Source organism: Glycine soja, chromosome 1 (genome assembly GCF_004193775.1).
Source record: "Glycine soja cultivar W05 chromosome 1, ASM419377v2, whole genome shotgun sequence".
Classification (NCBI taxonomy): Eukaryota; Viridiplantae; Streptophyta; class Magnoliopsida; order Fabales; family Fabaceae; genus Glycine; species Glycine soja.
This window is the reverse complement of record NC_041002.1, coordinates 3,587,573-3,658,903: the sequence shown is the minus strand read 5'-3', so window position 1 is coordinate 3,658,903 and position 71,331 is coordinate 3,587,573. Positions and strand designations below refer to the sequence as shown.

Sequence of the window (71,331 nt, the reverse complement as noted above, 5' to 3'; positions counted from 1 at the left end):
ATATTAGATCAGCAAAGGGAAACATCCCAAAATTGAAATTACTGTCAATAATGAAGTTTTTCTAATAACAGGGCATGAATGTCCAGAAAAAGCCATCAGCACATTGAAGACAAACACCAGCTACTACAAAAACACAAGAACACATAAGGAGTTGATATCATAGACATTTTTCAAATATGCCCTTTTGCAAATCAACTCTCTAATCATTCCTGGATATTCCTAAAAACGTATTCTTATTGTTTCTTTTGCTCGCCACTGTCTTCAACTCCTATGCTCTTCAATGCTTTCAACTTTCTGTAGCCTATATCAGTCCCAAATATCCTATTACGACAGCAAAAATGTCATCTACTATTGTCAGTATAATTAGTAAAATATCAATATTTCAAGGCATCAATGCATCACTATAAATGTCAGTTAAGCTATTTTAGATTCTATAATCATCATGAAAATTAACAATAATTCTTTAATCACTATGCGCTCAAATGCTTACCGGTCCATGTAAGTAAAAGTTGATGAATAGTTCCCAGACTTGGTGTACAATAAACGGTGATGATAGTCATGGAAATCAGCTCTGAAAGTGAGAATAGAAAGAGTTTAACAAGAGGCACAATAGTAGAATAAACCAAAATGGCTGGTGTCAAGTGAACGAGAAGTAAATTCACACTCACCCTCCATACAATGGAAGGAAGTTGGAAAGACTCCATGGGAAATGGTAACCACAATGAGCCTCAACTGTCTCTAGGACTCTCAGAACCATCCATAACCAGAGAGTTATCAAGTGGGGCCCAGTAATGGCAGGACCAAAAATGGTAGCAAACCCAAGGAAAAGTATCTCAGCAGGATGAGCATATTCAGAAGTCAATCCAAACGGTGTAGCATACCTTCACAATATTGCAAAACCCTATAGTAGTCTATAGATAATAAATATAATAAAAGCTAAAATCCCATTACACACAAATAAACTTACTCATGATGAACACTGTGCACATGCTTGTATAACCACTTTGTGTGCAGTATTCTATGTCCCCAGTAGAATATAAAGTCCTCCAAAATGAAGTAAAAGATTATTTGAATTAGAACTACTTTCCTGCAAGACCAAAATCCAATCTTGCTAAATAAGCTTAACAGAAGAAGCACATTCTAGACATATCTACTGTCAAAGCTCCTAACACGGGACTCCTATGTTTAGAATGATGACAGTGCTCAAAAGAACCTGAATGTACCAGGACGGTAGGGGAAGACTACTCCGCATGCCCATGTATGTGAAGACAGGATATGAAAAAATCATAACAGGTAGATTGACACCAAAATGGTAAAGCAACAGACGAACAATACATTTCTCCTGAGCTGCAGGGGTGTTATTTTTGGCCTGCAAGAAAGGAAGATTAGCAACAACAGTAAATCTTACACACTAATCAGACTAGGCTTAAGCTAAAGAAAAAAGGACCAAGAGAAAGACTGGTGAGTAGCACAGTAAAATCAACGAGAAAAATTGATTGCATATTTAGAGCAGACAAAATTTAGCTTCTGTTATTGTTCCTAATGTATGAAGCTACATATTTACAATTGAAAATGGAAAACAATTTATCATTCCTGCCATTATCAAAGGAGTTTGGTCAATACACCATTAAAATATAGTAATAGCATGAACAATTATCAAAAAATTATGTTATATACTTTTGCATGAAAATCTTTTGTTTGAATCAGCCAACCCAAAGGTTGAGAGTCAACACCAAAAGGCATTGTTAGAACAAAATATGTAAGAATACAAATAGAGAAAAAGAAATTGATAGTGTGTCTGGATTAGCTTCCTGGTGAGAAATAATCAATTACTTTTTCATGATGAAGGTAAAGCAACAAACAGTTTCTTTTACTTTTTCATGATATCACCTTGATTTTGTGGGATAGAATTGATTCTTTTGTATTATCCAAACACACTATGAAAAGGGAAATCTTCAGGAACTTCATCATTAGTTTTTTTTTTTTTTTGACGAACTCCATCACTTGTTCTTAGCACCAATGAAACAGGGTAAAGGGAATAAGCAAGGTGCATGTGAAGGAACAATAATTTCAAGTCAAAGCAAACAATGTTGGAGCAGTTTAGTCATGACAGATACTCATTCTGAATAGAAAAACAACAAAAGATAAAGCACTGAATTTCCATCTTGTAGAACAAAATGACGAATATCAACAAATTTGAACAAGGGCAGACCTGAATTTTGTACTTGCTCATCCACCCTGCCCTCTCAAGCCATATAAAGGGAAGTCCAGACAAGAAGAAAACGCCTTCATGTAGAAAGAAACTTCCCAAACACGCCAGTTGAAAGTCACTGAAATGTGTGATCAAGTACTGCACCACAAAGAAAAGCATGAGGGTAATAGAGAGAATTTCATTTCCACAAAAAGTTAAAAGGACCAAACATCAATTCCTACTTCTGGTAGATAGTACAAACATGTAATCATGCAATCTACAGGACCTGCAAGATTCTGAAGGCAAAAAGCCAAATATAAACAAGTGAAATTACGTCCGTGAACATGCTAAATTATATGTGCTCCAGCAAGGAAAGATTTGAATCTGCCTCTGTTCTCAACTACTTTTACCTTTATACACTACATATTGAATAATACATATTATATTTATTAATTTCTAATATATTATATGCACAGGAAGATTAATATGAGGATTAACAAACTCTTTCAATAATTAACACATACGCATCTCAAAAATCAGACACTACTGAATACTTCAACAGAGTTCACAAAACTAAGAATCTAAAGACTAGGCAACAAAAAATTGGGAGTGGAAAGTAAAAAAAGCCTAATTTCAAAATCATCAAGGACGGTGATCTATGAGAAGAGAACAATTAAAGTCCCAAACAGAGCAATGAGCAATCATTATGCATAGTGGAATATCAAAACGGCAATGACAATAGCCCCAATCAATAAAGCACAATTTCTCATTCCAAAACAAACCCAATAATGTGCACACTCTCGCCAACTACATCAATAAATCAACAAATACACAACAATCATTGCTAAAATCGCATGGCAAATCTGTCTGGAAAAGAAAAACGCCAAGAAAATTAAGAATAAAAAACTGGCGGTTGAAGCGGTGGGAAGCGGAAGAAATAAATGCAAAGAGTGAAGGGAGAACCTGCCAGCCAGATTCGATGAGGGACGCCATGGACAATGGAAAGAGGAAAGAGAGAGGCAATATGTGAGAGAGTGGGGAAGTGGATGCAGAGTTGAGTTGTGTTGTGTGTTGTGTGTTGTGTGATGTGTATATATGAGAATCAGAGGTAAAGCCAAAAGCAGTACCCAACAAGCCAAGACAGACTGTAATAATAACCAATAATCAAGCCACCTGTATATTAGTATTTCATTTTTATTAACACTCTCACCATTTTTCATTGCCAAAACCAGAGCCTGTTTCATTTTCTTGCATAACCCTATCTTATCATCCTTTAGATTTTCATTATGGTGTTTTAACTTTGGCTTTGCAAATAGATTAAATTAATTGGGTTTAATAATTAATTAATTAATCTAACAGACCAAGCTGGATTAGCATACGTGGTTTTGAGTTTTGAGTTTTGACCGGGTCCGTCTTTAGTTTTCATATTCTTTTAATTCTAATTCCTAACTTTTTGATTTATTTTATTTTATGATAAAATTCCTAAGAGGTGCAGACTGGTAAGAGTGCAGACTGGTGCAGTTCAAAAAACAACTCTAGCAGCACCCAAATAAATGTTTTGTTTGTACTTTGCCTAGGAAAAATTCAGAATATATTGGCGTTTTCTGTAATCATATTATTATTCTATTTTAAAATTTAGATAAAAATTAAGGGTTCATTTAATAGAATGGAGAAAAATACAACAGACAAAAATAAAATAGAAAAAAGGAAAGTCGAGATTAAATGTATTTAATTGAAGAAAAACATATAACAAATGAAAATAAAGATAGGGATCGAGAGATAAATGAAAAAAATATAAAAATAATACATTAATCTCACTTTGACATGACTTATTTTAATTTTCACCATTTAAAAATTCGTTTACACCTTTATCTCAATATGTTGTCAATTTTTTTTAATGAATTTTGTCAACTTAGAATAATTAGAAATGACATGACATTGATATAATGGTCTACCATTAACACCATACATGTATGATAATATCACAATTGACATGGTCTTTTGACACATATATTAACACTGACACTTACATACATGACATTAATATATTGACATGATATTTTAATACTTAGTTAAGGAGTAAGAAAATTATTTAGATCACTTGAAAGATTTATTATTTGATAATTATTATGTTTTTGATAGAATAAATGTTTTCATTTTTTATAAAAAAGACTTTCTCAATAATATCATTGATTTGCTTTCCTTGTTAAATAATATAAGTTATATTTGTATATTTGAATATTAATTTTACTTTTTTAGCCTTAAAGTATTATGATAATGTAATTTTAATTTCTTAATATTATATCAATATGTGTATCAACACTACAACAATGTGTTAGTGTCATATCAACACTTCCATAAATCATCATGTTAGTCACCATGTGAGCATGTTAATATTATATTTATTGTCAAATAAATAGGTTAGATGTCACTATCAAGTAATTCTAATTAATTGTGTTGTAAAATCTAAAAAGTTGACAACATATTAATAATATACTTGATTGTTATAATAAGAAAAAAACTTGTGATATAATTAAGAAAAAAAATTAAAACTAAACAATCATAATAAGAAATTCATCAAATGCATAAATTAACTGATACAAAGTTGTTTTATTTTTAATATTAATTTTCAGTTGAATCTTGAAAATAAGAGTTTGTAGAGGGTACTAATAATTCATAAAAATAAATAAATTATACTGTAGGAATGAAAAATGAAATCAAACTTTTTTGAAAAGTAATATTTTTTAAAAAGTAGATATATTATTTTTTAGATAAGCAAAACTATATATGCACCATATTTATCAAATACTAACTATTGTTAAGCTATTTTTATTTTTATTTTTTCATTTTTAAGGGTCTTGGGTTAGACACTTCCATCCTTTGATGCATGACATAGGCACACATATTGTCAAAGAAAAAGAATTTTTTTCAATTTCTGAAATTAAACCAAAATAAAAATAAGGTTAATGATATTTTTACACATAAAAATAATTTTTTACCAAAGACTTGGTTTACATGAGAGAATAAAAAACTGGCTGTTGAAGAGAAGTGGAAAAAATAAATGCAAAGAGTGAAGGGAGAACCTGCCAGCCAGATTGGATGAGGGAAGCCATGGACAATGGAAAGATAGAGAGAGCAATGTGTGAGAGAGTGTGGAAGTGAATGCAGAATTGAGTTGTGTTATGTGATGTGTATATATGAGAATCAGAGGTAAAGCCAAAGTGGAAGCCAGAGGCAGTACCCAACAAGCCAAGCCAGATTATAATAATAATTAACCAACAATCCTGCCACCTTTATATTAGTATTTCCTTTTTATTAATACTTTCCCTACCACGTGAGTATATATTTGTTTGCACTAGGGATATCTCCCAAGCGATAATCAAATACTAATTCTTCTTTGAGACTTAGTGATCATTAAATTGAATTTTGTCTTTTTTAATAAAATATTTTCTATTCATATGACTATAAATTAAACCCTCAACAATATGCTTAAAAAGCTCAATTATTGATCAATTATACTAAACCTTATTTGATTATTTCATATATTATTAATTATTAATCAGATCAAATTAGATTTTAAATAAATAATCTTATAAAAATTCAACAAAATATAAATATAAATAACTATTTTAGTGTGTAAGCTTTGTTTGAAAGAAAGGAAGTGTATTAATTTTGGTTAAATTATTTTGCATGTTCTTAAACTATTTGATAAAATTGGATTTAAGGATTAACTAGGTTTATTTGGTTAATTTTTTAATAACAATTAAATTCAAGAATCTAATTGAAATAAACAAATAACATTTAAGGATTTAATTGGAAAAAAAGAATAAAGATCCAATTAAAATTTTTCAAATAATTTAAGGACGCAATCCCCTGTATTTTTTCAGCTAGTTGAACTTTATATGCTAAGTAGCATGACTAGGTAATTTGGTTATTGTTACAGAAATTGACATTAAGATTTTGTGACGTGCACCTTGATATGAACATCATTTTGGATTAATCAAGTATATCATTGCTACTTATATAAATAAAAGTATAATAATTATATTTATATGTATATGATTATAAGGACTAAGAAAAATAAAGTGATTTTATAAAAAAAAATTGTATAAAGTGATTTGTCCTTTTTAAGTTAAAGAAAATTTGATAATATGAGTGTATAACTTATTTTCTTTTCCATAAAAAAACTTATTTCTTCTTTTATTTTTTTCTCTTTATTTATACTCAAATAAACAAAAGTATAAGAAAGAAAGAATGAACTAATATTTATAGTTGGCATTGCCAAAACTCTTTGAAAATTTGTGATACATATTAACTCAGTGTCTGTGCCAGTCACGGATGTGCAGAAAAATCTTCAAAATCTGAATAAGGAATCTTTTTAGCAAGCTAAAGGCTTTGATATCAATTAACATTGCCCATCATTTTTCACTGCTAAAACTGGAGGCTATTTCATTTTCTTTCATAAACCTATCTTGTCATCCTTTTGGTTTTGATTATGGTGTTTTAACTTTAGCTTAGCAAAGTGATTAAATTAATTGGGTTGAATAATTAATTAATTAACCTAACATATCAAGCTGAATTAGCATACGTGGTTTTGAGTTTTCAGGTTTGTCTTTAGTCTTCACATTCTTTTTATCCTAATTCCTAAATGATATTTTTTATTTATTTTATTTTATAATAAAATTTGTAAGAGGTGCAGACTCGTGCAAAACTGTGCAGTTCAAAAAACAACTCTTGCGGCACCCAAATAAACATTGTTTGTACTTTGCCTAGGAAAAATTCAGGCAGGGAATAGTTTGGCATTTTCTGTTCAAATCATTTTTTTAAATCATATTATTATTCTATTTTAAAATTTAGATAAAAATTAAGGGTGCATTTCTTAGAACGGAGAAAAATAGGATGGACAAAAATAAAAAAATAAAAAAAAATGCAAGAAAGAAAGTATAGAAATGTATTTAATCGAAGAAAAACAGAACAAATGAAAATAAAAATAGAGATAGAGAGATGAATAAAACTAAGTAAAAAATAATATAATAAGTCTTTGTCACATGACTTATTTTAATCTTGATTATTTAGAAATTCATTTACATATTACAAATATGTCTTTATGTAATATGTTGTCAATTTTTTTTAAAATAAATTTTGCAACTCTAATTAGAAATGACATAACATTGATATGTTGATTGAATAATTAACACAATACATACATGATGATGTTTCAATTAACATAGTCATTTGACATATATTTTAATATGACACTTACATAAATAATATTGAGATGTTGATATTATAATTTAACACTTAGTTAAGAGTATGAAAACTACTTTAGGTCATTTGAAAGATTTATTAGATAATTATTATGTTTTTTGATAGAACAAATGTTTTATTTTTTTATAATTTTTTCTCACTAATGTTTTTTATTAGCTTTGCTTGTTAAATAATATTAGTTAGATTTGCATGTTTGGATATTAATTTTACTTTTTCAGCCTTAAAGTATTATGATCATGTAATTTTGATTTCTTAACACTACATCAATGATTATCATGTCAACACCACAACAATGTTATAGTGTCATATCAACACTTCCATAAAACATGATGTCAGTCACCCTGTGAGCATGTTAATGTTCCGTTTGTGGCCAAATAAATCCATGAGTACATAAATCAACTAATATAAAGTGTTTCTATTTTCAATATTAATTTACAATTGAATTTTCAAAATAAGGGTTTGTGGAGGGTACCAATAATTTATAAAAATAAATAAACTATACTATGAATGAAAAATGAAATCATACTTTTTTGAAAAGTAATATTTTTTAAAAAGTAGATATATTATTTTTGAGATAAGCTAAACTATATATGCACCATATTTATCAAACACTAGACTTTTGTTAAGCTATTTTTTTTTTCATTTTTAAGGGTATTTGGTTTGACATTTCCATCCTTTGACGCATGGGTAGGCACACATACCGTTGGAGAAAAAGAATTTTTCCAATTTCTGAAATTGAACCAAAATAAAAATAAGATTGATGATATTTTTACATATAATTTTTTAAAATTTTATTTCACTTTCAACTTTTAAAACATCAATTTTAATTTTTATATATTTTAAAATATTCAAACTTTAGTCCATATGTATAAAAAAAGTTAACTTTATGGATTAAAATTTAGATATTCTCAAAAATATAAAAAAAAAACTATTATTTTTAAGAGCATATTTGATTTATCATCCAACTTATTTTACACGAATTCTAAGACAAAATCCAAAGATTTAATGGAAATTAAACACAAAAGGAAAAATAGTTACTTTAAAAAAAATTATTTTGTTACTAACATTCATTTTTAATGGTAAATCAAACCTATACTAAAAAGATAAAAAAAAAAAAAAACAACAACAACTTTGTGCAACTTATATCAAGTCAAAACAATAATCACATCATGTAAAAATGAGGATTCATTTTTTGTTCATTAGTATAGTTAAAATATATATTGTCACTAAAAAGTTACTTGAATTAACACCAATAATGGCACAAAAAGAAATAAAATGGTAATGTAATGATATGGAACTAACTATATTAGGCTATTAGCTTCGCAAGAAAGAAGCCGCCGGGAAAAAAAGATGTTCATGTTGCCGCTACATTGGTTATAGTTAAGAATGAAGAAATTGAAGATTTCTAAATTAGTTACAGATGACATGTAATACCCACAATGAGTCATTGAAGTATGCATATTGTTTTTTACCTCACCATATAAAACTTTGTAGCAGCATGGTCCAATCCAATCACACAGAGGGGAAGAACTTGTTTAGATTGAAAGGTAGAGAATAAAACTCCTCACTCCTTGTATCTGTCTTGAATGAACTGAATCTGTCCCACCAATGCATGCCTCTGTCCTTGCGAGTTTGGCTGTCTTTGTTGTGCAATGTGGCATCCAAGAACAGTGCCAATGAACCAGCAACAAACGCTTTTGATGAGAAGGGGACATTGATCATGTCGTTGAACTGCCAAAAAGAGAAAATATGAGTTGGTTGAAATAACAATGCACACACAACAATAAAAAAAAGGACTAGCAACACACTTTTTTAAACAAAGTCTCTTATTGGTTGAAGCTTTTTGAAAATGACAAAAAAAAATATAAGTCTCACATTTTATTTAATGACTCTCCCATGATTTTGTGATGTCCAATGAATTTCAACCAATAGTATAATGTGTTAAAGAAGAGTGTATTGCTATTACTCCTCAAAGAAAGTGATAGAATGAGAGAAGCTGAATACCCATCTAGCGTGGGTGTGAACAGGACCATAGTTCTTAAATGCTGTGTACTCATTGAAGTATTGTGGTACAGAGAAGCCCATGAAAATAGAGAACCCCAAGATGAGTTTAGTTCTAAAGCTGTTTAAATTGCAAAACTGAAGGAAACCGAGGCCTGCAGAACCTGTTACAGGGAAAAAGACAAAAAAAAATAATGATAATAACAACAAGGACTTAAATGAAAGTACGCAGAAAAACCAGATTCTTGAGTTGATCATATTTCATACATACCCACATAGGCAAAGAAAAGACAATATAAAGCTGCAACTATTGGTGCTGGGATTGAAGCAAACACAGCTCCAAATTTTCCTGCACACACATGCACATAGCACTTCATGGTAAGTACATTGATTTATCAGGGAGAAAAAAAATCAAAATTGCAATCCTAACCAACTTACCAAGTATGGAGAAAAAGATCATGAATCCTGCTGATATTTGAACAACCCTTCGGCTACCAACTCGCGTTAAAGCCAAGAGTCCAGCATTCTCTCTGAGAAAAAGCCAAGAATGCTTCTTATAATGATTTAGGTATAATATGTATTCCTGCTATGAAAATGATACCTCAAGTTTTGTACAAGAATCTTACACAGAAACTGAAGATCCATTCCCTGTCCCAAAGATCCCAGATAACAGAATACCTACCCCCTGATACATAAGAAATAACAACTAATGATGATCACAGGCAGCAAGAAAAAAATATGACAAATCTAGGACAAACAGAACTAAAAAGATAAGATTACAATACATCCTGACATTCATTTCTCCATTTATAAAATAATTTAAAACATATAATTTTATAATTTAGATAGTAGATAATGAGAAGCAAACAGATTAGGCGGGGGAATAGTTTTCAATTCATAAACTGGGTTTACCTGCCAACCGACACCACGGCTAAGAACTGAAGGTGGCAATGGAGTTGCACTTGCATACCTTGAAACAGCAATAAAAGCACCTGTTGACTGTAGAAAATTGAAATGTATGTGAAACCAACAACCATTACGTAAATATGCCACAAACTGGGGGAAATGGTCATGCACTTATGATTTTCACTTTGTTTACACCAACTTGGATGAAGTCTTATCACTTTTTGACATTTTTACATGTTAAAAGTTTCCACACAAAATAATTGCAGGACAATATGCTAACCACAACTAAGGGCTTCTAGAGGAGGGACAAATTAAATTTCAGAATTCACTACACTTATTCAAAAACTCATATAGCTCACCAGCATAAAAATAAACAAACCTCTACTAGTGCAACAAATGAAGCGGCCATTGTAGCAAAAGCTTCCCCAGCATCAAATGTAGGAGCTCCCCATTGGAAAGGATATGGGATTCTAATCCTGATTGATACATTTTATCAGCAACAATACTTAGGATTTAATCAAATTAAATCCATTTTTCCTAGTCATTTAAGATGATCCAAAACTACTTTCAAGAATCATCAACTGTGTCATCCAAAATATACTGCTACACAGGGAAGAAACCACTTCTACTATTAGAAAAATCACAAGACCCTTACCAAGGTGCACCACTTATAATTCCAGCACGATCAGTTCTGCAAGTACTCTGAGTGGTCTGTGGTACATTTTTATATGCTCCACCCACAGTAAGAAGATGAGCATAAATCCACACAATTGTCACTGAGAATATAACTGCAAATCTATCAAAGATAGGCTTTTCTGCTTTCATCACATGAGGAATGTACTGGACAAAGGAACACCACTACTTTAGAATATAACATTTAAATTGGAGACTGTAAAGAAAAGGAAAATCAAGATTTCATCTAAGGAAAATCAAGATTTCATCTAAGGTGGGTTTTAGGTACTCAGGATTATTTTTAAAGATGTCCCAAATGATGCAAGGAAAGGTAATTTAATAAACATCATGACAATTACACATCACCTGTGAAAATACTATTAACAATACAATTTCCGGCAGCCCAATCTCCACACATTTTGCAAGCTAGAATTCAAAAGACATGATAAAAAAAAGTGTTAATCATACCAATTATATAATTATATATTATATAATTCATACATGCAGAAAGAAATAAGAACTAGTTCTTGTTGCAGATATCAATACCACAGGAAAGCCCAACTCGTAAAGTCCAAAGCCTGACAGAGCAACCAAAGGAACAGCAGAAAGAGGGCTTAAGAACCTAAAAAATTACAACAAATTATTCTCCAATATGATTTCAAGAGGCAGAAAACGAGCCAATAACTTTCAGAATGGTAAAAGTCCTATCTATCAGTGAAACTGCAATTGAATTCAACAAAAGTTTGTGATCACTAATTGGGAGAAACCAAATGAAGCAGCGATTAGTACACAACTACACATTATAGAGCTAACCATTCTCCCAAACAAGTAAATTGGAAACATCTCTTAACATGTGAAAGTAAAAGTATTGCATGGATAATCTGACAGAGCACAATGTGACTACAAGATTGAGGTCAAAACCAATTTAAGTATCTAGACAGGAACCAACCTCACGACATTGCGCCAAAGTCCACTGAAGCCAACAACAATTTGGAGGGTTGAAGCAACAATAAGCGCACCCTGTGTTCCGCGCATTATCCTCTCGAATCTCTGCATATTTATCAGAATCCAGGTTAACAAGGATGGTGACACAACAAAAACGCCATAACATGTGTAATGAACCAACCTCCTGAGGATTCACGATGTCACTGTAGCGACCAGCCAAAATGATTGAAATGGTAGTTGGCACAAAGGTGTAGGATCCTCCAATAACTGCTGGTAGACGAGTCCCAAACAGTGTTTGGAAAAATGTGTTTATGCCAGCTACAAACAACAGAGTCTGGATCATTTTTGCTTTCTCTTCCTATTGAAGCACAATCGAGAACTTGGTTAGACTTAGGAACTACACAACATCATTGAAAACCATTTACTTTTCTTTAATCTTTTTCTTACATTTCCTCCTCCCATCTGAGTAACAAGAGTGGTTGGTATAAGAACAGTTGTGCCAAGCATCACCAAGTAATGTTGGAAACCAAGTAGTATTGCCTCCGCTTCATCAAAATTAAAATTCTAAACTCAATCATCACAATGACTATGAATGTACACTATTTAAATTTCAATAAATACTAAAAAAAGACTAGTTGGTTTCTATATCATACCCCAGAAAAAAAAATAGGTCTTAAAAGAGTTTTTCAAGAAATAAAAATAAAAATCATCACCATTCACCACATTATCAAATAACAATCATCCATATAAAAAGTGCAAAAAGGAAGCTCAAGTTTTTACAAAATAAAACAAAAGGGTTGTTGAACGAAGCAGTGAACTCACGCCATGGAGGAGGACTTGTGATGCAGTATGAAACATTTGGAAGTTGATCTTTCACTGGGTGTGGCTGAAGCTCTTCTGGCTTGGGTGGTGGTGCAGCTCCTGCCATGCTACTTGAACCTGGTGAATTCCAAAGTTCTCAAAACCCAACAAAGCAAAAAGAAGAAGAAGAAGAAGAAAAGGCTCAAACAAGCAATACCAGTTGGGAAGAAGAAAAGTCTCCCACAGACAAAAATGTAGTATTATGGTGATAAACCGAGAACAGTTACAATGAGAGGAAAATAATAAATGATGATGGTGTGGAAAACAAGAGAAGAAACAAAATGAACACTTTCCTTTCCTTTGTTGTGTTGGGAAGTGGGGAATGCACAAAACGACAATGAGCAAGTTCAAGGGGTGACAGACACACCTTTCAGTAACGTTATGCAGTGCAGCAAATGCAGGATGATTTCTTGGTTCAACAAAACAGAATGTGGAAAAAAGCAAAAGCAAAATGTTTCATAAATATCCATTATATTACAGACATGAAGACACTCTCAAAAGAGAGAAAAAAAATATCATAAAATTTATGACGTAATAAAACTCACACACCTCTTATACACTACAACACCATTCTTCCTATAGCAACAATGGAACCAAATTTTGCCCTCACGAAGTGACCATTCCTTTTATATTTGTAATAACATTATAAATTTCTATTCCTCATTGGTAAAAAAAATTATTATTATTTTTTATATATGAAAAATTACTGTTTTTTTTTATTACTATAAGTGTTACCAACATTTAAATAAGAAATTATAAAGTTTTGGTAAAAGCATCTTCCTCCACCTTCACCTTTATTAACCTCGGATTTTGTAGAATTTATTGTTTGACCAATGGTGTTAATGGTTGTCAAAACTTTAATTAATTATTAGTAGTCAGAAGCTCACAGAAAACGCCTCTCTCACGCATTTCAGCATATAAATATAACCTTTTAACACGTCAAAAAGATTACCATTGCCACGATTTTGGGTGTAAATTGTGACTTTTCACTGAGTTGCAGGTTTTGTGCAACCGTTTAGTCCATTATTTTCCTTGTATTGTCAAACTTTTGCTTACTTCATCGACGGTTTTGCATTGTCACTCGGCACTGAGTTGTCTTTCTTGGACGCTTTCTTCCTCTACTCAATTAGGAAATCCTCTCTCATGTGACAGTGATCACACACAAATTGCGTCTATGGCAAAAAGTAAACATAAAGTTGGAAATTAATGTGTCATCATGCCCCTCCCATGCCAATGCAAGTAATACTATTTGGACTAAAATGTTTTTATTCTTTCCAAAATTAAAATGTATTAAATTTTAGCTAGAGTTAAGTTTGAGTAAATTCAAATATATGTTTGTGATTTTTTATATAGATCATATATAATGTATATATAATATTTTTGTACATTCATTATGTAGAATGTAAAAAAAAAAGTTATACACATAAGTTTAAATATTTAAATCTTATTTCAAGTCAAAATAGTAATATATTTTTTTTTCATGATCATGGGAACAGGCATATATCCCAAGCTATATGGGTCATTGAATGAACATTGATGGTACAGTGAGTCTCAGTAAGGAATAAATTCTGGTATCCCTCTTTGTTAATGGCAATGGTTGCCTTTCAGAGATTTGGAATTTCACTTTAGCTTAAACAGTATTCACGAAAGTTGAAATGTGACTTTTTTGTTTACTCATTTTGTGCTTTGCGGTTTTAATATTCCAATCCTACTTGTGAGTTTTATACATTAAGTTAGTGAGTGAATTATAAATAAATAAACCAAACTTCAAATCAAATTTATACTGGTGTATTTTAAAATTAATGTTCTCCATCGGCTGAAGTCAAATCAAATTTAACGGTTTCTCTAGCAGTGATTAGCACGCATTAAACATAGAGATGACTCTCACATCTCTATTTTTGTTTGTATATATCTTCCAATTACATTTTTTAGAATATATTTCCTTCCTCGTTTATCATTTGACATTTTAACAAAAAAAATCCTTTTTTATTACCATTTTATAATATCAAATGAAATATTAAATATTTTTCCTCATATATCCTTAACTATTTATTTTAGAGTACGAAAATGAAAAAAAAAAAGTAATTAAAATAATATAAATATTTTTCCTGATAATATCAATAAAATAATAAATATTAACTATATATTTTAATTATTGTATCAAAACCTTAAGCATGACTGCATGAGACAGAGGAGTATCTTCCAATATTATTGATGGATTGACGTGGTTTCTTTGATTATTTACACTTCTAGAAGCTTCTTGTCTCCAATATTTACATCAATTAACATGCATGAAAATATTTTATTCCACGTGCCATTCCAAAGAAATTTGCCAATCACTGCAAATATCGTGCTTCGAAGATTCTCCTCCGACCAATCTCTCGCTTTTGTAATTTTTTATATTTTATAATATTATAAATTTTAATTTTTATAAATTAATTAATTTATCAGTTTTAATGATATGTTTTTTTTTTGTATATTCTGTTATTTTAATAACGTAGAACCAAGTGAAGTTTTTTTTTGTGGAAATCGAAAATAATATTAAGATTTTATAATAACTCATATCTTTTCAATCAACTAAACTAAACCTTAAAAATAATTGTTACTACAAGGTAGATCTTTGTAATAGACTAGTTATATAAAAGATCTCAAATGTGATTATTAAGATTAAATTAGAGCATTTTAATGAGAATTTTTAAGTTACTTTGATGGTTTTTATAGTATTTATTTTTAGTTTTCTCAATGTCATGTTATTCTAATAAATCCATATATAATTTTACTCAAAAAGTATTAAATTATATAAAACTTTAAAAAATTCACATTTTTTTATTTTTTTTATTTTCATTTAATTATGGTGTTGATATGTGTCAGGTAAATATTATTTTTTATTACTGAGGAATTGTTTCTTACATAAGATACTAATCTTATTTTTAATGTAGATTTATTCCAATAAAAAAAATAGTTTCTTCCCTTAAAAACCCTTAAAAAAAACCATGCTCTAAGTACCAAAAAAATTTACTATCCTCATGTTTTGGATTTGCATTTTAAATAACTTGTTCCCGTCTCCTTGAAGCTACAATGTGTAGCTTCTTGTGTGTCTTTTGCTCTAATTTAATGTGAAAACCCTCATATATGCGAGTTGGAAACATAGAAATGAGAAACAACCATGTGCTATGAGAGACAAAGCATAAATCTAAATTTAGCTAATGGACATATAAAACAACAATGTGCTGAATGTAAAAGGATTGAAGTAAAATATATAAATAAATAAAGAAAAAACATTAATAATCATTTTTAGAACATGATTAGACATGGCCTACTTGCCTAACCTAGCATACTACAAATTGTCATTAACAAAATTACAAGATGCAAATTTTGTTTTAGTATGCAAAGCTATTTACTAGTATAAACCAATTTATACTTGTACAGCTGCGTGAAAGTAATTCTTGTAACATTGTATTTTATCAATTGATTGTTCAAGTAATTTATTTAAATTATAAAAGAAAATAAATTTAAGTTAATTAAGTGCTTGAATGAATTAATTAATTGATGAGTTAGTGATGTTTATGATATGTTCTATGAGTATTAGTGAGCTTTAGTGTGTTTAGGTTTAGAGGGATGTATTTTCGATTTATGAGAGATAGTGCTAGTAGATGTCAAGGTGCAGAGAATGAAAAGCTAGAAAGTCACTTAAAACTTATCATAAATCTTCATATTCAAAAACTCTTCTTAAAAGAAACACTTTATTTTTCACTCACTTCCTCTTTTCCAAGAAACCACCATTGAAAAAGCTTAGAGCTTTGGTGCTATACAAAAAAGGAGTTCCATTCCTCCCCCTTTAATGTTTGTTGGTTGTCTCTAGGTGAGGTAAACCTTTGTCTTCCTCTCTTTCTGTTCATTCTCATTTTTTCCCATGAACATGTTCATTTGCAAGATTTTAATTTGTTTTTTTTTTTTTGGTTTTGGGGTTTGGAATGGTATGAATGATGTAAAACTGTTGTAGGAATGAAGGAAAACTTTCATATTGAACCCAAGGTCTTTTCCTTTATTCCTCTTTTTCATCTAAAAGCTAACTCATTGAGTTGATAGGTAAGGAAAACTCATCTCTTTCTTATTTTGGATGTTTTGAAATATTAAAAAATGTTTTGTTGAAGCTTAAATCTGTTGTTGCACACTAAGATAGTATTTTTCATTTTTTTTTAAAAAAAGAATCCAGACTAAACCTAAACATAGGTTGCGCCTTGGTATTTTGTCGACTTTATCTTCTTTTACCTTTCCAAGTGTAACAAGGAAAAAAGAAATAAAGAGAGAAATTACTATGATGGCTATTTTTACATCCACTTAAAGACTGAAATCAAAGTTACAATTGTAATCATTTTAAATTTTTAACCAGAAAAAATGATCCACCTTTATTATTAGAAATAATTACTTAATCAATTAATTTCTTATCGATTGATTTAATTAGAATTGTAATTCATCTTCAATGTTTTGTAGGAAATTGGTATTGTCTCCTCCAAAATTGTCTTTGGCCTCTGTCGTCAATCCGGAAATATCAAAATATCATTTGTTTCCTTTCCTCCAATATTGATATCCACTCTTTCCCACCTACAATGACTATTACACAATGAAATCATGATTCTGTTATACTATATAAATTGTGATACAACAAAATCGTGATCCCATTGTGACACAGAAATTGCAACACAATGGAATCGTGATCTTGTTGAGTTGAAAATTATGCAATTAATATCTAAGATATTTTTATTTGTCAAATAATGAAAAAAAATGCACAACAAAAGTATGACTTTGTTGTACATTGTGCAACAAAATCATCCTTTTGTTATACATTCTTTGTTAATCATCATTTACAAAAATACACTTCCACTGCACTAATGAGGTGCAAAAAAATATTGTGTAATGGAATATTGATTGCACTATAAATTTAATGCAACATAAGTCTATTTCTGTTGTGTGTTGTGGGAAAGAGTGTTTTTGGAAAATTTGAAAGATGGTAAGGGTCAATAGCAACTATTTTGGGGCCAATAGCAGACAAGACCCATTAAAATATTTTGCAAGGCCTGATCCTTATGATTGATGAATGCAAGCTATAAGGGATTGCTATTGGCTTTACCTAATTTATTATTGGCACTACCATGGGTTGCCTTTTTGTGGTATTCCCAAATTGTCCCTTGGTAGGAAACAAAATGAAAACACGTCTCTATTTTGTAAAGGGGAGGGGGGGGGTGAAAAAACTAATTAACAATGTGATTATGCGGTTAATTAGTTTTTTCAACCCTATTTTCAAAACGGAAAATTTTGATAGTTATGTGACATAATTGTATTTCTGTTGTGCTATTATTTTGCCACCCCCATTTGAAAAATGGAACACATGTTTTCATTGTTGAGTTGAGAAATTGACCAACATAACTATGTTTTCATTGTTATATTTTTGTGTCGATGCATTGTGTGCAATAAAAACATGTTTTCATTTTTTAAAATGATTATAAAAAAATCAACAAAAACATGTTTCCATTGTTATTTTGTCTATCAACGTTAATAATTAAATGTTTAAGGACCTCAACTTGACTTACAACATAATATGCATGGTCTACAACAATCAGCAAACTTTATAGTCCACATTAAATTAAAAGCATTAGCTAGAGTTTTACGAAGTGTCAAATGAATACACATAATAGTACTTAATACAAGAGGAGTTAACTAAAATAATTAATCCTTAAATTTTTCTACTGTATATTGAGATCCTATAGTTGAATGAAACATGAACAAGTTGATTTCTTGTATGTGACGCATGTATGATCTCTGCCATCAACGAGCTTCATGTGTGTAGTATGTACTCCATTGTGGTGCAATAGGAAGTAAGGGACAATCATCCTTCAAATGCATCTAGATTATCATAGAAAAATGATATAGTCGAGTTAGTTAGCAAATCAATTAATGGTTATAATGCTAAAAAGTCTCTTAAGTAGATGTTGTATACCTGCACAAAATGATTTTCGTTGACAAATGATGGAATCTAGATGAGACCCCTTGAGTGTTCACTCTTTTAAACCAATATACATATTAATCTTGTCAAATGAGAGAAGGAGAATACGAGAGAACATGAGTCGCGTAATCTGAAGGAGAAAGGGGAATTAGTATGGCATGTGCGTTTTCTAATTAGATTTTTAATCATGGTCTTTAAATTTAATCCTATAATTATAATTCGTTGTTCTTGTATTCTTGGAGGAGTCACTCACTATAGTGTGTGCACTAAATGAAATTTCATGAAATGAAACTTAACCTATATGCATTAAGTATAAAAAAATATTAATCTTTTTTCCAAACTATCCAAACAAGACAATTTACAACAATTTATACTTGATTAATCAATGCATATATTAATCTTAAACGGAAAACTAATATTAGAAGTATAACTGGAATATAAAACAGTGTTAACTCGTTGACAAATGTATCAAATCGTCACAAGTAGTAAAGTTCTCGAAAGTCCGAGTGTCGAATCCACAAGACATTTAAAGATAAAATTAGAAGATAAAGAAAATATAAGATTAAAAGATAAAATTAGAAGATAAAAGAAAAAGATAAAAGATTGAAAGATCAAAATAGAAGATAAAATATTTAAATTGAGACATGATAAAGATAAGAATAACTACTTCTAAGAAAATCCAACAATAAAATAAGAAACTTCAAACAATAAAATAGGGAATAAAATCTATATAGTAAAATTGCTAAAACCTGACAAGTCTAATTAGATGTTGTACCTCCATTTCTTGAACGCCTTTCTTTGTGCCAATATCTTTGTCATTCATTGTATACAGTCTTGATGGTTGTGACATTTTTCTGATCTTGATCTTTGATTGTCAACAAAATTTTACTAGGTTTCACCATGTTTTTGCTTTTGACTATGCATAATTTTTTCTTCACTACTTAAACAACCAACATACACATGTCCCAATAGTGTTTCACTAACTGTGGTTATGAGCACCACAAATAAAAAAAAAAGTTTTCAACCTACCTCTTTGACAAACTTCCCCTTTAATTTAAACAAACACCCACATTTTCTGATTCAAGTATTCTTACAGACTAATCCTTGTATTGCTTGTACTTTGCTCCATTTTCACAACCCACTACAACATAGATTTTTCTCATGTTTTTTGACCTATGAATGACAAGAACAAATCCTAGACTATTCCCCAAATCTCAATCCCAGTGCATCAAATCATCTCGATTTGTAAAAACCTAAAAATCAAAATATTTTTCTTCACTTACACATCATACATATACAAAAATATAAAAATCAATCGTCAACTAATCAACATACGTCATCAACTGTGAAAATGATTGAAAAAGTCAAGACAATCAGGTTTGGGGGGTCAATGTCCAATCCATTGTTAGGATCTTCATGCTAATTTCCTAAACCATCGTAATCTGTAGGCATTTCATTTGATTGATAAGGATGGTAAAAATCATTTTGGCTATCATCAAGCATGTTTCCAAAAACATGAGATATTGCAAATTGACCAGGAAAAAAATGTATTCCAATTCATGTATTCTTTGTAAAGAACCATTCATGAAAAAATGATAACAATGTTCGAGCAAGAAAAAAAAGCTCTATGATTCCATTGATGTCAAGAATTCAACACATCATAGAATCTTGATTCCGTTGAGTAGTTTGAAATTTGTTAAAAAAATATGGTATTGTGATTCTGCTCTTTAACATAAGAAAATCATGATTTTGTTATGTAAAAAAACAATTAGGTACCTAAGTTGGTTGACCTGACCAAAGAGAAGAAAAGAGGAAAAGTGATGAAGAAGTGAGAGAAAATAAGAAGGATTGGAATTGTTGTGAAGGAGTGGGGGAGAAGTGAGAGAAGGATTGGGGTATGGGAAAAGAGAGAAGAGTAAGATGATCAAATTATTATAGCTAGTAGTGCCAATAGTAATGCTTCTACCTACGTGGGCAAATTATACAATGTCTAGACTAGTCCAAAAACATCTTTGCGCTTTCAACATTCAGATAAAATTAATAATTTGAGTTTCATGAAAATAACCATTAGAAACTCCCTGCACCCCCAAAAAGTATGTAAATTTATTTAAATTTATTTTAAAGAATCAGTCATTATTTTTCCAAATTTAAATATTACAGTACTAAATATGATTTTTTTTGAAGTGATGATACATGTAAAGTGAGAAAGTATATTTTAGATTTAAAGAGAATTATATCTGCAAAATATTTTGATTAAAATTAGCTATGAATAAGACTTTATTTTCTTATTTTAGGCGTGTCTTGACTTTAGAGGAATTTATTCAACAAATATACACTTATATTGTTAGATAATTATGTTGTGTTGCCTGACTTTCAAACAAAAAATTACAACTATATTATTGAAAGTTAGAAACTTTTAACAAGAAAATAAGAACCAGTGGAGAACACGAAAAGAGTTCCATCAAAATAATTACCAACAATCCTCGCAACATGATTTATCATTGGCCCACTAATTTAAACTTCTGGGACATTGTGCCCCATACACAGATACCAATTTTAGATTTAGAACGGATAGTATCCTTCAAACTTATAAAGTTTGGCCAACTCAAGAATCATGTGGTTTATATACTTTATGCAGTTAAGGCTCTCATCCTAACCCCAACCGACAGGCCAGAACCAACATAAAGGACAACCACCAATTACCTATATTTTCTCCTTAAAAGTTTTAAATGATAGCCTAAAACATTTTTTTTATAACACGTTTGTCTATCTGTTAATTTTAACTTAAATGGTGATAAATTTATGCTACAAGTGAATACAACTCCTTCAACTCCCATGGCAATGCAATGTTCAGTACTGATTTTGTCCTGCAGTTCCACGATCATGAAAAGATTACAACCGTCAACAGGATTTCCGTTGAAGAAATTCAGTCCGTAAGCACTTTTAAGGAAGAACTACACCAATGGAGGAGTCATAGTTGACTCACTAATGAAACATGTTTAACGTTGTTGGGATTAAAACTAACGAAACGATAAATGTGTTACTAATTTTTTTTTTTAAGTCGAGATAATTCTAAAACTTTTAAAACATAAAGAATCAATTTAGAATTGAAAAATAAGTTAAAGGACCAAACATATATTTTAGTCATTTAAAAATTGTTTCATATAATAATTTTTAAACATATATTTTAGTCATTTAAAAATTGTTTCATATAATAATTTTTAAAATATAATTTTTAGAGAGTAGAATTGGAGAAAGAAAATATGAAAGCCCAAGAAAGAATATGAAGTATAAAAAACTAAAAGTGAAAAATCAAAACAACTTAAAAATATAGATGAGATTCAGGCTTATTTGACCTGAATTCACACTGTAAAAATGTTTACTAAAAAAGAACAAAACAGTAAAAGTATGTTACAAGTTATCATTTGCATTAAAAATACAATGAAAACAATTAAAAGAAATTCATCATTATAACTTTATTTATACAACATCATTAAAACCATTTATTTATAGAGAACAGATGTTTGGAAAGTAATTTAACTTATTTGATTTTCTTTATTAAGAATTGACCTTTTATTTTCTTAATTTATGTATATTAAAAAATAATTATCCGGTGAAGTTTAAATTACTATCTCCATGAATCAAACTTTCTGGTAGTTATGTTGCCTAATCCGAATAAAATGCCAGTTCAATACGCCAGCTATACCCAAAAAAAGTGAATAAAAGAAGGCATATACTAATGTTTTTACATCTGTTGATGCACGTGTTAATTATGTTTTGGTTAAAATAAAAAGAACTCAACTTTCTGTCGATATTTGACCTATGCATTCATTTGAATGACCTGGGGATTGAGCTAATGAGCAATTTTGATTCCTGCAAAAAACTTATTAGTGGGTAATAAAAAAAATGAAGTAGGTAATATTCTCATATAGGCTACTTCCATATAAAAAAATTGAAATTAATATGACAACAAAATAATTTTTATAAGATCAATTTAAAGGTTTATTTTGAAAACATTAGTCATCTAAGTTCTTTAAGAAATATATGGCTTTGAGCCTTTGAGGGTTTAATCATTAATGTATCCAAGATACATACATTAGAAAAACCAAGTGTTTTTGAATTCGAACAAACGACTTATGAATTTGTCCTTTTCGTTCTGTTTTGGAACAGGGAACCATGGTCCGTGTTCATGTCGAGACAATTGTGTCCTGACATAATCATCAACTACGTACCTATGTTCATTTTCACTTAATTATTATAAACCGTTTAAACAGAAAGGTTAACTCACGGTAATTTGGGCTTTCCCTCTCCAAAACAGAGAGAATAAACCACTTTAACAAAAGTTTCAAAAAGTAAAAAAGCAGAGTAGGGGCCACGAGAGGGAATGAAAAGATAAAAAATAATTTTTTTTGAACATATATTTGTACGAAGTTACCCAAACATTCATAAGTTCAACTTTTTTTAATATGATTTATTTTATATTTAATAACTTATTAAAATTTAAATTCTAAAGATTTGATTAAAGAACATAAAAAATACAACTTACTATCAACTATTTTTGATGGATAAAAAGCTATTGAGACTCAGAAAATTTTCTTGTAATAATATTAAAATGATTAACAACAATTTTTTAATATTTTTCATAACATTATATTCATTTTTAATTCAACAGCTTTGCATGTGGTGATCTTATCCTCTGTCATCTCTGCTTTAAATCAGGCGGGGACAATGATTGAATAGGAAGTGTTGTATGAGTAAAATGCCAAAACAGAATTTATCAAACAGAGAAAAATTGGAAGATCCTGAAGATCCAATGATGCATTTTCTTTTCTTTTTTTTCTTTTAACTGAACGAGTAAACACAATAAACAAAACCAAAGGCCTTCCTTTCTCTCTTTTTCTTTCTTCTCTTGACTTTCACAATGCAATGAGCAGCAAAAGAAGTTGTTGTTTCTCTTCATTTTTCTCAGCCGACAACACCACAAAACAGTGATAAGGAGCCAGAAGGAAGGGGAGAAGGAGAAGTAATAAGGCTTTGAAAAATGGGAGGCACAAATCCTTTCAAAGACAAATTGGTTTCTTTCACAAAGAGAATTGTTCCTTCCACTCTCTATGCTCTGCTTCCCATTGTTCTGCTTTGTACATACTTCGACCTTCTCTCCCTCACTCCACATTCCACCACCACCACCTACCACCTTTCTCTTTCTCCTCCTCCACCTCCTCCACCTTCATCATCTTCTTCTTTTTCTACAGGTATGTGCATGCGTAATTAATTTCATCTTGTTAAAACTATAGAATTCCTAGTGTTTTTCCCCTTAAATTTTAGAGTAAATTGCACTTACAATCCATATAATTTCTTGAGATTGTAAGTGATACTCTTTGTTTTTTTATAGTTTACACTAAGGAGAAAACTTAGATATAGTTCTTTTTAAGTGTTTTTGTGTTTTTTTCTAATCAAAATTAGAGTTTTACCACGGTATTACGTAGATAATCAAGGTAAAATTCTAATTCTGATTTATCCTTACATTAACACTCTTACATTAGTGTAAGGTGTAATATGTTTCAATATAATAAGTGTCACTATAATGTATTATAAATAATTAAAAGGGTTACTATAGGGGTTAAAACGTGAGATCTCAAGAAATTTAGATGGAGTGTTAATTAAATTTTCTTACAATTGTAATTAGCAAAGTTGGGGTTAGGGACTTGTTGGTTAACTAGACTTTATTTTTTCTTCTTTGGTTTTGGCAGAAAAGAACAAAACTTACCAAAACCCATGTGACTACTCTAATGGTGATTGGGTACGTGACACAAGAGGCCCTTTATACAATGTAACTAGTTGTGGTACAATCAAAGAGAGTGAGAAATGCGTATCCAATGGAAGGCCTGACTCAGGCTATCTATATTGGAGATGGCAACCCAGTGAGTGCAATCTTCCAAGGTTTGAACCTCTCACTTTTCTCCAACTTGTTCAGAACAAACACATAGCATTTGTTGGTGACTCTTTGGCTAGGAACCAATTAGAGTCCCTTCTTTGCATGTTATCCACCGTTTCAAGTCCAAACCTTGTCTACCAAAGTGCCAATGACAACAAATTCCGTCGCTGGCACTTCCCTTCTCACAATGCAAACTTCTCCTTGTATTGGTCACCTTTTCTTGTGCAAGGTGTCGAAAGGTCAAATGAAGGGCCATATTACAATACAATGTACTTGGATCATGTTAATGAGAGGTGGGCAAGGGATTTGGATTGGTTTGACATGGTTGTGGTGTCATTTGGGCATTGGTTTTTGCTTCCTTCGGTTTACTATGAAAATGGTTCGGTTATAGGTAGCCTAAATTGTCATGATCTTAATCACACTAAGATGGATTTTTATGTTCCATTAAGGAAGGTTTTGAGGACCACTCTTAGTAGCATAATTGAGAGAAAAAGGGGTAAGGGAAATAATGGAGTTGATGTAATCGTGAAGACATTTTCACCTGCTCATTTTGAAGGTGATTGGAATAAGGCTGGTACTTGTTCAAAGACTAAGCCTTATAAGAAGGAGGAAAAAGAGCTTGAAGGAATGGATGCTGAGATAAGAAAGATTGAGATAGAAGAAGTGGAGAATGCAAAGGCAAAAGCTAGTGAATTAGGAGGGTTTAGATTTGAGGTACTTGATGTGACCAAATTGGCATTGTTGAGACCAGATGGTCATCCTGGTCCTTATATGAATCCTTTCCCATTTGCTAAGGGAGTTCCAGAACGTGTGCAGAATGATTGTGTTCATTGGTGCTTGCCAGGGCCTATAGACACTTGGAATGAGATTTTCCTAGAGATGATTAAAAAGTGGGAGGAACAAGAGAAAGGTGATTGAGTAAGGTTACTAATATTCTTCGTATATATATATATATGTGTTTATTGTTAATTCATTACACTTTAATGATGATTCCACCATGCAAGACTTCAGGTGATCCATAAATTGCTAGAAAAGAACATTTTTTTTTTCTTTTGGCAATAAGTTAATATTTTGATTAACGAATGATTGATTTTATGTTCATTCTCACATTCTTTTCTTTTGTAATGGGAAATAATATATTTACACACATTGTATATTATTGAGATCGACTTTTTTAATCCTAAGTGAGTGGTTTTTACAATAATATATGTTGATTATTTCTTGTTTCAAAACAATTAGAAACTTAGATCTCAAAATGTAGAAAGTTTGACGACAACAATAACTGTTGTAGCAAACACACGTATTTGAATTTCCAAGCATGTGCTAATATATACACGAGTGTTTGGATGGGAAAAGATGGAACGAAGAACGAAAGCTGAGAAGTTAAAATCTCACTTTTCTATTTTTAACTCCCCTTCAATAACAAGGATTTGGAGGTAATAAAAAACTACTTATAATTTTAAATTGTATAGACTAAATTATTTTGAATTTTTTTTTTCTCAAATTCTCTTCATCATCATTGGTTTAATTATGTGTTTTTTATCCATATAATTTAAAAATAAGTAATTTTGGACTCAAATTTTAATTAATGAATTTTGGTCCAATATTAATGTTTTCACCAAATTTCTAACATTTTAAATGATGTAAATAACATTTGGCAAAACTTACAAAAGGGACAAACTAGTGGTGGGAGGTTGAAATAATAAGTATGAAATTATAATTTCGAACCTTAATACGATCAATTGTACATTAAGAAAAACATTTCTGGTGTGAAAATTAACAATATAATCTGATATGGCAGTTCATTCAAATTATGAATTTGGTTTAATTGTTAATGTTGACTCTAATTATTAACCTAATAAACTAATGTGAATCATATTAGGTGATATGAGAATAATCTCATATATGACATGATAGTTTTTCATACGGTTATCAATAAGTCGCTAGTCTGAGTGATCTTAGGTTGGATCATTTTAAGTAAGATCTCGAATTTGAATCTTTTGGATAAAAAATAGATCATTGAGAGAGAGTATCTCATTAAAGGTGATTAGTCTGATTTTTTGACAGAGATTAATTATCAATAAAATTGGTGGATATTTCATACCAATATCATGATAACAAAAAAAGTTCACTATACGTCACATCATTCATGTTTCTTATCATGACACAAAATGTAATCCACCTTAACTCAAATGTTAATTGAATTGGCCAAAAAATTTAACTTTAACTTTGATCGAATTTTAAGAAGTTTTTGTAATAGTTTTTCCTTTAGTGTGGTAGAAATATGTGACAAAGGGTTGAGACACCTATAAAAACATTCCAAAATTCAAATCAATAAGAATTCTGACATAGCAGCAGTAATTATTATAATTTTTTTTGAATCAACTCAATTTTTTTTATTCATCCCATTCTATTCAAAGTTCCAATCGTCCCCTTATTTGTTTTGAACAAATCACAGTTTGTAAGTAAATACAAAACTTATTTTCTTCTCCTTCTAGAATGATTGTAATTGTACAACATATTTTGATAATTCAATAATATGAACTAAAGAGGAATTGTCCACAAAAAAAAAAATGCATGTCATGCACTTGCCTTGTAAATATGATTGGACCTTGAATGAAGTTGAGTGGATCATGGACAATTTAGGAATATGTCAGTATGAAGTGTTAATTTGGAGGAAAGGATAAATAATATATGTAGATAACTTGACTAATCATCTTTAATGAATTTTTATCTCTGAATCACATTTTTTGTTGTACAAGAGTCGAATCGAGAATCTTACTTAAGATGACTAACTTTACTTTGGACCCTTCTTTGAATTTTGTCGCCCTATTCTGGAATAGTTATTTTAAAATATGATTTTCATATTTTAAACTAGCTATATGGGAGGTGTACATGTATTCTGGAAACTTATTCTAGAATAGCTATTCCAGAAACATGAAAATCATATATGGGAGGTGTACATGTATTCTGAAAACTTATTCTAGAATAGCTATTCCAGAAACATGAAAATCATATTCTGGAAGAGTAGGTATTCTAGGATACCTATACACTTACGAAATGATTATTACAAACTAAAGGGAGGGTAACATAGGAATTTTAAAATATCTGAGAGGTGCAGGAAGCAAAAAGGGGTACATGAAGTAAATCCCAGGCCATTGTTATGGTTAAACCATGTGAACAATGCAAATCTTTTGACAATTGCTCCCTTAGTCTCCAACAATGTTGCTTCCTCTACCTTATTAAGCTTGTAAAACACCTAATCCGGTATGTAAAATTACATTTTGAAATAACCTTTCTGGTATGTGAATTTTTTGTATTTCAAAAAGATTATTCCAAAATAAAATTTTACGTTCCAAAATAAGAGCATGAAGCAATTAGGGAGGTGGAGAAAATAATTTTCCAATTTTTTATGACTTTTTATTTGTGTGATTCTAGGCAACCAAGTCTTACTTTTGGTTAGGTGAAGTTTAATCAAAATGGGCATCGAAGACATTGGTCTTTGATAAACACATCTCTCTTGTTTACTTTTACACCCTCTTCCACGTATTTTGTAATTACTTTTTCCAAATATATCTTTTTTTTTCTTTTTACGAAAATTAATACACCCCATTCTCTTCTACAACACAACAAGATAGAACACAAACCCCACCTCTGATAATCAACCATTCACCCAAATGAATCACAAAACAAAATCAAACTAGCTTTTAGCTTACAACAAATTGCTTAACACAATTCCATACTTCCATCATTCCAGCATTGGGGGTGTAACATACACAAATTGCATTAACCTAGCCTACTCACACAACACGGTAAAAAAACATACCTCTTTTAGGAATGAGAAAGGAAATGCTTTAAAGTGGTGGACAAGAGCGTGTTGAAATTATGGTCGTCAACGACCAAGCAAATAATAGGAGTGCTAGCTTGGACGGTGGACCCAATGAAAGCACTCGTACCAAAGAGAAGAGAAACTGATGGCGATGGAGAATGGAATGGTCTGTAGTGGTGTTGGTATTCGTCAGATTGACGGCGAGGTACAATGCAGACACAAAATCAAGAACAATGAAAATAATACAGAATAAAATGACACGGGACAGAGAAGGGGGTGCACAACATACTTCTGGAAAAAGGAAAAAAGAAAAAAGAGGATATATTTGGAAGAGTAATTATGAAATAAGTGAAAGGAGGTATATAAGTAAAAATGGGGGGGTGGGAGGGTGTTTAGCAAAAGCCTACCTCCATTGGACATTTGTTGGGCCTTTTTCGGGAGAACAGAATATGCTAGACATAGTACCCATTCACACTTTATTTTGAATGCAAGAAAATATTAGGAATTTATAATAATTTATGCACTCTTGTTTAAGTAATTGTGTTAGACCTACTTGAAATTAACTTTCTACCCCAAAATAAGATAAGAGTTGTTTTTTATGTTGCACAAAGATTGAAAAATTAATAAGTTCTCTTTAAAAAGATAGAAAAAATTGGCAAATATTTAAACTCTCATTTTTTAGCACTACACATTTTTAATATTTCAACTCTTAAAAAGAAGGAAATAATTTAATTTTACAATTATCAATCCACGGTGCTTATAAAAAAAGGTAGAGCAATATTTTCTTAATATTATAAAATTACTAATAATTTGGAAAAAATATAATGAAAAATTATCCTGCTTATTATGGCAAACTAAAATAGTAAAATCACACTACTTACTACTTAGTTCAAAATGCTTTTAGACATTCATCATATCAATGACAATGGCATGGGATATGATATATTTAAATGCATGTTATGTAAATAATAATAGAGATTATTTTTAAAATCTTTAAAATTTATAAGAAGTATTAAAACTTCTAATTTATTTAGAAAAACCTAAAATTATAAGTCATTGTATTCTAGGAAATTAATAAACATTTTAACCCATGTTAAGTCAAAAGACATTTATGACTTAAAATAAATTAAGATCTTTAATTATTTCGATTAGATATAAATAAATATAAAGATTAATAGTTATGTCTGATGTGATATGTCTTATACATTTGTGTCTGTGTTATCAGATGATAGAAGAGTCATGCCATGATCTGATATGCAACATTAAATCAATGACATTTTGGAAATTCAAACACCAAATCTATTTAATTGTGTAGAGTCAACATATGCTTGATAGGACAAAGAATATTCAGTTATATCCCGTTTGGGTAAAACTTGAATTGTAAGCTAAAAGTGACAATGATTAATACTTATAACTTTATAAGTTGTCAAGAATGAGATGTAATCACGGGTAGAGATGAATCAAATGAACCAATATAAATCTTTGTGTCTTATATGTTTTCCTTATCATCTTGATTTAAACTAACATAGGAATTGAATTGAATTTTGTTTTGAAAAACTCTATCTTTTACAAAAATTTATTTTCATCGTTTGAAAATGTTTTTTTGTTAAAATTTGTTATTTTTCTTACAAAAATTTTCTTCATACGATAAAAATTATCTTCCAAAAAAGATTTAAAATTTTTTTAAATTAGAATTCAATTCTTTTCTTATCATATTTGTATTTACAAACCTTTATAATATATAACCAAATATTGATGTTGTTTACTTGTTTCCTTTAAATAAGTATATAAATTTATTAGACAAATGATTTTTTATACTCACCTATAAACTTTAATGATATGACGTGTTCCTTGACTATTCTTTTTTTTAAAAATCTGACTTCAAAAGAAACTCACGAAAGACACACAAATATCACAAGAAAACAATTTAAAAGCAAATTCCTACCAAAATAAAAGAATATTATCTATATACTAAGTTTATAAATTAGTATTTCAATATTGCGAAAGAAAAAGTATATTTTTAAGGAAAAAAACAAATATTAATATGCAGATATGCTAGTCATTTAATTTATAAACTACCCATCATTAAAACATATTCATAAATTATATATTCAGAAAATTCTGATGAAAAATATATATATTCAGAAAAATCAACAATTAACAACAAATATAATTTAGTTTTTAGAGGTATCTGCTAATGATATAAGTGTTTTTAATAGTTTTATATACATGAACTCATTTTTTCTTATGATGTTATATATTATGATCCCATCCGGCCCTAGATGGTTAGGTGCGTGCAGTCCTGAACAATTTACTTCTTAGAGCAACGTTTATGGATCATTCATTGTCATTGTACTGCAAATGCGACAATCATGTCCATATCGCTTCGCTTATATAAACAGAAAAATGCTGCTAAGACATGTAAGTGGAGTTTGTGGCTTCCATGTTTCTATCGCATTTGGAGAATAACCCACTTCTACAAAACTGAGAAAATTTAATTTAGGTTTAGAGAGGAAATATTAATTCCAACTAAACAGATAAAGTAATGTTAATGTTTACGGTTTTTATATCTTTTCTCACCTCTTTACTATTTTCTTCTTCATTAAATGTTCGATTCTTTTATAAGTTACATTATAATTATTTCAACCTTGATATGTTTGGTCCCTCCACATATATAAGTGCGTTAAGGGACTATAATTAAATATTACCTTAAAGTATAGCAATGATATAGTTTACACTTATACTAAAAAACAAACAAATATGTGTATGTAAACAACTACTAATGAAATATGTGTATGTAAACAACTACAAATATGTGTATGTATACACTTATTTTTTAATATGAGTACTCATGTAATAAAGAAATGTGTATGTGTATGTGAGAGATGATGGATCCAAGTATTCCAAAAGAATTATTTCTAATCTTATCATTCATTTTAATAAAATTTAATAATTAAAAATTAATTACTTAATTGAACAATAAATTTTAAATGAAGAGTGAAGATTAGGAGTGAGAAGTAACTTTTCTTAGAACTACCGTTACATTTACTTGATCCCTCCTTAATTTTCATTTTCTTTTAATCTCACAAGTAATTCATCTTTGAAATTAATGTTATGGATTAAGAATAAAATTGAGTCATTTATGAGGAACTAAAATAATAATAAAAAAATTATGAAAGACTAAAATAAAAATCAACATAAAACAAAAGGGGAAAAAACATTTTACCCAATATTTAACTTGCAACATGCGGGCTTGGTTAGTAACTTCTACGAATATATATATATATATATATATATATATATGAAACACACAACGTATAAATAAAAGAGTAATAATATGGTTGACATGGATAGAAGAGAGATAGAGGGAAAAAAAAAACGCAGAGAGCAAGTGATGGATGTCATAGGCAGAGTGATAAATAAAAGGAAGAGAAAGCTAAAGAAAAGAATGAGGTGAAAGTGTGATGGAAAAGAAAATTAATAGGATAAGAGAAAATTCCATTCAAGCCTTACGTTGCTAACAAAAGGAATACAAATATAAGCACGTGTATTCGCAAAGAGACGTTAGGAGAAAAAAACGAATGACTCAGGTGCAAGATGAGAAGAAAGAGATTGAGTTTTAATATTAGTAAGAGATTTAGCAAGAAGCTTCTTCCTTCTGCTTCCTATGCTCTTCCACCCATTGTGCTGCTTTGCTTTTCCCTTTACTTTTACTGTCTCTCCTTTACTTCATCTCCAGCAAATGAGCCTCCTCATTCCCTCTCCATCACCAACCACTCTTCTCTTGAGCTTCATTCCATCTCCATCACTAATCATTCTTCTCTTTCCTCTTCTCCCCCTCCACCAGGTACATATATGCTGCTTAATTTCGTCTTGTTAAAACTATGTATATTAAGCTAGTGTTTTGAAAAAAGTACGGTTAGCGACCGCTATTTTGGCTTCAATTTTGAGTCTTTAAAGTTTCTGTAATCGTGAAGTGATTGTAATTGCAGCCGCATCAGTAATACTTGTCTGTAATTTCTTGTAACATCAAGGATTGCGACGAAACCGTGACCCCAGTTTGAAACTTTTATTATTTATGAATAATGATACACATGATGTACAGGAAAAAAAAAAAAAGAAGAAGAAGAAATAAGAGAAGATATCGATAAACACGAGATACAAGAGAAAATAAATGTATGCTAAACATTTTCTATTTGTTTATAAATTTGCTTGTGGATTTTGCCTCAAATTCTTCTCCTAAGTACGCAATAAAAGTACTTAATTTGCTCTCTTTTTATTGGCAGTTTATGAGAAGCCATGTGACTACACCAATGGCAGATGGGTCCGTACCAAAAGAGGTCCTCTATATAATGCTACTAACTGTCCCAACATGAAAGAAAAACAGAATTGTATAGCCAATGGTAGGCCTGATTTGGGGTACCTTAATTGGAGATGGAAACCAAGTGAATGCCATCTTCCAAGGTTTGACCCTAACACTTTTCTCCAACTCATTAGCAACAAGCATGTAGCTTTTATTGGGGACTCTATCCAGGAACCACCTACAGTCCCTCCTTTGCATGTTAAACACTGTTACAGAACCAAATGGATTAAGCAACGAAGGTTCTAATCAATGGCACTTTCCTTCTCACAACGCAATGTTGTCATTCTATTGGTCCCCATTTCTTGTACATGGTGTTGATAGAAAAATCCGGAGACCACCACATTATAATAAAATTTATTTGGATCGTGTTAATATAAGGTGGGAAAAGGATATTGATCAAATGGACATAATTGTGTTGTCCTTGGGACATTGGTTTTTAGTTCCTTCAGTTATCTACTGGGGTGATAAAGTTATAGGATGCCTGAACCGTCCTGTTTCTAATTTTTCTAATTGCACCACAAAGATTGGATTTTATGGTCCAATAAGAAGGGCCTTAAGGACTTCTCTCAATAGCATAATAAAGAGGAAGGTGAAAAAAGGAAATGGAATTGATGTAATTGTGAGAACATACTCACCTTCTCATTTTGAAGGTGCTTGGGATAAGGGGGGTATTTGTTCAAAGACTAAGCCTTATAGAGAGGGGGAGAGGCAACTTGAAGGGGAGGATGCTGAGATCAGAAGGATTCAGTTGGAAGAATTGGAAAGGGCTAAGGAAAAAGCCAAGAAATTTAGAAGGTTTAGGTTGGAGGTACTTGATGTAACAAAATTAGCATTGTTGAGACCAGATGGCCATCCTGGTGCTTATAGGAATCCTTTCCCATTTGCTAATGGGATTCCAAAGAGTGTGCAGAATGATTGTGTTCATTGGTGCTTGCGAGGGCCTATAGACACATGGAATGAGGTTTTTCTCCAGATGATGAAAAACATGGCACGAACAGCTAAGGAGTGAAGAGTAAAGCATTTCTAATCATTGCATTAATTTTTCCGCCACACTTGTGATGTGTTACCTCAGAAACTAGAAAGAGTATTTTGTTTTTCTGTTTGGCAGGGAAACAATTTTAGAGTGTGGTTTGTTTCACAGTGGGGAGTAACAAGAATTGTTTTTAATTATAGTAAAATTTAATTTTAAAAAAGTATTGATATTTTGTTATTATGAGGTAAAATTTGATTTTGTCTCAAAACCTTAATTTGACAAAAAGAATGATAAAAGGTAAGTACTTTTGGGTTGAGTTAAAAAATTTATGTTGAGCAAGTGGTAGTCTTTAATTTGTCAAATGAGAGAAGGAGAATACGAGAGAACATGAGTCGCGTAATCTGAAGGAGAAAGGGGAATTAGTATGGCATGTGCGTTTTCTAATTAGATTTTTAATCATGGTCTTTAAATTTAATCCTATAATTATAATTCGTTGTTCTTGTATTCTTGGAGGAGTCACTCACTATAGTGTGTGCACTAAATGAAATTTCATGAAATGAAACTTAACCTATATGCATTAAGTATAAAAAAATATTAATCTTTTTTCCAAACTATCCAAACAAGACAATTTACAACAATTTATACTTGATTAATCAATGCATATATTAATCTTAAACGGAAAACTAATATTAGAAGTATAACTGGAATATAAAACAGTGTTAACTCGTTGACAAATGTATCAAATCGTCACAAGTAATAAAGTTCTCGAAAGTCCGAGTGTCGAATCCACAAGACATTTAAAGATAAAATTAGAAGATAAAGAAAAGATAAGATTAAAAGATAAAATTAGAAGATAAAAGAAAAAGATAAAAGATTGAAAGATCAAAATAGAAGATAAAATATTTAAATTGAGACATGATAAAGATAAGAATAACTACTTCTAAGAAAATCCAACAATAAAATAAGAAACTTCAAACAATAAAATAGGGAATAAAATCTATATAGTAAAATTGCTAAAACCTGACAAGTCTAATTAGCCTAGATATATGGATTCAGGATTTGTCTGTTATCAATACCAGTGAACTAAATTTTGTCTCACATCTATCCATCTACTTGTGCCTGATGCCTCACGATGACAAGCCTACCTTAATTACCTATCTTCCAAATGCCCTTTGCGAAGACTCACTAACTAAGATGCATTAAGATTACATCCTAGATGTTTAATAAAGCATGGGCATTGGGGCATTAGGTCATGCTAACCCAATGATTTCTTTCTTTTATTGTTCTATTAAGCGTTACCCTCTCCCGAGTGGCCTAACCCTTAAAACCGATTCACGCATTCATCCCTTATCCCTAATTAGACTTTACCCTCTCCCGAGTGGCCTAAAGACTAACAGAAAATAAAGTCTGAGATGCAGAATAAATAAAAAAGAAAAGCAGATAAAAGAACCTGAAAGGAAAATCCTCTAAAAGATAACCCGATAATTTCTTCCTTTTAGTGTTCTATTAAGCGTTACCCTCTCCCGAGTGGCATAACCCTTAAAACAGATTCAAGTATTCAAGTATTCATTCCTTACCCTTAATTAGGCTTTACCCTCTCCCGAGTGGACTAAACCTTAACTGAAAGTAAGTTCCGAGATATATGATGTAAAAAGAAAGAACGGTAAATAAATAAAAGAACTTGGAGGGAATTCCTCTTTTTATTGATAACTCTTGAAATGCTCCATATATCATTGACTTTTTAGGTCTGTCAGGCCCTAACTAGGGGGTTTAGCCACTCATGGTCATTGAAAGCTTTACAATGAGAGGAGGGGTGAAAGAAAGAGAGTAAATGAAACTCCTAGGAGTGGGGATTCTGTGGTGGTCTTTTTCCCTTGGACTGACTTTATAATTATATCTGTTGAAGTGGGCTTTAGGTCTTCATAGGCGCGCTTAGCGCGACACCCCGCGCTTAGCACGTGTACTTCCTGGCCCGCTTAGCCCGTGACGCGCGCTGAGCGCACGTACTGGGTTGTGCCTTCTTCTAATTTTCTTCTTTTCTTCAATTTTTCTGTCCTTTTTGCTTGTTACACCTCCAATTTTTATATTTGCAACTAAAAATTCAATTTAATTAATTTTCTAACTTTTAATTACGAATAACTACTAAATAATTAATTTCAGGCCAATATTTAACTAATTTTCTACTATCAAAATACAATTATTTAGCGGTTATCAAACAATCATTAATCACAAAAATAAGTTACAAAGCAACAAGCAACTAAAACATTGTCATACACCAATAAAATATGGAATAAAGCAAGAAACAAGCAAAGTCAATTCCAACATGTTCATTTCTGTCATTTCAAGTTTGAGAGAACAACCGCAAGATTTTGATGACCGTGGAACTGAGTTTATACCAGCAAGAGAATGGATGGGGATTTGTTTTGAGTTTCTGATGGAAAGCACACAAGAAGGGAATCCGAAGAGCAAATATGAGCACTTTTAGATATATCACCATAGCCATTGGGCCACAAGATGTCCTAGCAATGCAACTATATTAAATAATCTCAATGTGTATGAGAACCATGTACAACAATGAACAACAATTGAAAAGTACTAAGATTTGGTTAACACAGACGGATTTCAGTAGTTTTTGCAAAATTTTATATTTGAATAACATTTTTTCCTGCATATTTGAAGAACATATATGATGACAATTAATATAATGTTTTCTATATTATTTTCTAATCACAAACTATCATAATTAATCGATAATGTAAAAACTTTCACAAGTACAATACATAAGTATTAAACTAAAAATAGATCTTTACTTTTATATCTATATAACTACTAAATTAATAGGATAAGAAAAAAGCTTGATGTCTCGCAAGCCATTTCCAAAAAAACAAAAAAAAAAGGATAAGATAAAATTTTATTCACGCCTTACGTTGCTAACATTCATGCGTGTACCAGATTGCTAGATATATTGAGTTATCAGTTTAGCTGAGCACACAAAAGGAATACAAATATAGGCACGTGTTCTACGTAAAGAGACGTTAGGAGCAAGAAACGAAGGACTCAGAGAAGAAACAAGATGAGAAGAAAGAGATTGACTTTGAAGATAAGAAGTAAAAAGAGATTTAGCAACAAGAAGCTTAAGCTGCCTTATGTTTCATATGCTCTCCCACCCATTGTGCTGTTTTGCTTTTGCGTTTTCTTTTACTGTCACTTCTTTACTTCATCTCCGGCAAATGAGCCTCCTCATTCCATCTCCATCTCCAACCACTCTTCTCTTGCCATTTCTACGGAGCTTATTCCCCATTCCATCTCCATCACCAACCATTCTTCTCTTTCCGCTTCTCCGCCTCCGCCTCCACCTCCACCAGGTATATATATATGTGCTACATAATTTCATCTAGTTAAAACTATATATATTATGCTGATGTTTTTTTTTTTAAAAAGTACGGTTAGCAACCGTGATTTTGGCTGCAAATTCTAGTTTTTAAGGTTTCTACAATCACAAGGTGATTGCAATTAGGGTTGGATATGAGTAACATTTGTCTGCAATTTCTTGCAATATAAAAAATTGTGACGAAATATTGCAACCTCAATTGGAAATTTTTATTATTTATGAATAGTGAAAAACACGAGATATAGAAAGAATAAAAAGAGATAAGAGAAGATACCAAAATTGATAGATGTAACAAGTGATGTCCTAGAAAAAAAAAAGGAAAAGAGAGAGAAGTATGTACCAAGGAAAGGAAGGAAATTGCAAGATAGAAGAGAAAATAAACGAATGTTAGAGCACCCCTAAATATTTTTTATTATTTATACGCTTGCTTGTTGATTTTGCCTTAAATTGGTCTTCTACGTAACAAATATAAGTACTTATTATTTGTTCCCTTTTTATTGGCAGTTTATGAGAAACCTAATGATCAAAAAATAGTTTATGAGAAGCCATGTGACTACACCAATGGCAGATGGATCCGTACCAAAAGAAATCCTTTATACAATAGTACCACCTGTGTCAACTTGAAAGAAAGCCGGAATTGTATCGCCAATGGTAGGCCTGATTTGGGATTCCTTTACTGGAAATGGAAACCAAGTGAATGCTATCTTCCAAGGTTTGAACCTAACACTTTTCTCCAACTCATTAGCAACAAGCATGTAGCTTTTGTTGGGGACTCTCTCTCAAGGAACCACCTAGAGTCCCTCCTTTGCATGTTAAACACTGTTACAAAACCAAACGGATTCAGCCACCAAAGTTTTACTAGGTGGCTTTTTCCTTCTCACAACGCAACCTTGTCCTTCTATTGGTCCCCATTTCTTGTACAAGGTGTTGAAAGAAACAATCAGGGACCACGCTATAATAATTATAACAAAATTCATTTGGATCATGCTAATATGAGGTGGGAAAAGGATATGGATCAAATGGACATGATTGTGTTGTCCTTAGGGCATTGGTTTTTAATTCCTTCAGTTTTCTACTGGGATGATAAAGTTATAGGATGCGTGAACCGTCCTGTTTCTAATTGCACCACCGACATTGGTTTTTATGGTCCAATAAGAAGGGCCTTAAGGACTGCTCTTAATAGCATAATTAAGAAGAAGGTGAAAAAGGGAAATGGAATTGATGTAATTTTGAGAACATACTCGCCTTCTCATTTTGAAGGTGCTTGGGATAAGGGGGGTATTTGTTCAAAGACTGAGCCTTATAGAGCGGGGGAGAGGCAACTTGAAGGAGAAAATGCTATGATCAGAAGGATTCAGTTTGAAGAAGTGGAGAGGGCTAAGGCAAGAGCCAAAGAATTGGTAAAAGCTAAGCCAAAAGCTGAAAAATTTAAAGGGTTTAGGTTGGAGGTACTTGATGTAACAAAATTAGCATTGTTGAGACCAGATGGCCATCCTGGTGCTTATATGAATCCTTTCCCATTTGCTAAGGGGGTTTCAAAGCATGTGCAGAATGATTGTGTTCATTGGTGCTTGCCCGGGCCTATAGACACATGGAATGAGATTTTTCTTGAGATGATGAAAAACATGGCACAAGCAGCCGAGGAGTGAAGAGTAAAGCATTCTTCATAACATGTTGATTCATTGCATTAATTTTTCTGCCATATAGGTATGTGTTGCATTAGAAACTAGAAAGGGTATGTTATTTCTATTTGGTAGAAAACATCAATTTTAGGCTTGGTAAGAAGTAGAAGAAGAAAAGTAGGTAAGGGAAAAAAAGAAAAGAATAAAAATAGGGAGAAATAAGGATTATTTGATAGAAGAGAAATAGAATGAAAATAAAGGTGAAATATTTGAATTAAAGTAGTTTGGTATTTGAAAAAGAAAAAAAGAAGTTTACAATGTAAGTATGTGTTGTCCTTCCACATTCGTGCCTTATTTAATTTCATTTTGTTAAGCGTAGTTTGATTTTCTTATTTTAATTAAGTTGCATGCATATTCGACTATGTTGAGCATAATCTATCAAGCTTAAACAATTATGCTCCTCCATAATATATGTTGGACGGCAAAATGACACAACTCGGTGCAAGGACAATATGTGTCTTTATTCCAATATTGTAAATTTTCATGCCTTTCTCATGTTTGAGGGTGGAAGTACTGTGCTGCAAGATCCACTGAAAAATTCAAAAAATCCACTTATATTTCATGATCACAGCTGTCAAAGTACTGAAATTTATTGAAATTTGTGTTTTTCTTTTTTTTGTTTTTTCTCTCTTTTGTGTGATTTCATCGCTGCCAAACACACGGTTAGAAACGGTATAGTTTCACAATGGGAGTAGGAGAATTGATTTTGAATACTGCCAAATTTAATTTTATGTAAAAAAAAAATAGATGTTTAATTATTGTTAGGTAAAATTAATTTAGTCTAATTTTTTTTATTTTAATAGCTAGAAGTGTTAAAAATAGAAAAATTTCCTTCAAGATAAAAGTTATGAGACATAATTTGTGTGTATACATTAGTATATGCTTGTAATTTTTTTTATTTTGTCCAGACATCCTTGTGAAACTTGTTAACACACACCCACTTAGAAGGGAAATATTAACAAATTGTAAGTACAATTGATCTTAAAATATGAATAATCTAATGAATACATATAAATAAAATAAACAATTTTGTTACTCGTTTATTAATAGAACCAAAGCAGGTAACAATATACTCATATTTGCTATTACCCATTATTTGAAATTAATTAAAAAATTTCTCAAACTATATCAAGTAAATTACTTTAATATATTCTTGACATATATCGATATTTTAAAATATCTACAAATATTTATAATATTAGAAAACACCGACCAAAAATCCGGGACGAGTTCAAAATTATTCACTGTCATCGTATATATATGGTCTACATATGGAATTATGGATGACTTGAAAATGACTCAGCGACATACCATACATTTTTTGTAAGGAATGCCGAGTGTTGTTGTGCATTTTGTTTACATGTTAGTTGATTAGTTGTTACTTGCATTTTTAGGATTTTTTTATGAAAAAAAAACCAGCAATAATTTTAAATATTTTTATAATAATCTTTCGTACATAGATGTTTGGTACAGGAGAGAAGAAATAATGAAGTGAAAGTAGGATGGAAGAGAAAATAGATGTATATATGTTTATTATTTTCTTTATATAAATACTAAATTAATAGGATAACATAAAATTTTATTCCGGCCATATATACGTTGCTAACATTCCTGTGTACCAGATTGCTCTATTCAGTTAATTGAATTATGAATTTAGGTAGGCACGTGTTTTGGCAAAGGGACATTGGGAGCAAAAAACGAAAGATTCAGAGACTCACTTTCAAGATAATACTTGCAAAAAGAAAAACGTATTTCCAACAACTGAATCTACATGCGATTGTCCAAGGTTTGACCCCAACACTTTTCTCCAACTCATAAGCAACAAGCATATAGCTTTTGTTGGGGACTCTCTGGCAAGGAACCCACATAGAGTCCCTCCTTTGCATGTTAGCCACTATTGGAAAACTTCACGGATTCAGCCAATTCCAACAAGGTTATACTCGGTGGCTCTTTCGTTCTCACACTGGCAAATTTAATTTATAAAAAAAAAAAGAGTTTAGTTATTGTTAGGTATAAAATTAATTTTCTCTGAATATTTTGATTTGACTATAAGCATGGATGTATATGGATGTGGTTGATAGATGATTATCTTCTATACTTTAAGTAAACAATAATTTATTTTCATGCGGCTGAGGTACTTTTCACTAGAATGGGTAATTTATGAGCTGTTCAGAAGGCAAGAAATATTCACTAGGATGGTAGGAAGATATTGATGAAATGAAACATAAGGACATTTATTATTATTTTGTTTAACAGATTTTTCTTTAATTTGCTTTCACGTATTATTAATTTTTTATATTTATTTATTTCTCCTTATATTCCTCTGCTTTTCCCTCAGAGAGAGAAATATGTTCAACATTTTCCTTATAAATGCCACTGTTGAGTTTACTTGCCAATGACAGTGCCTGGACAATGAAATGTTGACTTCTCAGATCTGTGTCTGTTTATCGAGTATTAATTATTTTGTAGGTGGGTCCATATGTACAATGTCATTGTTCATAATTAGTTAGACATTTTTTGGCAAATGCTATGTAACACGTGTTCTGCACTTTCCAAAAGTCCAATGTTGTTGGAGTTCTCTTGTGAATAAATGTGCATGAAGAATAAAAATTGGCTTTGAACTAAAAGAGAAATGACTTGGGAAAGACAAATTCCGAGAATTGAGAAAAATATTATTAATGCATGTACTGATTAATGGTAGTTTTAGAAAAAATAATTAATGCTGTATTGGTTTTGTAAAATGATATATAATTTAGAATATTTTTTCCCTCTAAAATGTCATATAAACTGAAACAGAGGAAGTAATTAGTAAGACTTTTTTTAATAACGATATGAATGGTTCACCTTATTGAGAGAAATACACACCAATCAATAATTATCCAAATGATAGTGTTTGGCCTAACTGTTTTTCTTCACATAATCTCATTAAAAGGAGCTTAAAAATAAGCTCTCGAGTAGTTTTTTGTGACTTATCAATATCATGTAGTATGCAACACTTGATTGGAAATTACTGATTTTTTCATAGTTATTGACCTTTTGGGTTATTTTTACAAACTTTTTATCAAAATGGATTTATTTTAAAACAAACTAGAGTGTGACTCCGGCAATAGGAGGGTTTTCTAAAAATCAAAAAGAGAAAGTGAGAGAGTAAAATAAAAAAGTGAAAAAAGTATTGCTATTCAATATGCAGCCAACACATGCCATTGGCTGGACGATTTTATTATATATTGAGATTATTGATATGAATCTATTTTGATCAAAGTCTTAAGTCAAAATGATAATTTGAAAATTTGATAGTTCAATTAGTAAAAAAAATATGAAATAATCATTTAAAATAATTGTTTCACTCTAAGAATAATAGTATAAATTTTGGTAGTTGTTGAAACACTATCAAATCACTCAAGTGGGTGATTTGATTGTGTTCTTTATATGAGTCTGAGAGATGCCAACAGTGTATTAAGGATATAATAAATTGAATTTGTTACATGAACACTTAAAATGAAGTACCAACTTGAAATGGTTGGTTTGTCACATTAGAAGGAAGTAGTAATTCGAAATTGTTGGTTTGTCACGTCAACATGACTAGTGCACCAATTTGAAGTTGTTGGTTTGGTGATACAACAATTTGTAATTGCTGATTCGTGCATGAAACAAGTGGTCATTAAACAATTGTAGAAAATATGAATCGACAATATTTATATGCAGGTTCAAATACAATCACGTGAAAATAACATTGTTCTTAGCATTGAAACAACAATTTGCATTAACTAGGGTTGTAACTATAAATATAGGCTACTTTTGGTCTTATTCACACATTCAATATATACATCAAACGCTTGAGTTTTTTCTTACACATTCATTTTTTATATGTTAAGAGATATATGTTATGCATTTGTATAACTAGATGAATATGTAATATTTTTTTTTATGTTATATGATTATGTCTATTTTGTGAAGATTTATGAAATATTTTTTTTTAATGATTTTTAGTAAAAGTGTAGTTTTATTTTTGATATATTGTATGTGATTTTTTATACTTTATTTTTGTTAAATATTATTAATTATGTATTTGTAAGTTTAATTATATTCTATTTTCCAAAAATTATGTATAATTGTTCAAGTTAAGTTAATATTGTACATTTGAGGGTATGTTGATAAGAATTGTGGTTGCTCTAATTGTAGCATTTGTGTATATTAATGGGAGGGTGTACGATGGGGATGATGGCTTGATATTTGAAAGCACTAGGAGAGCAATTAAGATTAGAGGTAGTATCAATTTTTATGTATTAAAAAGGAAGATACATGATAAATTAAAGTTATGCTCAAATTAAGTTATATTGTCTACAACATCAAGATTCATAGTAAGTAAAAAAATATGTTACATTACATATATATGATGATGAAGATGTACAAATCATGATTTGTGCTTTTGATAAACAAAATGGCGTAATAGTCTTAGAAATGTATGTTGAAGAAGATATTGTGGATTGTTCTACTATCCCATAACAAGGTAGTGAAGTTAGTTCTCACATGTTGTGAACAATTATGTATTTGGATAAAGATGATGGAGATTATGTTATGTCAAACTCATTTGTTGGGGAAACATCTAATGAACAAGATGTAATCGATGATGATTTTTCTGACACAAATGATGAAGTAACATCTATTGAGGCAAGTGATCTTATGAGATCACTATCAATATATGAACCTAAAAAAAGAACCTTCATTATTAAATTTGATATAAATAAATAAATAAATAATAGATTGAGATAATATTAAATAAATTAAAAAATCATCCTAAGTAAAAATTAATTTATTATATATTGTACAATTTGAAATGTATAAACAGGTAAATAAATAATAATAAAATTCAATAAATAATGTAAATTTAAAATAAGTAAATATATTTAAAGAAAAAAGTGACCATCATACATCATACACAGTGACATACAAACAACGACCAACATAGTTATTTGGGGCAAAGATCCTTTTGCTAGTATTCTAGGCAAGTTGGATAATTGTGCTGTTGATTTAAGGGCTTGGGGGAAAAACCTCAAATTGAGTTTCAGAGCTGAGATTGACAGATGCAAAAAAGATGTAGAAGCTTTTAGGGCTAGCAAGGAAGAGGACATTAGGGATGAAGAGGGTATTAGAAGGTATGAGGAAGCTAGGGAGGCCATGGGATTGTGGCTGAACAAGGAAGATGCGTTTTGGTGACAAAGGGAAAAGGCCTATTGGTGTCAGGATAAAGACTCAAATTCGAAATTCTTTCATGCCATGGCATTAACCTATAGGAAGCAGAACAAAATTGATAAGTTGTTGGATGATAATGGGGGAAGTCATGGAATTTCAAGAGGGTTTGCATAAAGTGGCTAATTCTTATTTTGATAAGTTATACATTAGTAGCAACACGGAGTGACCTTGTGATTAAGTGTGTTGAAGCTAGAGTTTTTGATTCAGATAATCAAGAGCTTACTAAGCCCTTCTTGAAGGAGGAGCTCAAGCATGCCCTGCTCAATATGAATTCGGACAAGCCTTCAAGGCCCGATGGCTTCAATCCGGTGTTCTATAAGAGATTTTGGAACTTGTGTGGGGTGAGGAGCGGTTTCAAACTTATGTGCTTTGGCTTTAGGATAGTTGTCTTCCCCCAATCTCAATGATACTAATATAGTTTTGATTCCCAAAAAGGAAAATCTAGAATCCATGAAAGGTCTTCGTCCCATATCTATTTGCAATGTGGTTTATAAAGTCCTTATTAAGATTCTTGCCAATAGGTTAAAGCCTCTTTTGCCAAACTGCATTTTTGTTGAGCAATCTGCATTTGTGGAGAATAGGTCAATAACTGATAACACGATTGTTGCTTTTGAGGCGATTCATCATATGAAGTGCAAGGTGAAGGGCAAGCAAGAAGAGGTGGCACTTAAGGTTGATATGAGTAAGGCATATGATAGAATTAAGTGAGGTTTTGTGAGAGCTATACTACTGAAATTGGGTTTCTGTGAGTGTTGGGTGGGTTGAATGTTTATGTGTCTTCAATCAATAAAGTATAATATGCAAGTCAATGGTTAAGGTGTAGGCCCAGTTATTTCCCAAAGAGGTTTAAGACAGGATGGCCTACTATCACCCTATATGTTTATCCTCTATTATGAAGGCATTACAACTTGATTAAGAAGGAGGAGTTGAGGGGAGACTTGCATGGTATTAAAGTGTGCAGAGGGGTGTCATCCCTTTCACACTTATTGTTTGTTGACAATTGCTTCTTATTTTTCAGGAAAAATTCCAAGGAAAGCAGTTGCATGAAGATAATCCTTTCCTTGCTTAAGAAGGCTTCCAGCCAAGCCATTAACTTGGCCAAATCAAATGTTTATTTTAGTAGGAACCCATCCCCTCTCATCAAGGATGAAGTTTCTAGTATTATGGGGGTGTCCGAGAGTCTTGTCACATGAAGATACTTGGATTTTTCATCCATGATTGGGAGGAAGAAAAATAAAGGTTTTTAACTATCTTAAGGATAGAATCTGCAAGAAGATAAACCATTGGTTATGGAAGCATTTATCCATTTCTGGCAAGGAGGTTCTGATTAAATCTATATAGTAGTTTATTCCAGTCTATTGCATGAGCACCTTCCCCATGCTCGTCTCCTTAGTCGACTAGATCTAGCGTATAATGAACTCATTCTGGTGGGGTGGCAACAATGGAAAGGGCAAGGGATTAACTGGTTGAATTGGGATAAGATGGCAGTGAGAAAAGAGTTTGAAGGGATGGGTTTCCGACACCTATTTGGATTCAATCTAGCCATTCTAGCGAAGCAAGGGTGGAAGCTGATTTCTAACCCAAATACTACTATTGTGAGAGTTTTCAAAACCAAATATTACCCTCAAGGGGTCTTCTTGGAGGCTGCTTTAGGCCATAATTCAAGCTTTGATTGGCGAAGTATCCAAGCTTTTCACGTGTTGGTTAGCAGGGGTCTCAAGTGGAGAATTGGTGATGGTAAGAGGATCAACATTGGGAAAGATCTTTGGTTGCGGGCTCCATGAATTCTTTTGTTGCTAGCAAGCCAATTCCGGAAACAGAAGATTGGAGAGTTTCTAACCAAATTCATGTTGAGATAGGTTCATGGAATTTGCAAAGGGCTGTTCAAATTTTCTAGCATAGAGACTATAATGAGTTGTTGTGTATCCTGGTGTGTTAAGATTTAGGAGAAGATTCGATTATGTGGAAGCTATGTAAAGATGGTAATTTCTTTGTAAAGTCAGCATACTATTATGTTGGATAATCAACTCTCCCACAAATAAAATTACCTACACATATAAAGAATCGTGAAAGCACAATAAAGATTACACTGTAAGACAAATAATAACGAGCACAAAAATTTAATGTGGTTCGACACCTCTTGTCTACGCCCACGAAATCGTCTCAAAAGTATTTCACTTAATACAAAAATGATTACATAATTGTAACCTACCCTAAATAGTATATCACTCTTCAAGCTCGAGTACCTCACTCAATGAGTTACAATAAATGATAACACTCATACATAAACATTTTTCTCTTAACAAAGTAATTTTGTTTCACAATCTCTCTTCTCACGCATTCTCTCTTCATGTGTGTTGTTTTTTTTCCACTAATTCTCTTATCTATTTATAGTGAAGATTGTCACCAACTATAATAAATAAGTTCTTGTGTGTTGTTTTTATAACTAATATCAAATTTAGTCATTGAATATTATAATTTAATAATAAAATAATTTTACAAATTTAACGATAAAGTCAACATGTTGCACTTTTACACATTAAGATTAAATTTGAATTTTTTTATCTTTCAAAAATTAATTTGGCATTGTCTCACACTTCTCGAAACCAAAATAAGTATTTACATGATAATCTATATACGAAAACAATGACAAACCCATACTTTTATTTATTTATTTTAGATAACTCAGTTCCTAGCCTTTGTTCGGTATTACTACTGGTTCCAACAAAATTGCTCTTGACCCCTACCAATCAAGAGCAATTATCAAACTACCATTTCCCATCCCATCTTGCACTCACATTGCTAGGTATTTTTTTATGGTAAAATGAAATCATGATTCTGTTGTGAAATTTCACATGACAGAATCACAATTTCTTTATATTTGGTGCTGTTGATGCACAACAAAATTATGTTTCCGTTGTACAACAATTCATCACACAACTGAATCGTGATTTCGATTTGTAATAAAATTTGTTGCAGAACAAAATCGTGATTAAATAATACATTAACAACCTATTGCACAACAAAATTGTGTAATAAAACTGGCGTTGAAACTTTTAAATAATCAATATTAAAAAGTATTTTTATGTAGTATGAATGTAATTAGGTTTGTATAAATGGAAAGGCATGTAAACTATGATAGCTTATCAGGTAATTAGTATTGCATAATTTACAGACACTTTTGTAATATTATATATTTATAATATACATTTTTTTTCTCTCATTCATTATATTTATTTTATTTTATATTTCTCTTTCTCTAGCTCCTTGTTTATTTTTTAATATTGTTATATATATGTATATTGTACAAAAATAATTTCTTATTAATAAAATGAATTATTTTTGCTATAGAAGAAAGAAATGAGCTTTATCAACCAAAAGATTCATACCTGAAAAATATAAAGACCGAATATTGTTTTTATATTAGAGAAATTCTATGATATCCTTAAAAAATTTCAAGGGTTTTGGGTAATGTTACTCAGAAATTCTCTCTGTCTTTCCTTTAATAACAAACTCATTCATTATTACTTCAACAAATAATTATGGATATCATACCAACTCTCTTTACATTGAAGATAGCATAACAATTCTCTTTACATTATAAATTTATAATTTCTCCAACAACAAAAAAAGTTATCATACCAACTCTCTTTACATTAAAAAAATCTGTCAGAGTTAATTTTTCAATCTTTAAAGTAGGAAGTCTACAAAGTAGGTTAACAACTAAAGTATCCAATATCTTCTTTTTACAAATCATCCTAATAAGTCAAACATGTACAATCAACTTTAATGTAGACGAAACCCGCATTACTAGGAAGCAATCTGAAGTGGGTAGACGATTCTATCCTTGCATCACATTGCTTTGGGCTTTCCTTCTAGTACCACGGAAAATAATATATTTATTCAAAACTGAAAAGGCAAAGTACACGCTCATAGAGAATGAAATAGTTGTTAAAAACAAAAAAAACAGAAATTGAGATCACAGAAATTTTTGTACTACTGAGTTATGATTTAATGCACATTTCCTTGTCAATTTTTTTTACAGGTATTCTTATAATATTTAATGATTTTTTTTTGTCTAAACTCCAAAACACAAATTTTACATCACTAAGTAGGAGTTTAGCTTAAGTAAAATACGTTGTCATAAATTTTCTGATATTTGTAAAAAAAATATTAATATTTACGTTGAAATAATTTTGCCTTAGTTGATCTATGGGATCAGTGATTTAAGATTTAATCACTTTACATATATTTATATCACAATAATAAGGATTCAGGACAAAATTGGAAAAGCAAGATTCTATGACAATTAGTTAGTAAATTGGAGAGATCATAGAGGATCCTTCTGCCTGTTTCTATAACTGAATAACCAAAGAAACCTGCTTCTATGTCTCTCCTCTTTTTTGACTTTCACTCCACATGATCAATGCAGAAAACAAAAAATTCAGTGTTTCTCTTCATTGTTCTCATCTGATGAACACGAAAAAGGGAAACATAAGCAAGAAGGAAAGCTTTGAAGATGCCAATTACTGACCAATTCAAAGACAACAAATCCCTCGCCCTCACCAAGAGACTTATTCCATGGACCATTTGTGTTCTGCTTCCTATGGCTCTGATTCATTCATTCTTTTACCCTTTACCCTTTTCTCCATCTCCTAAAACTGATCTTCCACATTCCACCAATAATAACATCACGTACCGTTCTTCTCTTTCAGCTTCTCCTCCTTCTTCTGCAGGTATTACTATAAGCATGCACAATTTCTTCTTAATATTTAGATTAATGGTGTTTCTTGTCTCAATGAAATTGTCAACTTTTTTGTATTTGTTCTGTCTTGTAAAAGTAAAACTCTGACCTTTTCGTTTTTATTTCTTAGTATATATTCAAGTTTTCATTCCTCAGTCCAACTATGTATATGTATAACAGAGTTAGACTGATCGATGGACCAAAGTTGAGGACATGTTTATTTTGTATTTATTTCTATTTTTATTTTCTGTTTCTACTTTCACAAAACTGGCACCATGTTATGAATTTGTTTTCTGTTTTCAAAGATTTGTATAGAAAACTATGAAAACGATTTATTTTGTTTTTTTCTGTCTCCTGTACAAATTTTTTAAAACAAGAAACAAATTAAAACAGTGTGACAATTTTGTATATTAAAAGTGAAAAAACAGAAAATGAAACAAAAAAACAATCAATACAAGGACAAACAAGCCTTAAGTATTTAGAAAATGCAAGAATAAAAAGTGGTAGTTTTAAAAGTTAAAGATAAAACTCAACAATTGATAATAATTTTGGAACCAAAAACACCATTTAACTCTTAAAATTATATACTTGTGTCCTGAATTGTAATATCATTAGTAACTTGGGATGTGTTACAACTTACAAGACTTGATTGTACTTCATTGCAGAAAAGGGAAAAACTAAAGAGACCAAATGTGACTATTGCAATGGTGAATGGGTGAGTGACAGTGGAAGCCCTTTGTACAATGATACAACATGTGGAACAATCAAAGAGGGCAGAAATTGCATCACACATGGCAGGCCTGAATCTGGCTATCTTCACTGGAGATGGAAACCAACTCAATGCAATCTTCCAAGGTTTGAGCCACAAACTTTTCTCCAACACATTAAGAACAAGCATGTAGCTTTTGTGGGGGACTCTATGGCCAGGAACCAATTAGAGTCCCTTCTTTGCATGTTAGCCACTGCCTCAACTCCTAACCTTGTCTACAACCACAAAACTGGCAAGGACAACCAATTCAGCCGGTGGCACTTTCCTTCACACAATGCAAGCGTTTCCTTGTATTGGTCTCCTTTTCTTGTGCATGGTGTTGAAAAATCAAGCACAAACCCAAATAATAATCTGTACTTGGATCATGTTGATGAGAGGTGGGCAAACGATATGGATCAAATGGACTTGATTGTGTTATCATTTGGACATTGGCTTTTGCTTCCAGCAGTTTACCATGAGGGTGATTCAGTTTTAGGTTGCCACTACTGTCCTGGGCTTAATCACACTGAAATTGGGTTTTATATTGTGTTAAGAAAGGCCCTTAGAACCACCCTTAATAGCATAATTGAGAGAAGAGGAGATAAAGGCAATGGAATTGATGTAATTGTGACAACATTTTCACCACATCATTTTGAAGGTGAGTGGGATAAGGCTGGTGCATGTCCAAAGACTAAGCCCTATAGAAATGCGGAGAAGCAACTTGAAGGGATGGATGCTGAGATGAGAAAGATTGAGATTGAAGAAGTGGAATATGCCAAGGCAAAAGCCAAAAGAAGGTTAAGATTAGAAGCATTAGATGTGACCAAATTGGCATTATTGAGACCTGATGGCCACCCTGGTCCTTATATGAATCCTTTTCCATTTGTAAATGGGAATGCAGGGAGTGTGCAGAATGATTGTGTTCATTGGTGCTTGCCTGGACCTATAGACACATGGAATGAGATTCTTTTGGAAATGATGAAGAAGTGGGAAAAGCAATCAAGGAATGAAGACTGAGATATTTCTCATATCTTGTTACTTGATTACATTTTATTTTTTCCACCACAGGTGATGGATATTGCCTTAGAAAAGAGCAACTTCAATTGAGGAATGATTTGTTTTGTTTATTTAGCTGAGGTTCTTTTCTTTCAAAATGATAAATGTTTACAAACATTAGATTGCAACTATTTTATTTAAAAAAAAAAATCTAAACTTAATACTCTGATCTCTAATGGAGAAAGTTTGATGGATGCTCTCCATCTCTCCACTACCGATAAATTTTGCTTTCAGTGTTTAGAAGACTTGAGGTTATACAATAGCATGCAATATAATAAAACATGTAACTTAAATTATGGCCAAACTGCAAGAAGAGGTTAAAACTGTATCAAGACACAATCGAAGTTGGGACAGCATGCCGGAACATGCTTACATCTAAATGTTTGATTATCTAAATATCTGATTAACTAACCTGTCTAACACAGTAACATTCATTACTTGCCGACGACAGAAGTGCATTTTAACATTTCTATTTAAATTTGAAGATCCACTCAAATAAATCTTCAAAGAAAAACACATGTATACCAAATATTTGCCATTTGCATACTCATACACAGAGAAGGTGCATGTATTTTCTTGGAAGAAGGTTAGATCCTGAAAGAAAATTAAATATTATAATTCTATAATATTGATAAGAAGCTTACAAGTTACAAGTATCTCAAATGTCTTTACGACAAGATTCTAGAGCTAAGAATCTAAGTTTTTGTTTTTTTGGAAACACTGGTAGGATCACTATGGGAATTAAATTCATGGCCTATATTTTATATGATTGTGATCACGCATATGGCCATTTATTGCGTTTTACTGATCATATACTTTTCCACGTTCAGCACATTTGTAAACCATTAATTCAAAATCAATAGCCCATTTATGAATAGCTGAATGACCATTTAAAGCACTCTTATTTTCGAAAACTCTCTTACACACCTCACACACATGAATGCATTGAGTAAGGGATGATGACATCAGGAACCATGCAAGCTCAATGATCTGGGTTTCATCCTTCTCTGATGTCAAGGGTCTTTCCTGCATATATAAAAGGAACCAGTTAAATGCATGGAACCTACTTCCTCTATAATAACTTATGGCCTAATTCATTTTATTCATGTGACATGCGAACTTGTTATTAGATTTACCAAAATTGATTTATCAACCTTGTATCAGAAAATTAAAGATCATACACAGGTAATGGAGAACCATATATTAAATTTAGACCTTATCTGGCATGGCAATAGTGGTGAGATTGTAATCCAATGACATGGCTGGTCTTACTACGGGTTTTTAATTCCTTTTAACTCTACTGAGCTTTGCATCTGAAAAGGGTTTAAATTAATCCTGCTTTGATTTTCTTATTACAGCTATTTCAAGTTCTGGCCAAGTAACAGTGAGCTCAATAAGCTTGGTACACAAATGACTAATAATATAGTCACTGCAATACTCTAGAATTACAATATATGATATGCGATTAATGGCTTAACGAATAGGAGTGCTCAATTTTTTATGTATGTTAAAGTTTGAATAGAGTAGAGCAAAAGAATTACAGGAAATAACGAATTGACATTACAGGGATAAATGTGAAGTTCTAGAGTGAATCATGGTAAGAAAATGCTAAGAGTAGGAATCTATCCCACTTTGATAGAACTAGTTCATAAAGAGTGAAGAACTGAAGAAAATAGGGAAAAATGGGAGAATGAATATTTATTGAATGAAACATTACTACACTCCCAGGTTATTCAAGAGAACAAATTTATATATAGTCTTTTATACTGGAAGATAATGATCTCACATGCTGAACAGTCCATTCACAATTTCTATGTTCAATTATGCCCTTTTAGCTCAATGGAGATGAGAACCTTTTTTTTTTTTTATCAAAAAAGGTCGTTTTGAGTTAAGGTGTTTGGAGTCAAAGTATGAGGGTTGGGGAGGGCTTATTGGTGAAGAGGGTAACAAAGGGACTTCTATTTGGTGGAGGGAATTGAGTAATATTTGTGGGGCAAAAAATGACACAAAATGGTTTTAAAAAATACTAAAGTGGGAGGTGGGTAGTGATGAGAGTTTAAGTTTTTGGAAACACAAGTGGTTGGGGGAGGATACTTCATTGAATGCTTTACCTAGGTTATATATGCTGTCAGTGCTGCATAATTCACCTATTCAGCATTTCTGGCAGCATTCTTTCAACAGGTTTTGAGGTATGGATAGTACTGGTACACAGGGGATTATTATTCATGAAGTTCAGTTCTCAAAAGAATTCTAGTGTGATCAGGTGGTCACTAATTATGTGGGATTATTGGTTTGGTTTGCATCAAATGGTAAGATCACTACTAGTAGTAGTAAACTAATAATAGTTATTGAATATATTAAATGAGAAAAACAACCATTTTGATCAATTGCTTCGATCACTATCTCTCTGGAAAATCCCATTCCCACAAAGTGATGAATCAGCTTGGCATGTTTAGCACTCGAGCAACATGAGCTACTCTCCTAAACAGAGCACAGAACAGAACACTTCAACATTAATATAAAAGCAATACACAAAAATCAGACTTTCTCTAACTATGCATCTTCTTTTTATTTGATTGAAGATAAAACAGAAAGAAAAGTTGAATTTTTTAAGTGTTCTAACAAAAAGTATCAGCTACAAAAGTAAAATCCTATCCTACTTACTGGTTCCTAACCAAAACAGTAAAATAAATCCCAACATTAGGAAGCTATTTGAGAGAAAGAAAAAAGACGAGTCAATGAATGAGTGAATGAATGAAGTGGTTTACATGATGAAGATGAAGAGGTGGAATCCTTGGAAGCATTCTTCCTTTGGGATGGTGGCGAGGTAACAGAGAATGAAACGCATTAAATGGCCATAAATACAAATTAAACGCATTAAATGGCTATAAGCTTGTTCAAATAATCATGTAATCAAACAAGTACCCTGCACTCCTCTCTAGAGTGTGTGAAATTGTGAAAAGCGCCATATTTAATAAGCCCCTGCTACGTAAGGGTGGTCCTGCATTGCAAAGTGCAAACACCCCTGTTTCATTAATGTTGGACTTTGTTGTCACTGTCTGTTACTCTGTTTCATGCTGAGGAGAATGGTAGTTTAGGTTTGTACTTGCAGCTATTCTCGGGTGCTTTTGTTTCTTTCATATGCCCTCTCCACAAATACCCCTTTCTAAATTTATATTTCAATACAATTCTTATTGTCATTTCTTAAAATTTTATTTTCCAGATTTGTTTTGTATTATTTTAATTATGTAATTCTGATTTTTTTCGTCAACATTTAATACTTTTTGCACATTTACAGTAGCATATTCATTTTAACATTTTTTTCCCCTGAATACTAACATCTTCTTGTCAGGTCAATATTCAAATATTTTTCCTAACTACTCTCTCCCAAAATAAGTTTTGCATTTAAGTGGAAAAAATATATCAAAATAAGTATCATGTTAATTTTTTAATATAATATTAATTGTTTTTTTCACTAATACATCTGATAAGCGTGACTTTAGTTTTTCAATGTAATAACAATTTTAAGGTCGGGTTTATAAAATTATCACTTTCTTTAATCTATTTATTGATAATATTTAACAAACCAGCTAAAAAGTTAATTAATGGTTGAAAGCTGAAAACTATCTTATTACATCATAAGCATTTTGTAAAATTATTTAATAAAATAGTTAAAAAATATAAAATTACATAAAGAATAAAAGTAATACAAATTTGCCTTAAATAAAAAAGATTAAAAAAATCTAATAAATATTCAAGGACAAAAGTGAAATAAATATAAAAAATTAGAAGTTAAAACTAATGTTTTAAAAAAATACTACTTTGACATATAAAAAATGCTAGAAATTATTAAATAAAACTCCAACTAGACAAGTAAGTTTTAGAAGCTTTTTTTGATCATATAAAATAAGGGATGAAAAAATGGATTGAACCAATTGGGTCAATTCATTTTGGCCCATTTTTATGGGTGGGGTTGAGATTTTCAATCCACTTCAATCATATTCTTTTGACCCGTTAAACAATGGGTTGAGAGAAAAATAAGAAAGATAAACTGTCAATTAATTTTTTTTATTAAAAAATTAAAAGTTAAACATAGAAAATTATTTATGAGAATGATGCAAGGTTTATTTTCATTGGTGTAGGCAATTCCACTCGAGTTCATTTTTTGTATTATTTTTATCATAATGCTTCTGAGAGTTTAAGTTATGGTTATATTAAATCGGTCACTAAAAGATAAGGAAACGTTTGCAAGTTATACCTAGTCTTCCTTGCAAGTTGCAATATTCTGAGTACTATATCAATATCTAGATGCTACTGTACTTTTTTTGGTTTGTTCTTGTTGCTCCTAAAGAGTAATCCGTAATATACTATTATTGAATTTTAATCTTTATCGGAAAATATATACATAGAGAGAGAGAGAGTTAAATAATCAAATATTTGATATTTTAGCATGACTCACATAACTTGTAGCATGATTTTAGTTAGATGTCTTGTGGTTGATATCCTCTAAGCATCTAAACATTAAAACCCAATTGATGGATGGAGACAGTACTTTACAGGAATAGTATGCATCAAACATGCTTCATTTTGGATCAAGTTCTAAAAAGTTAACTTCCAATATATGATTACTCATAGTAAGTTCCAAAACATTCTCCATTTTTCTTTTTATTGGCAGCTTCTCTCTCGTAAATTCCATTCAAAAGGAAGACAGCATGAGTTGAACTAGAAATATTAACAATGTACTCTCTTTTGGATATATTTTTTTTTATTGATTGAAATTATGAGAGTTCTACTAAATATTTGAGGTCCGATTGCGTGACTTAGTAGATATTATATACAAACCTGAAAGATTTTCAACTACTAAGAAAGAATATGTAATTAGTACTCCACCAATAAAAATATCACTTGTGGTGGAAAAATATTAGTGTAATAAATTAACAAGAGGAATTCGTCATTTTGGCTTCTTGGCTGTTTCTCCCACTTTTTCATCATCTCTAGAAAGATCTTATTCCATGAGTTTATAGGCCATGGCAAGCACCAATGAACACAATCACTCTGCACACACTTTGGAACCCCATTAGCAAATGGAAAAGGATTCATATAAGCACCAGGATGACCATCTGGTCTCAACAATGCTAATTTTGTTACATCAAGTGCCTCCAACCTAAACCCTCCAAATTGTTTAACTTTTGCCTTGGCATTTTCCACTTCTTCCTTCTCAATCCTTCTGATCTCCGCATCCACTTCTCCAAGTTGCATCTCCTTCCTATAAGGCTTAGTCTTTGAATAACCACGACCCTTATCCCAATCACCTTCAAAATGGGAAGGTGGGAATGTTCTCACAATTACATCAAATTCCATTTCCTTTACCAACCTTCCTCTCAATAATGCTATTAAGAGCAATCCTCAAAGCCTTTCTTAGTGGACCATAAAAACCAACATCATTATACTTTAGACCATGACACTTTAGGCAACCTAAGACCTTACCACCCTCATAGAAAACTGAAGGAAACAAAAACCAATTCCCAACAGATAGCACAATCAAGTCCATTTGATCCACATCCCTAGCCCACTTCTCATTAACAAGATCCAAATGCATTACATCATGCTGTGGCCCTGTGCTTGTTCTTTGAACCCCTTGCACAAGAAAAGGGAACCAATAGAGGGACAAGCTTGCATTGTGAGAAGCAAAGTGCCACCTACGAGACCCTTTGTGGTGACACGTTTTGGTGCTGAAGCAGTGGCTAACAAGCAAAGAAGGGACTCTACTTGGTTCCTACCCATGGAATCCCCAACAAAAGCTACATGCTTTTTGCTTATGAGTTGGAGAAAAGTGTTTGGTTCAAACCTTGGAAGATGGCATTCACTTGGTTTCCATCCCCAGTGAAGGTATGTGGAGTCTTGCCTCCCATTGATGATGCAACTCTGGCTCTCTTCGATTGTGACACAGGTAGTGCCACTATACAAAGGGCCTCTCTTGTCACGGACCCATTTGCCATTAAAGTAGTCACATGGGATCTCGTAAGTTTTTTCCTTTTCTGCCAATAATTAGAAAACAAGAATGAACTCAATAAAGTCTCTTAAAAGACTTATAAACCAAACTATTGTACCAGACTACTTGTTGCTAATTTGAACTTATAAGACAAAATTCACTTGCAATAATATAGTTTTAACAAAACAAAATCATATATACTAAGGGAATATAACTCAGTTCAACAGTGTCTGAATTGTTGTAAACTCTCTGGTAGTACCTGAGTTTGACTCCTACAGATAAAAACAAACATATATATATATATATATATATATATATATATATATATATATATATATATATATATATATATACACCTGCAGAAGGAGGTGTGGAAACAGAAAGCTTAGTTGGTGGAGAAGGAGCAAGAGAAAGATGGTGAAAGGATAAGGAAAGCAGAACTAAAGGTATAGGGAGTAAAACATGGAGTGTACATGGATGAAGTTTCTGGGTGAGGGATTGATCTTTGGTTGATTTTGTACCTCTCATTGTGATAGCAATTCCTTCTTGCTTATCCTTTCCTGCTTTACTTTATGCTCCTACTGTACTTTGTTGTGGACCAAGAAGATATTCATCAACCACTACCAGGGTCTGAACTTCAGCCTAGTGAATGAATGCACATGAATTATTTTATGCTCCCTGAAATTGAAGTGTGGACCATAGAAGAACACAGTTCTATTTTCCTAATTCATTATGTCAGATATTAATTCTGCTCTATGCGTATTTATTGTTGACACAGAAATTTTACATATAATAAATATCAAACATGAATTGTTTACTAAATAAATTATTTTATCTCATGTTAATGTAATAACAAGAACTTATACTACGTGAATCCTACTAGGTCGACAGCACAATATTTTTAAGTCCTCCAGAGACATCTTACCTAGGTTCGAGCTATCAAAGTGATGCGTGTGAATAACGTCTGTACTTAATGAGAGCGTAGGGGAATTGAGTTTTATAATATATATTGGTTTTTTGGTTTTTTTTAATTCTTTAAAGTTTTATTTTTTTAAATTATTAATATGTTAAATTACTCATTTGTGCATTAATTTTTTTTACTATTACAAACTTTAAAATATATTACATTTTATAATAGTAAATATTTTTCATTTTTAAAAAAATATACGGATTAAATAATTTGTATGATTTATATCAAAATTAATTTTTTAAATTTCCATGCACATTAAATATACATTAAAAATTTTAGTGTTATGTATAACAACATTATTTATTTTATAATATAATTGACTCATTAATTCAGTTGATTAAAACGTTGTGTTAATAATTTGAAAGTCATAGGTTTAAGTTTTGCTTGAATCATTAATTTTAAATTAATTCGTTATAAATATTTTTTAAACAAAATTTTATGAATAAAGTTCTTCCGTAAAAATGAAGGACAAAATTGGAAAAATAAGAAAATACTGAGTGCACCAACATATTCCTGGTGTACCTAGCAACACCCTAAACCTAGCCACAAACAGCCCTACAGGGCCCAAGAGGATCACAACAAACCTCCACGTCTGAAGGATTTCATTTATTAGTCACTTTTAATACTTGCAAATTGATATCAGTATGTTTATTGTTATATGGCCATACACTCGTGTATGTCTCAAATCTTTCGACCGTTGGCAATATAGCTTATTAGAAAGTAAAATATGAGAATTGAACATTGGGTATTGAAGAGACAATTTTGTATGTGTGGTGTGTGTGTTTTCAATCTTTGTAAGAAAAAACTCTTACTGCATGGATTTTTTTTAAGTAAATATTAATAACATGTGAAATTAATATCTATTTAATTCAAAATGCATGGCTGCTTGATAATTGATTACATTAACATTATATACAAATAAATTTTAATTGTATATACTGCCGTATTTTATTCCACATGTTGTCCACTCGTCTTAGCAAATCTAAACAACACAATCAATTGAGTGAGATGAGATGATTACACGATGCCATCACTATCAAGTGGGTATCATTGCTTTCCTATTTCCCATCATCATGAGTAGCAAAATTATAGCCTGGGCCAATAGAAACTGTAAGATTTTAAGATTTTCCTTATTAATATCCTTTTTTTTTTTCTCAGGATAATTCTGATTCAGTGCAGAAGTATCAAGTGATCTTGTGTTTAATATAAATAAATGAAAACCCAACTGTATGTAAAAACAAATATAACTTTCCCTCTGTAATAAATATGGGATTTGGAGGGTTCAATGCATCTAATAATCAAATTGGTTCACATGGGCATATTCACATACCAACAAAAATAAAGTATCATTATACTTTTGGCTAAGCACATCTCTCTTCAATATAGTATACTCCTAATGCACCGAATTATTACACTCCGATTAAAAAAATATATCAATGAGGCTCTGTCCTTTAGAATTTTTTTAAAAAAAAACAAGTGTTCATTCATTACTTCATTTTTACTTTTCACAGAAAAAGAAAAGAAAAAGTATGTGTTCTTTTTTAATTGGACCCCTTAGACCATTCTTTCTGTTAGACGATTTTATCTTTGCATATATATGTGACATCTACATTTAATATTCTCTTTTGAACGCAAAAAAAAAGTTTTTTTTTTTGGTAAATGTTAGATGATTAATTGTTTAAAAAAATTATTAAAAGAAATTTAAACTTCAGATCTCTTTTTTCTTTTTGTCATCAAATCAATCTTATATTTTTCAAAACACAAAAAGATTAACCGAGGGTTATCTATGTCACTAACTTTTACCTTCGGACGGAGAATAAGCAGTTTAAAATAAAGTGAAAAGGCAGAAACAGATGCCATGGAGTAGAAGAAAAAAGTTGTCCTAAGGAGAAAACATAAAAAAAAAAAAAAACAAATGAGAGAGAAACACACACACAACAAGGAATTGAGTTTACCGAGTTAAAAGAAGTGTAGCAATGTATAAACAATAGTCAATTAAAATAATTTTAATATGTCACACTAATAATTATGTTAAAAAAAAGGTGTTATTTATATCTGATTTAATTAACTACAGTGCATGTAGAGTTAAGAATCACTGTGTTTTTTCACTATTTACATTACTATGGGAAGGAATGAGGACAAGGTTGGAATAGCAATGTTCTATGGTTATTAGAATCCAAGACAGAAATGAAAATTAGTAAATTAGAGAGATCATGGAGATCCAACGATGTGTATTTTTTATTTAATAAAAATGAATAAGGCAAGGAACCTGCTTGCTTCTCTCTCTACACCTTCCAACTTTCATTTGACAAATGCAAAAACAAAAAAACACTGTTTTCTTTCTCTCAAGACTTTCATATCTCAGCTAAGAACACCAGAAAGAAAGAGAACTACAAGGAGAAGAAAAACAAGAAGGGAAAGGCTTTGAAGATGGGAATCACAAACCCCTTCAAAGACCAATCCCTCTCCCTCATCAAGAGACTTCTTCCTTGGACCCTCTATGCTCTTCTTCCCATAGTTTTACTTCGCTTGTACTTCTACCCTCTACCCTTCCCTCCATCTCCAGAAACTGAGCTTCCTCATTCCACCCCCACCACCATCATCTCACAGTCTTCTCTTTCTGATTCTACACTACCTTCTTCTCCAGGTACATGTATGCTTAATTGATAATTTCATTTAGTCAAAACTATATTGTTGCTAGTTTTGTCTTGAATTATAATGAACAAAACTTACATGCAGTTAGTTCTTAGGTACTGTTGATGTTCTTGATAATTTGTGTGATAAGAAGTTGTATTAAATCTCAACATAGATTATTGAGGTAAAGTTTTAATTTTTATTGGACAAAAACACAAAAGCATCAATGGACCTTTATCGAAGTTTTGTCAAATTGTAATTAGCAACATGGGATGTAGGATTTGTTGGTTCCCTAGACTTTACCTGTTTCTTTGTTAGCAACATAGATAAAATTCCAATTCTGGTTTGTTTGACAACAACATAAAAGCATCAATGGAACTGTATCTAAGTATTGTCCAATGGTAATTAGCAACTTGGGATGTAGGATTAGTTGGTTCACTAGATTTACATGTTTCTTTATTGGCAACATTGATTATTGAGGTAGCATTCCAATTCTGGTCAAACAACACAAAAGCATCAATGGAACTGTATCTAAGTTTTGTCGAATTGTAATTAGCAACTTGAGGTGTAGGATTTGTTGGTTCACTAGACTTACCATGTTTTTTATTGGCAGAAAAGGAAAAAACGTATGAGCCTCCATGTGACTACTTTGATGGCAAATGGATCCGAGACAGGAGAGGCCCTTTGTACAATGGTACAACCTGTGGTACAATCAAAGAAGGCCAGAATTGCATAACACATGGAAGGCCTGACTCTAGCTATCTATACTGGAGATGGAAACCAAGTCAATGCAATCTTCCAAGGTTTGAGCCTCAAACTTTTCTCCAACTCATTAGCAACAAGCACATAGCTTTTGTGGGGGATTCTATGGCTAGGAACCAATTAGAGTCCCTTCTTTGCATGTTATCCACTGCCTCAACCCCTAACCTTGTCTACCGGAACGGGGAGGACAACAAATTCCGGAAGTGGCACTTTCCTTCTCACAATGTGAGTGTCTCATTGTACTGGTCCCCTTTTCTTGTGCAAGGTGTAGAAAAGTCAAACTCAGGGCCAAATCATAATAAGTTGTATTTGGATCATGTTGATGAGAGGTGGGCAAGGGATATGGATCAAATGGACCTGATTGTGTTATCAATTGGGCACTGGTTTTTGCATCCTGCAGTGTACTATGAGGGTGGTTCAGTTTTAGGTTGCCATTACTGTCCTGGCCTTAATTACACTGAAATTGGGTTTTATGATGTGCTAAGAAAGGGCCTAAGGACTACCCTTAATAGCATAATTGATAGGAGAGTGGGTAAAGGGTATGGAATTGATGTAATTGTGACAACATTTTCACCTGCACATTTCGAAGGTGAGTGGGATAAGGCTGGTGCTTGTCCAAAGACCAAGCCTTATAGGAATGGGGAGAAGCAACTTGAAGGGATGGATGCTGACATGAGAAAAATTGAGATTGAAGAAGTGGAAGATGCTAAGACAAAAGCTAATAATTTTGGTGGGATTATTAGATTGGAGGCATTGGATGTGACCAAATTAGCATTATTGAGACCAGATGGCCACCCTGGTCCTTATATGTATCCTTTTCCATTTGCTAATGGGCATCAAGAGCGTGTGCAGAATGATTGTGTTCATTGGTGCTTGCCGGGGCCAATAGACACATGGAATGAGATTTTTCTAGAGATGATGAAGAAGTGGGGGCAACACCCTAGGACTGAAGAGTGAGGTATTTCTCATTTCTTGTTAGATTCTTATTTGTTATACTTAAATGTTTTCCACCACTTGGGTGATGGATGTTGCATCAAAAGGATCAAATTTTGTTTTGGTAGAATGGATAACAATTTTTTTGAGAGGGTGGGAAAAGCAATTTAATTGGGGGTTATTGTTTTTCTTGCTTAATGGAAAAGGAAATATATAATACTATACTACATCTTCGATTGATAAGGGAAAATAGAGTGACAAATTATTGGTACTATGAACAATGATGATTCTGGAATGTGTTAGAAATGTACGTAATGGTTTAAGCCATTTATTAGACATGCTCATGTAGGGTACAAAAGGGTTTATATGTGTATTTGTGGAGGAATTCGTAACACATGGGCTAGTCTTGTGTGACTTAGTCATTTTGGTTTTCATCAATTTTGTCTAGTGGGGTATTTCAATTGGGAAACTTTCTTTTGGCAAAAAATGTAAATTATATTAAATCCAAAATGATACAATAATAAACGGGACATATCCTGTTAAAGAAAATCAAAAGTCTTCCTAATAAAAAAGACATATATGAAGATGCTAAAACAAATGTAACAGGTGCACTTATCTATACATAAGAAACTTAATCTTTCCTTTTACTTTAATTTCTCATATTAATTTGATTTGATCCATTATGTTGTTTTTCTTAGTTCCTCAAAAAATGTTCAGCAAGTCCATTTGGAATTGTAAACAGTTTAATCGCGTTGAATATTCTGGCGATTACGTACATAATGTAAGGGTATTTGTGACGTGAGTTGATTGAATTGTTCAAATCAAAAGCCTATTTTAACATATTCACATGATCCCTGCTTAGGGCATAATCAAATGCACCGTCTCTACAAAGAAAGACTCAAAAAGTCAATTTGGTTCACTTTCTCGTTGTGTCTGGTCTGCTTTTAGATATGACGGTTCTGTCAATGCATGATTGCAGAGACGTTTCCACCTAACCACATTTAATTGGCGCTCATTACGGTTGGAAAATATGGAAAAAGTTTTTTGACACCCAACACTCACTGAATGTTTAATTAAAAAGTTGTCATAATATCACCACTCAAATACATGAAAGAAAAGGAATGACATTAATACACCTTTTAAGAAATTATTTCTTGTATATTGTTATTATTAGTTAAAATCTAGGTGGATTTTAATAATTGAAATGAGTCTCGTCCTGCTTCATATTTTTTATTTAGTAACCGTTACGTGAATGTTCATAAATAACAAAAAAATATAAAACGTTTGTACGAATAATATAGAAAATATATTATAATTTTTTATTTATTATATTTTATTTAGGGTCTTGCTAACTGATATCCTTTGGACATTAGTTATTAAAAAAAGAAAATATTTTTTGAAAATGGTTGTTACTTGCGCATAAAAATTCTGATAATTGTCATAATTATCTTTAATCATGTGGTGAGTATGTTTCTTTTTTGTTAATCACATTATTGGTAAGAAGTGTTTTGATTGAAAGTTATGATCAATCTTTGTGAGGGACCTTAAGCTTACACAAAATAATTATTTTCCTATCAATATGATTTATTTCATATTTTCATGGACCAACAAGAAATTGATCCTTAGACCTATTAACTAAGGAAGGGACACAAATCATTATAACTTGTGTAACTATTGTTGGTTGATGTGAGTATGTTTTCACGTCTAATTGAGAGCTAGCTTGTTTTGAAAAATCATGTCAAATTCAAGATCAATGACAAAGTTAGTAGTAGTATTTATATATGGCTTCTGATTTTTATATCAGTATACACGTTTGGACAAAGAGTTAAACACATAACTAATTAATATGGACTTAAAATCTCTCTCTATATATAACAATTAAACTCTTTTTTTCACTTGGCGAGATTAGCTAAATTCAACGACACTATAATATTTTATTATAGATAATTTTAGATAATTATTAACTGAAATTATTCTTATGGATTTTGACAACTTAATTATCAATTTTCCTCTAGCTTGAGTTAGGGTTACAACTTACCATGTATTTAGTCCTCTCCTTAGATTGAGACTTTATAAGTCTTATTCACTCATGTCCAAATAATTTATGATAAGATTTTATCATTCTTTTATCTTTTACAATAATTGTTACACCAACCTTCTGTGCAATGCTTTCATTCCGACGTACTTCTATTTTATTTACTATGTTCACTCATGCAAGTCAACATTTTCATCAGAGTCTACTCTCTCTCTCTCTTTACGGTATCAGAGTCTATTCTCTCACTAGTGCATTAAGTACTCAAGTTATTTTTACAAAAAAATTTATCACTCAATATCTTAGATCTTGTAGTTGTACGATGGAAACTTTCTTTAAGCTTAACTAATAATAACTTTTATTTTGTCATAGTGAGTACTTGAACCACTCCTTCATTTCGTTTAACCCACTTGAATCGAATGATTTACATCACCCTTAATTTATTCCTCTGTCATGTTTTTTTTTTTTTTTATTGTAGACTTGCACGTTGAATATGATTTTTTTTAATTCAAAGGTTGGTTGCTAAGGTAAAACAAGTTGAGAGAGAGAGAGGGAGAGAGATAGGGATCGATTAGTTTAATTAGTGCAAATGGTCTGAGATGTTTCGCAGTTTTAGATAGCCTAGCCACGTCAATGACAATGTGAGTCATACAACTAGAGTTTATATATATATATATATATATATATATATATATATATATATATATATATATATATATATATATATAGTTGGCGGCCTATCATAAATTAATAATAGATCCGACATTACATTATGGATTTATGAAATAAAATTTTCTAATATTCAGTTTATTTTTCTTATATATTCATCACTTTGTCAATTCGTTTTTGATGTCAGACTATGATATATGCTATAATTGATGGAATGTGAGCCATACATTACACAATTTAGTTTAACTTTCCTGGGAGAGAAGGATCAATTTATTCACAAAAACCTGTACATACAAGTGAATAAAACTATAAAAGGACCAACCTGTATAATTGATACTCCACAGTCCAAATTCTCTTTATTAACATGGAAGGCTAACTGAGCTAAATTGTGGGCTACAAGGTTGCTTGTAAGTCTGGTAAATTCTAGAGTGGACGTGCAATTAATAATTGGGCAATGACATTAGGATCTTCAATAATAACCTGGAAGTAGTTTGCCTTGCAAAGTGAACATGGAGCTGATCACAATCAGACTTGTATTACTTGGAATTAGAAAACATAGGTATTCAAATTTAGAGAATTTGGTAGATATAATTAACATAAAAGTAAAACTCTATCTTTTATTTGAAAAATAAAAATATCCTTTAAAATTGGATGTTATTTGTTATTAGAGGAAAAATAAGATAAAATTATATATTTTATTTATATTATCTTAAGAGAGAAATTGAAATCTTATCATCTAATTTTGTTTCTGTGAAAGGGAATCATCAAAATTTTGATAAATCAATTCTTAATTCAACCTATATTCATCCACGCCGTTAACTCGAACTAGGAGTAATAATTTACTGTGTGAATATTTTTATATTGTGAATCAATTAAAAATAATCAATAATATTATTTTAGGCGTTATGGATAGGACTAAAAAAATTAAAAATAATATGTGTAAAAATCCAAAAATGATATTTTCAAGTATAAAATTAAAAAAAAATTGTAACTATACAATCTAAATAAAAACCAAATAAGTGATTAAACCTTAAGAATATTAACAAACTTATAATGTATTTGGTTTGGTAGTAGAAACTATGATGAGTGCAAAATCATAGTAAGTTCACCACAAAAGAAGTTGCATGGAGGTTCATCAATTTCTCATGGAACTACGGATAATTGATTTTTACAAAAACTTCAACTCAATTTAATCATCTACTACTTAACAACCACACCAACAACAAAAGATAAAATACATTCCAAAACTAAGGATAATTGATATTTACATAGTTTAGAGTATCTAGCAATGCTGTTTACAAAAGCGGAACAACCTGTGAATTATATTGTTCCCTTTTATTAATATGTATTCAATTTACTTTTTCAGAAATCAATTTTTTTATGTTTGATTTTCAAACCGTTCTCGCATGACCCTCTCTTAACCTCTTCTCTCTTCTTTGATGTCGCGGCAGTGGAGACAGTAAAGTCAGCGTTGGAGATGGAGGAGGAGTGAAGGAAGTAGCCAAAAAAGGAGATGTCACTCCAGTCCTAATCAACAATGTTAAAATGGAGGGGTAAAATTGGATTATCATACAATTATATTATATTATATTTTATTTCTATTTTCTTTTTTAAAATAACTTAACAAAACTAGACAGTATTGGAGAGAGGAGGAGTAAAAGTAATGTTCTAAAATAGAAGGATATTGAGTGTAATCTCAGATTTTTTTTTATATATATAATATTTCATTGTTTTTCCGGATCTTTGCCATTCCAAAGAACAACATATGAGTATCCAACATTTTGGTTCTTGTGATGTCCAAGGATTTGGGGGAAGATACCCAAAAACAAAATAGAGAAGATGAAGGATAAGTCCATAAACATAACTAATAATGATTAATTAATCGAAAACCAAAATTTGTGGTTGTTACATGTTGCAGGTAACCTATGAAGCAGAGATACTTCAGTCTTCTTGTTGTGTCCGATGTTCGACATGCATCCGTGTTAGTGTCCGACACCGACACGACACCCGTATTACGTTCTATATTTTGGACATTATAAATGTTCACGTATATTTGTATCCGTATCGGCGTCGATGTTTCGTAACATGTAACTAATCCTAAACTACATGTTTTAAGAACAAAATCTGACGGCCAGTGTGGTCGAATCCAATACCAAGTTTATAAACATACCCCTTGTGGGGAAGTCAGAATCGACCAATACCATTGGTGCAAGTATCCAGATTTGGCGGTGGTGGGTCCACGTTCCATATCTATAGCAAAACTCAGCTTCCACACACTCTGTCCAGTGATGCCATCCATCACAAGTCACAACAATTCTTCTTCTCTTCTAATTATTCCACCATGGCTGCAGCAGCATCATCAACACTATTTTCCCTCTCCTTCCCCTTCCACCCTCAAATCCAAACCCTCTCCTTCCCCTTCTCCCCCACCAAACCCTCCCTCTCCCCCAAACTCTTCTCCACTTTCAAACTCTCCTCTTCCCACTCCTCCCTCACTGTTTCCGACGACCCCTTCCACACGGGCCGCTTCCTCTCCAACGACGAGCTCCGCCGCCTCCGCCTCCTCGAGACATTCCTCTACCGCCCTGACCTCCCCTCCGGCTCCCTCTCCGTCCGCGTCATGCGGCCCCACGAGACCGACCCCACCGTCCTCCTCCTCGCCGAGTCCTTCGCCGAGTCCATGCTCCTCCCCCAACCCTACGTCAAATTCCTCGCCTTCCTTGTCAAACAGTACCTCCTCGACCGCAGGTCCCTCATGCCCCACACCGCCACCCTCGTCGCATTCTACACCCAAACAACAGCCGCCGGCGCTGATCAAGAAGAAGAAGAAGCGTGCTTGGCTGGGATGGTGGAGCTCTGTTTCGACAAAAGAGGCGCCAATGCTTCCATCCCCTCGCCCGCCCCTCCCAGGGATAAGCCCTACATTTGTAACATGGCCGTCCAAAAGTCTCTCAGGAGGTATCCCTTACGGTTAAGCTTTGCCGCATATAATGGTCCTTCCGGATTGTCTCCTGGCGGAGCATACATGTGATTTAAATCAAATAAAATAAAAATCACGGGATGTATTGATTACGAGTTTAAAAGACTATTTTAGTATAAAAATATTCTGTAAATTTTAAATACTTTGTAGGAATACAATGATTTTTAAGATTTTTTTAATAGATTTATTAGAATTTTATAGTTTAGGTTTCAATTAATTTACAAAATATGTATTCATAAGATTTGAAATGATATGATGGATTTTTAAGATTTTAAAGAATTATGTGATTTTTTAAAAAAACATTCAAAATTATTGATAAAGATTTATGAATTTTGTCCATCTAAAACTTTATATAAAACTATTTTATACAAAAAAATTTAAACTTGTTACATAATAAATCAATTTTCCTTAGCATATTTACAAGCATAATAGGTTCATTCCCCTTCAATTATCAATCATGTTAATTTTATAAAACTATATACCATAGTAATATAGATACTTATAATCATTCTCACAATAATGATTCCACCTAACAAAATACATGTCCGACAATTGTTTCAAATCTCATTTATATATTTATTCACTTATACATGAGTCAACTTCTCAAGTTCATATATATTCATGTTTGTTTATATATATAAACATATAGTCAAGATGTCCCCCTTCAAAGAATTGGAAAAATTTCTGGTATCACACTTCTAGGGCATGTTAACCATTGGTCGAAAGAGTAAAAAAAATTTTAAATATCTATCTCTTTCAACAAAGAGACAAGGGATTATGTGTGATGAGGGAAAAAAAATATTAATTTGCAAGAAAAGAAGAAAAGAAAGAAAGTCCGATGAAATCTCAAGGGTTTGAGTGAGATTATTTAATGTGTATTTTCTCGTTAAAAGCCTCATCCATTCCATCATAAGAAAGAATCCATCGAAATTTATATAATTTTAAATACCAAAATACTTTTTTTTTTAAGTTGTAAAAAAACTTAATTGAATACCAATGAACTTTATTGAATTTCTCAAAAAATTCTAATATTGTTGATTAAATATCATACGATTTATTTTTATTATTTAAAAATCTTAATTGAATACATTAGGACTTTTTTACAAAAAGAAAAATCTTTTAAAATCATTTGAAATCCTAATTGAATACACCCGTAGTTAAATATATATAGAGTTGTTTAATGATTATGAACCATAACTATACAAAAGTCTCTTAGGAGATATCTTTATGCATTTTTTTCCTACCTGTTAAGCTTTGCTGCCCACAATGGTCCTACCGAGTTAGGGTTGCCTCCAGCGGAGGATACTTGTAGTTTAGATAAAAAAGAAAAATAGTCAAAACAAAATGTCTATATATAGAGAGACTTTTTTAATGATTATACAATTTGACCATAAAATACACTCTCTATCTATCTCTGGTGGAGGATAGTTGTGGTTTAGGCAAAAAATCTGCAAGTATCCAGTGTCATGTTTGTTTTTAGCATTTTTTTATGGTCCACTTTCTGTGAGTGAATGCATGCTATTTAAAAGCCTATAATAGTTGTTTTGAGCATCCAAGTTTATCATCAAGTTAATCCAACATTTATTGTTAATCCTAAATCCATGTTAGCTCACATTTTAAAACACTTGGTCTCTTGAGCAAACAAAGGAACTACCTGAATGTAACTAACTTTCTAAGTGTATGTTTCGGGTAATTCCCTTCAGGAGGGGCATTGGCTGGCATCTTCTAAAGGCTAGTGAGGAATTAATTTCTCAGATGAGTTCCTCAAGAGAGGTTTACTTGCATTGCAGAATAATTGATGAAGCTCCATTTAACATGTATACAAAAGCTGATTACAAAATTGTGAAGACAGATAGTATTTTCGTCCTGCTGACATTGCAGAGACGTAAGCACCTGATGTGCAAGAAACTTCCACTTTTAAGCACGCCTCCAGAAACGGATCTGTCAGTTTCTGATGAGTAAAAGACTATGTGAATGTGTGCAAGGGTTGCAAAATATTTTGTCAAGGTAATGTTTGTGATTGTATCATATTTCTTGAAGGCTTGTATCAGTATATGTTATGTCTAGCTTCCACACAATCTTATACTCAAATATGTCCTATGATAAATTTTCTTCTTTGTAGTTGTGGAATATTTGCTTCCGCAATGATAGCAAGATGATCATGGTGGTTTTCAGTTTGACTGGAGAGTAGAGAGTGGTATCAGGCATCCTTATTTATTTCTCTTATCTGTAGGACAGAGACTGAATATGTTACAGGTAAATTACGACATACTCTTCTCTAAATTTTTTATTTTGTTGTCTGGCTTAGACAGCCAAGTGACGAATAAGATTGTAAAGCTGGTAACACGTGATAAAATACCAAGTCAGATACATGGTTCTTTATTGAAGAACCTAGGAGAAACATTACTGATGCATGGAAAATACAAATCATATTAACTCTGTATTTCTTCAATATAATCAAAACAACGATTTATATATGCATATATGTTCTATGGCTTATTTATCATTCTCGAAATTTGAATGTGACATATGGAATCTGTTGAACCATGCCCCAATCATATGCCCTTATAAAATATTAATGTTAGTAGGTTAGGGAACATTTTCCGGGGAGTTGGTATATTTTTGGCCATGGTCTCTTAGGTACTCCTGTCATGTGACCAGAAAGGAGTTTGAGTAGCACGAGGGCATGAATGAGGGTGGAGAAAAGAAATGGCAATGCTCTTTCTGCTTTGTCCATAATGGATTGAGTTCCTCATCTTATAAAATCAGCCAAACTTGTTATGCTTTGTGCTGATCACTTTTGGAGTTCACTTTTTATTCTCATCAAGATATCATCATAATTCCAATGTCTAAACTTGTGATTTCACTAGATCATTCTCAAACTATGCATAACCATTCCCAAGCCTTTCGAATTTGTATAGATAATCATTAGGAGTTCTTTTATACATTCTGCCATTGAAGGTCTTTCATTACTCTCAGTACGGACACATCTTGATGCCAGATTGGCAAACATGACTATAGACTGAATGGTGTAAGAATTTCGAGCCATCTCTGGATCTATCACCTTACGAAGCTTCTTGCGGTCATTCAGTATGTGCCTCACCTGCATATGAATGTCAAATGAATCAAAATCTTGCTGTTGTATGAATCTAGTGATTCTCAATGATAGGGCTCAATATAACAGAACAAGAAAACATGGATATTGAAAATTCAGATGTAACTCTCTTTATTACAGTAGAACAGCAAGGAAAGAAATGCAGAAACAGGTAAGGCAAGGGTACCAAATGCCAAGGGAACACCTAACACTCTGAACCAGTATCTCCTGCAACGTGTGTGTGACTGTGTTTTTATCTTGATCCAATTTTTAGGATTTCTTCTTCTCAAGAAACTACTTCTCTAGTGAGAAAGGTATTTTTATGAGACTGAAAAGTGCAAACCTTGGCCATACAACCATAGATAATCAAGATTAAAAGTTTTTTATGACTTTAGTATTTTAATCTAATGCGTAATAAGATTTTTCTCACTCACATTAAACAA

General features: G+C 31.6%; 9 protein-coding genes and 2 pseudogenes across 18 annotated transcripts in view; 7 read left to right on the top strand and 4 right to left on the bottom strand.

The window, feature by feature from the left end:
- LOC114410260 (methylsterol monooxygenase 2-2-like) overlaps positions 1-5,371 on the bottom strand; it is a 5,380-nt gene extending 9 nt beyond the window's left edge. The window contains exons 1-7 of one of the 3 annotated variants that reach the window (XM_028374126.1): positions 5,275-5,371; positions 2,213-2,350; positions 1,224-1,369; positions 968-1,087; positions 669-881; positions 491-571; positions 1-321 (exon numbers count right to left, since the gene is read on the bottom strand). The exon at positions 1-321 is cut by the window's left edge and continues 9 nt beyond it. In XM_028374126.1, coding sequence (XP_028229927.1) covers positions 234-321; positions 491-571; positions 669-881; positions 968-1,087; positions 1,224-1,369; positions 2,213-2,350; positions 5,275-5,304 — 816 coding nt within the window. In that variant the 5' untranslated portion in view covers positions 5,305-5,371 and the 3' untranslated portion in view covers positions 1-233. Of the gene's footprint in view, positions 322-490; positions 572-668; positions 882-967; positions 1,088-1,223; positions 1,370-2,212; positions 2,351-3,154; positions 3,352-3,401; positions 3,425-5,274 lie in introns of those variants that run through there. The other 2 variants (XM_028374144.1, XM_028374135.1) reach the window with 2 other exon arrangements.
- A 3,359-nt stretch (positions 5,372-8,730) lies between these two features.
- On the bottom strand, positions 8,731-13,429 carry LOC114410243 (nucleobase-ascorbate transporter 7-like). 3 transcript variants are annotated; one of them, XM_028374113.1, is made up of 15 exons: positions 13,394-13,429; positions 12,806-12,922; positions 12,431-12,528; positions 12,165-12,341; positions 11,988-12,088; positions 11,585-11,660; positions 11,405-11,464; positions 11,022-11,206; positions 10,746-10,842; positions 10,373-10,459; positions 10,087-10,145; positions 9,899-9,990; positions 9,732-9,809; positions 9,464-9,624; positions 8,731-9,190 (listed from the first exon to the last, which is right to left on the bottom strand). In XM_028374113.1, the coding sequence occupies exons 2-15, from the start codon at positions 12,909-12,911 to the stop codon at positions 8,972-8,974; spliced, it is 1,596 nt and encodes a 531-aa protein (XP_028229914.1). In that variant the 5' UTR covers positions 12,912-12,922; positions 13,394-13,429; the 3' UTR covers positions 8,731-8,971. The 3 variants fall into 3 exon arrangements, with proteins under 3 accessions (XP_028229914.1, XP_028229896.1, XP_028229906.1); XM_028374095.1 differs by lacking the exon at positions 13,394-13,429 and adding an exon at positions 13,212-13,333; XM_028374105.1 differs by lacking the exon at positions 13,394-13,429 and adding an exon at positions 13,002-13,156.
- Positions 13,430-23,601: 10,172 nt separating this feature from the next.
- Positions 23,602-25,959, top strand: LOC114410237 (protein ALTERED XYLOGLUCAN 4-like). The gene is made up of 2 exons (XM_028374085.1): positions 23,602-24,100; positions 24,599-25,959. The coding sequence occupies exons 1-2, from the start codon at positions 23,890-23,892 to the stop codon at positions 25,699-25,701; spliced, it is 1,314 nt and encodes a 437-aa protein (XP_028229886.1). The 5' UTR covers positions 23,602-23,889; the 3' UTR covers positions 25,702-25,959.
- A 6,165-nt stretch (positions 25,960-32,124) lies between these two features.
- On the top strand, positions 32,125-34,096 carry LOC114410227 (annotated as a pseudogene).
- Positions 34,097-36,939: 2,843 nt separating this feature from the next.
- LOC114410217 (protein ALTERED XYLOGLUCAN 4-like) lies at positions 36,940-39,637 on the top strand. Its single transcript, XM_028374064.1, has 2 exons — positions 36,940-37,313; positions 37,844-39,637. Exons 1-2 carry the CDS (start codon positions 37,022-37,024, stop codon positions 38,986-38,988), a joined length of 1,437 nt encoding a protein of 478 aa, XP_028229865.1. The 5' UTR covers positions 36,940-37,021; the 3' UTR covers positions 38,989-39,637.
- A 3,929-nt stretch (positions 39,638-43,566) lies between these two features.
- LOC114406481 lies at positions 43,567-44,238 on the top strand. Its single transcript, XM_028369187.1, has 2 exons — positions 43,567-43,696; positions 44,027-44,238. Exons 1-2 carry the CDS (start codon positions 43,567-43,569, stop codon positions 44,236-44,238), a joined length of 342 nt encoding a protein of 113 aa, XP_028224988.1.
- A 4,361-nt stretch (positions 44,239-48,599) lies between these two features.
- LOC114410206 (protein ALTERED XYLOGLUCAN 4-like) lies at positions 48,600-50,989 on the top strand. The gene is made up of 2 exons (XM_028374052.1): positions 48,600-49,010; positions 49,684-50,989. Exons 1-2 carry the CDS (start codon positions 48,794-48,796, stop codon positions 50,781-50,783), a joined length of 1,317 nt encoding a protein of 438 aa, XP_028229853.1. The 5' UTR covers positions 48,600-48,793; the 3' UTR covers positions 50,784-50,989.
- A 4,578-nt stretch (positions 50,990-55,567) lies between these two features.
- Positions 55,568-57,579, bottom strand: LOC114410198 (annotated as a pseudogene).
- A 2,483-nt stretch (positions 57,580-60,062) lies between these two features.
- Positions 60,063-62,531, top strand: LOC114410191 (protein ALTERED XYLOGLUCAN 4-like). The gene is made up of 2 exons (XM_028374030.1): positions 60,063-60,431; positions 61,032-62,531. Exons 1-2 carry the CDS (start codon positions 60,215-60,217, stop codon positions 62,135-62,137), a joined length of 1,323 nt encoding a protein of 440 aa, XP_028229831.1. The 5' UTR covers positions 60,063-60,214; the 3' UTR covers positions 62,138-62,531.
- A 4,535-nt stretch (positions 62,532-67,066) lies between these two features.
- Positions 67,067-71,331, top strand: part of LOC114410178 — a 7,565-nt gene continuing 3,300 nt past the window's right edge. For 2 of the 3 annotated variants that reach the window (XR_003666280.1, XR_003666278.1), the window contains exons 1-3: positions 67,067-67,772; positions 69,498-69,801; positions 69,917-70,050. Coding sequence is in view for 1 of the 3 variants with exons in the window: in XM_028374017.1 (XP_028229818.1) it covers positions 67,156-67,772; positions 69,498-69,756 (876 nt within the window). In the remaining 2 variants the exon portion in view is untranslated. Of the gene's footprint in view, positions 67,773-69,497; positions 69,802-69,916; positions 70,275-71,331 lie in introns of those variants that run through there. The other variant, XM_028374017.1, reaches the window with a different exon arrangement.
- Positions 70,211-71,331, bottom strand: part of LOC114410153 (probable serine/threonine-protein kinase PBL28) — a 5,068-nt gene continuing 3,947 nt past the window's right edge. For all 4 annotated transcript variants that reach the window (XM_028373991.1, XM_028373963.1, XM_028373981.1 and 1 more), the window contains one exon: positions 70,211-70,897. In XM_028373991.1, the coding sequence (XP_028229792.1) occupies positions 70,661-70,897 (237 nt within the window). In that variant the 3' untranslated portion in view covers positions 70,211-70,660. The remainder of the gene's footprint in view (positions 70,898-71,331) is intronic.

Bases quoted from the DNA above. Each gene is read 5' to 3' on its own strand.
- LOC114410243 (XM_028374095.1), bottom strand. From the start codon at position 13,314: ATGGATATTTATGAAACATTTTGCTTTTGCTTTTTTCCACATTCTGTT. The intron at 12,342-12,430 runs GTAAGAAAAAGA...GTGCTTCAATAG, and splicing joins CTCAGATGGGAGGAGGAAAT to GAAGAGAAAGCAAAAATGAT. The intron at 9,991-10,086 runs GTAAGATTCTTG...GCTTTTTCTCAG, and splicing joins AATGGATCTTCAGTTTCTGT to AGAGAATGCTGGACTCTTGG.
- LOC114410206 (XM_028374052.1), top strand. From the start codon at position 48,794: ATGCCAATTACTGACCAATTCAAAGACAACAAATCCCTCGCCCTCACC. The intron at 49,011-49,683 runs GTATTACTATAA...ACTTCATTGCAG, and splicing joins TTCTCCTCCTTCTTCTGCAG to AAAAGGGAAAAACTAAAGAG.
- LOC114410237 (XM_028374085.1), top strand. From the start codon at position 23,890: ATGGGAGGCACAAATCCTTTCAAAGACAAATTGGTTTCTTTCACAAAG. The intron at 24,101-24,598 runs GTATGTGCATGC...TGGTTTTGGCAG, and splicing joins ATCTTCTTCTTTTTCTACAG to AAAAGAACAAAACTTACCAA.
- LOC114410191 (XM_028374030.1), top strand. From the start codon at position 60,215: ATGGGAATCACAAACCCCTTCAAAGACCAATCCCTCTCCCTCATCAAG. The intron at 60,432-61,031 runs GTACATGTATGC...TTTTATTGGCAG, and splicing joins TACACTACCTTCTTCTCCAG to AAAAGGAAAAAACGTATGAG.
- LOC114410217 (XM_028374064.1), top strand. From the start codon at position 37,022: ATGAGAAGAAAGAGATTGACTTTGAAGATAAGAAGTAAAAAGAGATTT. The intron at 37,314-37,843 runs GTATATATATAT...TTTTATTGGCAG, and splicing joins TCCGCCTCCACCTCCACCAG to TTTATGAGAAACCTAATGAT.
- LOC114406481 (XM_028369187.1), top strand. From the start codon at position 43,567: ATGTATTTGGATAAAGATGATGGAGATTATGTTATGTCAAACTCATTT. The intron at 43,697-44,026 runs GTGATCTTATGA...CTAGTATTCTAG, and splicing joins AGTAACATCTATTGAGGCAA to GCAAGTTGGATAATTGTGCT.